We start from the raw sequence: 72,089 nt of genomic DNA, 5'->3' as shown, positions 1-72,089 counted from the left end.
GCATCAACAAAGTGAATGAGAAAGACAATCCCAGTCTCAGAATTCGATACCAGATGTTTCTTTACACTCTGCATACATAACACCCTTTAATAGACTGCGACTGTGCGTATAAACCAACACGTTAAGTACTGCGTAACCTCTACTCACACTGAGTGTATCTTGTTAATAGTTTCTCTGAATCCTAATGCAAATGGACACTGTTCCTTGTCCAACCGTCAGTTTACCATTACTTCATGTGTACAATGTGCACGAGGCATGACGATATTCAAGGAGAGCAATGCTAGAACACGACAAGGGTGGTGGGTAGTCTAGTGGTTAAAGCGTTCGCGCGTCACGCCGAAGGCCCAAGTTCGATTCTCCACATGGGTACGATGTGTGGAGTCTATTTCTGGTGTCTCCCGCCGTGATGTTGCTGAATATTGCTAAAAGCATCGTAGAGCCATATTCACTCACTCAGTACACGATACATTTGACAAGTAGATTATTGAACGAGACACTAAAGTACTGTCAGAAATGCTAGGAAAATGCTTTTTAGCCTTAATATCTTTAGAAAGGTGATAAATATATTATGCTGTCAATATATCAACTCTCACCTATAGTGTACCCACTTTTATTTCAATTGATTTAACATTCCCATGCATTTAAAGGTCAGTTTACAGGAGAGAATTTGGTACCAAAACAACAACTTAAGAGTTCAACAACAGAAATCTGAAATAGTCTTTACATTTACGCTAATAATACAGGTGGTGTAAAATATAAATTAACGTTTTTCGTATACTAATAAATGTTGAATGTTTGTGTTACTTTACTTAATTATCGTTTCTTTATTGAAGAAATATTAATATAAATGTTAAGTCTTGATAAATAAGCTTCCCGTCATGCATGCACATCTTTATCACAGCGTCCATTATGACCAACTATTGCAGACGATTGTTGCAAAGGTTTATAAGTTTTTGTGCTTGAAAAAGAGGTAAACCTTTCATTAGTATAGAAAGGGTTTATTACAGAACTGATAGAGAAATTGGTATCTCTTACCAACAAGTTTACAATATTGTAAACAAATCAAATCTCAAGAGCAAAACCGGGACGTAAAACCATCCTTGACAACTTTGACAAGGGAGTACGTAGACGGACAGTCTACAAACTTTAAGAAGAATAATAATATATATATTCTAAAGAAGCTACACCAGTGACTTCGTTAAATCTTTGGCCAATGTTCACAACTAGATTAAACTGACCGAATTACATCCATATTTTTGCAATGAAATATACTGTTGACATGCAAAACATTTATTAAAACGTTGCTAATTTCTACAATCAATCGATAAGATAACACAAGTGATAGGATTCTTTCCAATGCACAGTAATTCGTATGTTTATTTCACAACAAACACACATACACAAATGATCCCTTCCATAACCAATACGTATACATATTCAACATTTTGAAGAAAACATCTATTAAGATGACCCCTCGCCCGAGTTTTTAGTATTTTCATCAGTAAAAACGCATTTTAGGGCATGTCTGAAAATTTATTCCCGCGGCCTACTTCAGGTAGATGTTTTTTAAAGTGATATTGGTTATTTACGTAACTGTAATAGCTCAACAAGCATTTTTCTAGCATTTCCGACAGTACTTTAGTCAGTTAAAACATACACATTGTTGTTGCTGTTGTCGTTACAGTGTACCTTATTAACGCTGCGCTCTGTAATCAGTATTCTAGCTATAGGGCGGCGGTCTGTAAATAAGTCAGCACCAGACAACCAAGTCAGCAGGCCTGACCAACGATTCCGTTCGTCGTAATTTACGACAAGCATGCTTTGCTGAAGACCAGTGCTAACCCAGATTTGAATATGCTCGGACACAACGACAGTGCTAAATAAAGTTTCTTTGTAAAGGCTTTAACATAACATGAACGTAATGAATATAGAAGACCATTCATTTATGTCGTAAGAATCTGGAAGTTTACTGGAAATAAAACTTAGCTAACAATTTACTGTCTGTCTCAGAATGTACAAATTATCTAGAATGTACTAATTATCTATTGTACAAAACATCTGGTGTATCTAGTAACATTAATGGTACCTGTAGCCTAGAATTTAAATATAGTCAACAAATGGTTCGATTGAATTAAAACTGATAGAATTGGAAGTGAAAGTATATTTATTTCTACAGACGTCAGAAAAAGCAAAACCAACAAAAGAATGCAGAATAATTCATATGGGCCATCAGTCATCAGCAAAAGAAATAAACTTTCCTCTTAACAGTGGACCATTAACCGTGAAAACAAATTCAAGTGACATGAAAACTAAAAGTAAGATGATCACGCAGCGCTGTGCTCTCGGAATAACACTTGACGTTTAAAGATCGTTATGCTCTATGCCTATCCAGTTTGTGCTGTCTGATACTTGCATTTCTGCTGAAAACCCCGAACATTTTAACCAGTTTCTGATGTTACTGAAACTGGCCTTACACCGACATATGAAAAAGGCGGCAATCGAGTGTGAGCCATTGAGTAAGCACGTCGTCGGGTTTTAAAACACAAAGGTGGTATCTACTTGTGAAAACATCTAGCACTGGTGTTGACTGTGTAATAAACTATTACTTACTGTAAGCGTTTTTTATTCATTTCATACACTTAAGGGCATAATTGCAGTTGGCCTCTGCATCCTTCTCTGTATCCTTTTCAAGCAAGACTGAGAATCCCCTCCCCTGTTGTGAGGCTGCGATTCATATCGCATGGTGACAATCACAGGATGGTCTGGTCCAGACGCGATTTGTTTACCATAACCTCAGTAAGGCTTTATGGCAGACAAGGGATTGTGATCAGTAAACACTTCAATTGGAAAAGTAGTGGTACCTAGGTACACTTCCAAATGCTGAACAGCTAGCAAAAGACCTAATGTATCTTTCTCAATGGTATAATAATTTCTGGGTGTTCAATTCCTGAATCATCCTCTTGAATCAGGACAGCACCTGCACCTACATCACTTGCATCAATTTGTAACTTAAATGCTTTCTCAAAATTTGATGTCCTGCAATACTGGAGAATTCATGAGTATGGCCTTGACTTTTTCAAATGCAGTCTGACAACTGCTATCCCACTGGAATTTTACCTTTTCCTCAAAAGGTTGGTAAGCGGTGATACAACATCCGAGAATTTTGTCAAAACTTTCTATAATAGTCTGCCATACCAAAGAATCTCTCTTAGACTGAGGTACTGAATATGTACAATTGCTTCAACCTTAGCATGAACTGGTTGTACCTGGCTGTGCCCTACAAACATGCACTAAAATTCAACTTGTGTCCTCCCAACTTCACACTTTGCAAGATTCACAGTCAATTTTGCTTCAGACAATCTTGTGAAGAAAGCACAAGTTCTCTTCAGATGATATTCCCACTCCATGTCGTAAACTTGATGATATCATCCATGTAAGCTTCTACACTATCAAGACGAGATGTGACATTGATGACGAGTCTCTGGAACGGCGCTGGTAGGTTCTTCAGATCAAACGGCATCACTTTTTGTATTGATACAGTCCATCTGGTGTAGCGAATGCCGATATTTTCTTTGCACGGTCTGTGAGTGGAATCTGCCAGAAGCCCTACATAAGTCAAGCTTACTTATATATCTCGAGCTTGACCAATGCAATCAATGTAATCGTCCACTCTCGGAATTGGATAAGAATCAGTTCGTGAGAGCGCACTGACAGCTTTCATGTCAGCACAGCAGCACCAACCACCTCCACCACTCTTCGGCATCTATATCATGGCTAACAACATTAGTTCGGCCAGGCACATCAGGAAATAAGTGAGATAACTCATGAATCAACATTGACATTTGAATTTTCTGCTGGGGGGGATAAATGTGATAGTGTCTCATCAAGGTGAGCTTACACATCACCATTTCTTAACTTTGGTGAAACATTATCACTAAGGTCATCAAACAGCAAATACTGCTTCCGAACTACAGAATCTGGGGACTTACTCTCACAGAAAAAAACTCTCCTCAGAACCACCTTGAAAGAAATCCTTAGGCGCGATTAACACAAAAGCATTTGGGGAACCAGCAGCCTGATTTTTAAACTGGAGTTTGTAACATGCAGAAATCAAATGACCTGGCTTCTTACAATATGCACAAACAGGATCAGAACCACTTGAAGTCTTAGGCTTAGACTGACAAGAATGTGACTACTTGTCCGAAGAATTTGAACCTGTTCTAACACCACTGTAACTTGCCTGCCCTGAAGTCTTACGCGGGGGAAAACCTTTTGGGCCAGAAAACGTGGTATTACCCAGAGACCTAAAAGAACAAGTGAGTCAAACAATAATCATCTGCCAACATCGCTGCCTCTCGTAAGTCATCAACCTTATGTTCATCTTGAGATCAGAATGAACACTCTGCTTGAAATGCTCCATCAAAACTAACTGCCTCAAACCATCAAAATCTGTCACTTCCTTAGACCCACACCACCTGTCAAAAGTTTCCTTTTCTCCAGCAAACTCTACAAAAGTCTCATTGTCCCCTTTATGAGCATTTCTGAATTTCTGACGATAAGCTTCAGGCACTAACTCATAAGCTTCTTAAAGTGTCCTTTTGACAAGATCATAGTCTGAGCTTTGTTGTATCGACAAGGCCTATCCTGAGCTTTACCCTTTAAAACAGTTTGCAGTAGCATAGTCCATGACTCTCTGGCCACTTGAGGTTTTCGGCAACTTTTTCAAGATGTAGAAAGTATTTTTCTACTTCTTTCTCATTAAAAGGGGGTACCAGTCTTGCGTGCCTTGCCATGTCAAAAGAGGAAGAATTTGAGGGAGGAGAAGGGTCTTCAAGCTTCTTCAATTCAATTTCTCTGTCAGTTTCCAATTTTCTCAATTCTACTTAATTTTGTTTTTCCTTCTCCATTTCAACCTTTATCATGTCCATTTCTTCGTTTTCTCTTTGAACTTGTAACTGAATTTCAAGTTTTTATTTAAAATTTTTCTGGAGTTTCTTCTTTCACCATTTCCAAAACTCATGCCCCTAAACTTCCTCATTAAAAGTGATTCAACACAATTTTCAAAATCTGAAATTTCCTCATAGCAGGTTTGGCTTCAAGCTTAAAATGTGAAGAAATTTGCAATAAATCTGATTTGCGCTTAGTCACTGACTGTCTCTGGCATAGGGGATTCAAGAAACTTCTCAAGTTCAAACACCATTTTGCTGGTTTCACAATTACCTTTTAGCAAAATTGCAGAAATTTGAAATAAATTTCACAATAGTTCTCAGATGTCAAATGAATTCTATCGTGGACGAGCCCCCAATTTTGTTACGGTTAATAAATTGCCGTGACAAAAGCTTTAAGAGCCCCCTTTGAACCAGCAAAATAGAACACAGAAAAGTCTAAAATATTCAATAATATATTGAACAAACAATAAGCAAGCTACAATAAATCACAATACAGATTTCTAGTACAATGCAGTTGAGTCACAAATCTAAAGTAATGGGTCACAAATATAAAATATCAACTCACCAGAGTCTTGACATTTACAGTGAGGGTAGATATACTGAATGAAGGTTGTTTACAATGACATATGTTGAATATAGATGAACACAGTCAGCGAACACAGTCAGCGATGTACATAAATCCAGTCATATGAAAAGTCCGTGTGTTAGCCCTGCCGCACAACGCAACAACCAGCCTTTATATAGCTCTGCCACAGTTCTCGAGCATTCTAGTAAAGGTGGGCTGCATCACTATCCACTCAGAACATTAGGCTATTTTCTTGAACATACGACCGGGAGTCAAAACAAAATAATAAAGTCAAGGCAGGCAACTCTGGAGTGCTATCCAAAAAAAAGGCCTACCGCTAAAAAATACTATTGCCATTGAACATACATGATGCAAGTTGTGAGCAAGTTTGCCAAAAGCAATGTTTTTACCGACAGGGAGAGACAGGACCTATTGACATAAAAAGGATGATCAGATTCAATTGTGCAAATATTATGATCTTTTGTTCAGTTAGGTCCTGTGCATGGAACTCAGGTCACAAATCAGTTCAAGTTAAGCAACATCGGGCGCAGGGAGTCTTTGAATGGATGACCGTGTTTGGCCGCTCGACTCATGAGAGTTTCTGGGACTTCAGTCCCGTCCAACAACGAATCACAATGAAACACATGTGACACATATGGTTTGACCTTAGGCAAGTGAGTTTGTTGAAAATTGCCACTATTCACACAGCAGAATATGGATAGCCAGTGAGATCAGTTATTTAACTATTAACCCGCGAAGGTCCGGGTTAGAATATTGATCCTCAGTAACCGATGCTTGTCGTAAGAGACGACTAAAGGGATTGGGTGGTCAGACTCGCTGACTTGGTTGACACATGTAATCGGTTCCCAATTGAGCAGATCGATGCTCATGCTGTTGATCACTGGATTGTCAGGCCCAGACTCGATTATTTACAGACCACCATCATATAGCTGGAATATTGGTGAGTGTGGCTCATCTTATGCCATCTTTTGAAATCTATCTAAAATTTATATGACATGGTGAGGCCACCACACCAAAAACATTTACTGACAAGCAAAGGCACTTGATGGTATTTCGTTAATGTATTTAAGGGAACAGTCGACAATTGACGCTAACAAAGTTGACTCTAATATATTATGTAGACATTACTAGGCAAACGTCTGGTGTCAAGTCCATATGCAGTCCTTGGTGACCTCGCATTGTTCACCCTCGCCAGCTACCACCAGCTTTGAAAATATGATTTTGGAACGTTCAGTCATCACGTAATAAATGCGACGACATTATGGAGACTAATTTAGACAGAATCAATGACATCATGATTCTTACAGAGACAGGGTTGCAATTTGTGGATGATGAATCTAAAGTTACAGCTATGACTCCAGCGGGTTACAATTTACATCAATCAAGACTGTCACGTGTCAGTGTTATATAGAGACATATTTAAAGTGAAACTTAGGCCAAATTCTACTACAGAAGTCAATTCATCTGAATTCATGAACTTTCTTGTCAGTCATGAATTCATGTTGGTCTTCTAAATGCCTTTCAAGAACTTCATTTGGTAAACGCATTTCTCTGCCAGATCACATCATTGCATTTGAGTGCTTGTTGGATGACCTAACGTAACCTTGTACCTGATTTCATTGCAATATGCCGTCCACCTACTTTTGCAAGAAATATGCTAACTTCTGCCACGTTCTTTGATGAATTTCCAGGCCTATGGGATGATATCTGCGTCAACAAGTCAAGGGGTGTTGTTCTTGGAGACTTCATTTATCATCATGATAACAAGACTTAGCATGACAGGGTGAACAACAGGAAGACATTGGCAGAAGTCATGTTTGGAGGTGGACAGAAAAATCTACTGCAAACACTGAAATCAAGTTTCGATATCCATTAAAAGGCAAGGAATGACTTTCGTAACACTCGCACTTACGAGAGCATGAAATATTCTAAGGCACTCTAAGGACTCAGGGGCATATAGGCCCACAACACACCATTGCTAGTCGTAAGACCGAATTGGGCAACCTGTTTGCCGTGGGTTGCACCCCTTTGTCGGTGGAGGACGGGATTCTGGTGGTTGAGGGCAATAGGAGCCTGGAACCTTGTTCCTTTTGCCCAACACACCACTTTTGGGCCCAATTCTATCAATTGGCTGGTCACGCCGTGCTTTGTGTATGAAACAATCAAATTTATATAATGCTGATATTGAATGTTGTATTTTAAAATTATACCATATATATTTGCCTACAGCCCTATGCCAGAAGGTGGTGGATCATCGGCTTATCTGGTGATAATGACTTCCAAATGACGTATGTCTCTAATTTCTTATCTTGGGCCGAGTCAGTCGGGCATGAAACTGGTAGACAAATGCATATATTTGTGTTGTTTTCTCTGGGGTATAACACCCCTGTATCCCTGGTGTGGGTATCTTGGATACCCGTTCCTATTTGACACTGTCCTTGTTGAAACTCCCTCATGGGTGGGGAGCAGGGGGTGCCGAATTGTTTCTTTTCATCATGTTTCCTTATATGCTGGTTCAATTCGAAACAAAAAGAAGACATTGAGAGGACTTAGATCTTTCAACTGGAAAACAAACTTCAAACAATGATTCCTGGCCACGATATTTGGTGATTGAGGCTGCAGATTTCCTACCCATTAAACTAAATCCGTTTGCAATCTCAAAGGCTGTATCTGGTGAGGTGCGGTGAGGTTAACAACGTCACCCGTCTCTGTAGTGGTTCACTTCTTGTGAGTGTGCACAGAGACAACAATCTCTCAATTTGCTATCGATCAAAACATTTACAAATATTGAAGTTGCTGTGTCGATGCACAGGACACTAAACTCTTGTTTGTGAAGGCATTGTTCGGGACAGAGCTCGTTGCCTGTCCGACATGTCTGAAAGAGAAATTGCTACGGAGTTAAAATACCAGGCGGTAACCACAGTAAGCGTTTTACCATCAAGTAAGAAGGCGCTACCATAAATACAAGCACACATTAAATGTCGTTTGCACGTTCATATCTACCAGAACCTACCTAAGCAGGTTATTCTAAATTCGGAGTACAGGTGTATGTCTCCACTCCGGTGTTATAAATGTAAAAAAAATCGGACATGGTTCAAACTCTTGTCGAAACTCTGCCGTCTGTCATCGTTGTGGTGACAACCATGAGGGCACTGACTGCCCAAAAGATGTTAAATGCTGCAATTGCGATGGCAAGCATGTTGCATCATCAAAGTCTTGCCCAGTGTGGCAAACGGAATATAACATTCTAAAGCTAAAATGTCAGAACAATATTTCCTACCTTGAGGCCAAACTACTATTCAAAACTCAAACAGAACCTCTATTAAATATAACCTATTCTGGCAACATCAACTATTATATATCGTGTCAGACTGACTTGACATGGATCAAGTCAGAGAAGCCTGTTGCTTCAGAATCAACCACGGTACCTTCTCCAGTTACTCAGTCAACGTCCGCATCACAGACAGACAACCAGTCTACAGCACAATCAAGAACGTCTGACAAACAACCAGTAATAAATCATTCGACAAAAAAGAAAAGAAAGAAAATATTAAACAAACCAGAATCAACTGCCGTCTACCATCAGAGGTTCCATCACAGAGCTCATTTGGATATGGAGGTAGCTCTGTCCGTGCAGGACAGGATGAGGAACAGCTCCCCCTCACATACCCGAGAAACATCGCCAATTGAGCCCACATGACTGAGTTGGCCTATATAACTCAATGGAATTGCAGAGGGCTGAAGAATAACTTCAGTGAGATAGAATTATTAGTACATGATTTTAAACCTTAAGGATTATTTGTTCAGGAGACATATATAAAAAAATACAAACTCAATCAATTTACGTCAATACAGTGATAATCACTCCTTCTCTCTGCCAAAAGATAAAGCAACTGGATGTTACTATTTTGGTACGGCAGGGCATCATACATAGCCCTGTCCCTCTTGATACCAGTCTCCAAACTGTAGGTGTTCGTTTGACTCTGCACATTGCATTCACGTTGTGCAGTTTATATGTCCCTACATCTTCTGATATCCGACTGTCCGATCTACAAAGTCTATATGATCAGCTCCAAAGTCCTTGTCTCATCATTGGCGATATGAACGGACACCACCCGCTTAAGGTAGTGTCCATACTAATACTATAGGTAAAATGCGTGAGGAATTCATTTCCGATAATAATTCATGTATTTTCAATAATGATTCAGCAACTTATCTTCATCCAGCTACGGGAACATATTCTTCCCTGGATCTGTCTCTCGCTGACTCGAACTTGTATAATGAGTTTAAATGGATTGTCCATGATGACCTATGTCGGAACGATCACTTCCCCACCATTCTCAAAACAATCAACCCTGATGATGATCCACCATTATCAAGAAGAAACTTCACCAGGACTGTTTGGTCATTATATGAGACTGTGTTGAACACTTGAAACATAATCTTTACAGGAACATTGAAGAGCCTATGCAGTCTTTTTCAAAAACAATTCCTAAGTCCTCTAACAGTGGCACATATTCGTAAACCATGGTTTAATAATGAATTTAAACATGCCAGAAAATGTAGGAAGAAAACCGAAAAATATTTTCGCCAAAATCCTACTGTCCATAATCTAGACAAAGTCAAAATTACTAATGCTAAGGCTAGACGTTCTGTTAAACAAAAAGGCCTCAGTCTTGGCGAAATTATGTTTCCAAAAGAAATTCACGCACGCCTATGTCAAAGGTGTGGACCTATGTCAAAGGTGTGGAAACATCCAAAGAATACAGGGCAAAGGTTCCCAATCTACTGTCCATCATTTGACTGACTGACTGAGTTTAGTTTTACGTCGCTTTTATAAATGGGCTTAACACCGATCATTTGAAGGACGGTGATAATTTATTAACTAATAAAACTGACATTGCAAATAAACTTGTTGAAACGCTTGTCAAGCATTCATCTTCATCAAATTATGTCCCTGAGTTTTAAGAGTATGATGAAACAGAAAATACAGGAAAAGAAAATAATATATTTTAACTCAGACAATGGTGAAGTCTGTAACGAATTATTTTCGATACATGAGTTCCATACTGCCCTTGAGTCGAGACGAGATTCTCCGTCCGCACGTCCTTCACTTTGTTGACCGTCAACGGCAGCTCTTCTAACAGGACAATGCCAGGCCCCACACAGCACGTGCCACCGTGGACTACCTGGCCAATAACAACATCAACCCCCCCAGCCGGCCCTCCAGATCCCCGGATCCAAACCCAATCGGACACCTTTTGGATCAGATCGATAGACGGGGACGTCGACGTCGTATTCCACCACAAAATCTTCAACAGTTGTTCCACATGCTGCAGGAGGAATGGAGAAGGATTCCACAACAAAACATCCAAAGACTGATTCGATCTGTACCCAGGAGGTGTCGGGCAGTGGTAGCAGCTGAGGTGGTCATACGTGGTACTGACTTCAACACCACCTGGTGGACAGCAGTAATGACTGTGATGACAGTTATTCTCATGAAATATGGCTAGGATAGCAATGCATTGCTCCACAAAATTTCATTCATGTATCTTGGTTTTCCGCTGATCTACACGTCCTTGTATATCACCAAATTTTCATTGATATTTAGGTTTTGCGTTTCCTTTTTTTAAGAGTGTATTTCTTGTTGAGGTAAAAACATGCATACTATTTGACGACAACTGCAGTTGTGTTTCAATAAAATTAATACATGGTGTCTTGAAAACGTCCTTAAATTGTCTAAGTTCTAAGTCGAAAACTATACTAAATGTATACACTTCTGTAGAAAATATAAGCCTCATAAGCATCCAGAACTGTTTAAATGGCAAAGTTGTAAAGGTGGCCAAGTTCTTGGGCCTAATGTTCTACTCCGATTTAACTTTTCAAATACCTCAAAAATAAATGCCTGAAGGCGCTTGACCTGTTGAAAGTCGTTTCCAATTCTAAGTGGGGAGGGATCAAGCTCCCTTCCTACACCTATATTGATTACTGGTCCGTTCAAAATTTGATTACGACTCTTATATGGTTGAGCCTGCAAAAGCAACCTTACAACTTTTGATTCTGTCCACCACCAAGGTATATGACTGTGCCTTGGATCTTTTAGAACTTCTCCAGTTGACAGTCTCTAAGTCGAGGCAGATGAGCCTTCTCTTACCCAGTGCCGTATAAAATTATCTCTACAATATCTTACAAAACTATATTCTAACGAGTCTAATCCTGCATTTAACTCTGTTTTCAATCATCTTTATGAGGATTTGTACAACAAAAACTCTTCTCTTCTTCCGCCTCTTTGGCTAAAAATTAAACCATTCAATTCTGCTGCGGGCACTGAGCTCCTTCCCGCCTTCTTTCTTCTCCTCCTTGGCGGTTAGTGACGCCACAAGTTGACCTAACACTGACTGCGTTTAAGAAAGCAGAGACTAATTAATTACAATATAAACAAGAATGTAATCAATTAAAAAGTAAATATAATACATACAAAATGACGAACCCAAAATGCCATGTCTAAGTGAAGCCAACCGTCATATCGCCATTGGTTTGCTTGAAGCTGGCCAGGCTCAACATGCAGTTGCCCGACGCATGAATGTTCACCAAAGCACCATTTCACGGCTCTGGGAGAGATATCGCCGGCAGAATGTGGTAGCAGATGCCACTCGTATTGGGCGACCTCGAGCGACCACTGCGCTGCAGGATCGCTACATCCAGGTACATCACCTGCGTCATCGAACAGCTACGGCGACCAGTACCGCTCAACAAATACCTGGATTGAGGAGGCTTTCTGCACAGACCGTCAGGAACAGGTTGAGAGAGGCTGGTTTACATGCCAGAAGACCTTATTTTGGCCCTGTGCTTCGACAACATCGTCGACATCGAGTTCAATGGTCCACCAACGTTCTGGCCTGGAACCTACCGAATTGGCGTAGAATCTGGTTCAGTGATGAATCACGATTTCTATTGGAACGACGAGATGGAAGAATGCGGTTGTACAGACGTCGACGTGAACGTTTCGCCGACGCTTGCGTTCCCGAGGTGGACAGATTAGTCAGGGACAGTGTTATGATGTGGGGAGCGATCACCTGCCGTAGGAGAAGTGATTTGGTGATGATCCAGGGCAACCTGACAGCCCAACGGTACTGTGACGAATTCCTACGCCCACACCTCCTTCCAATCATTGATCGCCAGAGGGAGTTGTTTCAACAGGACAATGCCAGGCCCCACACAGCACGTCACACTAGCGACTTCCTCCAGAACCACAACATCAATGTGCTCCCCTGACCCTCAAGATCACCGGACTTAAACCCGATCGAACATCTGTGGGATGCCCTGGACAGACGGGTGCGACGCCGTAACACTCAGCCCAAGACACTTCAGCAACTCGCACAGGCACTACAGGCAGTGTGAGCTGCAATTGGGCAACACGAGATTCTGAGACTTATTCGTTCGATGCCGAGGCGATGCTGTGCAGTTCTGGATGCCCACGGTTGTCACACGAGGTGTTGACTTCAGCGCCACAACACGTCTCCATTTGACACTCAAACTGATTTTCCTCGAGTTGGTGCCAAAGACGGATAAGTCTGCATTCCCAGTGTGCAATTTCGCTATATTTCATTGACTCATAAAGCCTACAAGATGTTTCAAAATAAACATAAAAATACAGTTGAAATTCCTATATGCGTTTCTTTTTGGGGGGAGAGTATATAATGATCTTGCTACTGGCCAATACAACATCGTCCTCTGTTGTTTACCCAGTCATTTTGGAATGTCAAATGTTCTCGTCACGATATGGCTGAAATATTGCCCCTGTGACGTTAAATATTAACTCACCCACATTCTTACTCAGTCATTTTGGAAATTCTGGTAACTCAATAGCCGATTTTGCTGCTAAGGCAGCACTCAACAAATCTGTGATACCACATCTCATCCCATACTCTGATTACAAAGCTGTCATTAGAACAATTATCAGTGTTCTAATGAGGAAGAAGTGGGAAACCTAAATAGTTATCAATAAATTACATCAAATTAAACCAACTATTGGTTACACCTACACGGGTTGTCATTCCAGATTTGAGGAGGTTATTATGAGGAGGATAAATCTTGATTAATGTTGAGTGAATAGATACATGTTTTATGATTGGTAGTTTAATTTAATAACTGATATTGCTTGTGGGTTGTATCCTCGAAGGGGGTTAAACTACTGTAAACTGAGAGGGTACGTAAGTCCCAAAACAATTCAAGTAAAGTTTAACATACTACTATTTTTAACTGCAGTATATGTGTTATTTTAATTTATGGCTAGATTGTCAAAATTGCTGACATCTGAAGGGATGGTGTAAATCCAACTAGGGTCCATCTAGATAGCAAAGGCACTGTAAGTCCCCGTGGTCTACCTTCCGTTGTTGGCAATATATAGCCTGCCTTTATATTTTGTTGTCCTCTATAGTTAAAATGTTTTAGATTGGATTACTGGTTTTAGGCTTCTATCTGTAATAATCTAGTTATTTCACTGTCCTTCGTCGACAGGTTTTTGTAATCTAATTCCATTTATTATCAATTTATAACTCTATAAGTCACGATATGGCTGATATATTGCCGATGTGACTATAAATCTATAACTCAATCACTCACTTACTCCTGCTATCTTGATCGCATTTAATCAAAACTACCCCTGCAAAACTTGGATATTCTATTACCAGTACCGATCTCTCATTGCCTCGAGGGTGGTGGAGTAGCCTAGTGGTTAGAGCTTTCGTTCGTCACACCGAACACCCGTGTTCGATTCCCCACATGGGTACGACGTGTGAAGCCCATTCCTGGTGTCCGCGCCATGATATTGCTGGAATATTGCTTAAAGCGACGCAAAACCATACTCACTCACTATCAATGCTTCCCTCCAATCAGAACAGATGCCGTCAATTCTGAAAACAGCCATAGTAGGGCCTCTTTTGAAGAAACCATCCTTAGACTCTGAAAATTAAAATACCACAGGGCTGTCTCAAATTTGTCATTTTTATCTGAACGTGTGGAAAGAGCTGCTGCTGAACGTCTCTCCTCGCATCTCGATCAGCGTGGATTGTTTGACGAGTTTCAGTCGGCCTACAGAAAGCAAAATAGCACCGAGACTGCACTTTTGAAGGTCTTCGACGATTTTGGGCTTGGTGTCAACTGAGGTAATCTTGCGCTGCTCGTTTTTCTCGATCTAAGTTTGATCTCTAGACTTCGGACCGATTATCACATCGATGGACAGGCCCTTGCATGGTTCAACTCATACCTTTCACTGAGACACCAATCTGTACTCACTGACGAAAGTCTCTCTGATCCTCAGGACCTTACATGTAGAGTGCCACACGGCTCGGTACTAGGTCCCGTACTGTTTTCGCTGTACATAAAACCCCTTGCCACTGTGGTAAAGATCATGATATGCTTCGCCATCAATACCCTGATGACTCACAACTGATGAAGATGTTCAAACCTGATGCCTTGAGTGAGAGCCTTTCACAGTGATTTGATGACGACAAGGATTGGATGTCTAACAACAATTAGAAGTTCAACAATTCGAAAACCGAATGTTTGCAAATTGGATCTAAAGCAAAACTAAAACATGCAGACTTGAACTCGAGCTAACTTTTGGGCAATGCACTATTACGTTATCAGAATCTGTCAAAGATCTTGAGGTCATCATCCATCCAGACCTTCGCTTGACAGGCACATCAATCATCTTGTGAAAACGTCATATTTTCAACTCAGGAACATCGGGAGCATCAGAATATATCTGACAGTAGATTCCTCCAAAATTCTACTTCTCTTCTAGCCATCTCCCGACTTAACTACTGTAATAGTGTCCTCATTGACGCTCCTCAGTTACTAACACACAAGTTCCAGCAAGTGCAAAAGCACCTAAAAAAAGTCACAGACAAGACCACGCAACGCCAATTTTAATGGAAGTACACAAAGGATCACATTCAAAGTCCTCCGTATAGCTTACAAGTGCTTAAACAATCAAGCTCCTTCATATCTTTCGAACTTGCTCACCCTCTACGTTCCCTACGTTCCTTATGCTCACAATCTAATCATCTACTCACTATGCCTATAGTCAGAACAGCAACTCATGGTAAACGTTCATTTTGCCGCTGCCTCATGTTGCAACGCTTTTCCTCAGATGATTCGTCTCTCGGAATCACTATCAACCTTCAAAATAGACCTTAAAACCTATATCTTCAGACAAGCTAATCTTCTCTGAATCTTCTCACAAGTGTCCGCTTAGAGCATGCATTGAACATGGAATTAGAGCAATGCAGATGTTGTAATGTTATGTAAGATACTTCATTAACTAAACATGTAAAAAATGAAGTGCAAAAAATCAGGAATGACTCCTGTTCACGTATTTTCGATGTTGTAACAGAACAGAATCACATTAAGTATTTAAAAGGAAGGAATCGGGTACATGTCGGTTCAGAAAGGTGATTTTAGTTCACACTCTAGACTTTGTAGTGAGTGAAAGCTTGACGTTGCACAAACATTTTGCAGCTATTCGTAGCGAGAGAAATTATGTAAATTATATCCTTTACATAATTGCGCCTTTAAAACAATCACTCCTGATTAATTAATACTCAATGGCGTCTTTCTTCAGCTATGTACGTTTAGCTTTTGTTCAAACATTAAACACTCAAAGATAAAATACTCACCATGTGTGCTCTGCATTCTCGTTGCACTAAGACAGACTGCTAGAGTAGCCAGTACACGAGCTGACATCGTTCGCCTTCCGCATCCACAAAGTGATTGAGGGAAAGACAGTTCTTATTCGCCGATATGCGATACCAAATTTCTTTACACTCTGCATACATTATACCCACCAATAGAATGCGGTTCATTAACATGAATATAAAGCTGAAAAGGCATACCCAAGGAACGGTATGTAAATTACATTCTGAATAATTCATGAACAAAAAATCGTGTGTGTAAACATCTAGTATTGATTATTGTATACTGGCATAGCGTGTGTCTCATAAACAGTTTTATATGATCTCAAATGCAAATAGCCTTTTTCTGTTCCTTGTTCACCCGACCTTTACTTCAGGTATACAAGGTGCAAGAGGCATGGCGATTCTCACGGAGACCAATATCAGTATACGATACATTTGAAAAGTGGATTTAATGAAAGATTCACAAGTCAGTTGAGACATACACATTGTTCTTTTTTGTGCAATGTTCCAGGTAAATGGCGATGGTCTGTAAAGATAATACAGTGATCAACAATATGAACATCTATCTGTGAAATTGGGAACCGATGACAATTGTCAACCAAGTCAGCGAGTCTAACCACCCGATCCGGTTAGTCGCCTCTTTCGACAAGCATGGGTTATTGAAGATCAATTCTAACCCGGATCGGCATGGGTCTAGCGATCTGTAGCCCTGTTTTACATTTTCTTTTACACTGTGTTGTGAATTTAAATTTGCTAGTTAATTGTTTAACGCGCTCTAAAAATATTTCTAAAGATAGGTATGTCATGTCATTGACCTAGTCATTACTAGAAATGATGCACATGTGATAGACAAAGTTAGAAGAAAAAGCATGTCGCAATATAAAGGGAATTTCCATGAAAAAAATTAAGGATGACATACGATCTTCTGAGCTCTTCTTAAATCCACCTACAGATGCCAACGAACTCACTGATTTGTTCAACTCCACACTGTCAAACCTACTGGATATACACGCACCAGCCCAAACTAGAAATGTGGTGAAAAAACATCAAAACCCCTGGTATTCGTGTGAAGTACATCGTTCAAACATCAAGAAGCGCAAGGCTGAAAGGCGGTGGCGAAAGACAAAATTGGAGATTGACAGACAGATTTTCAATTCAGTTAAACTTGAAGTGAACACACTTTTGAAAAGATTGAAATCTGATTATTTCAACCAAATCATTGCGCTTTTCTCTACCATGTCTTCTCTGATGGGTAAATCTGTACAGGTTGTTCTTCCAGATTCTGGAAACGCTGATGAAACCCCACAAATGTCCAACCAGTATTTTAGCGAGAAGATCTGCAAGATACGGAGTTGTCTTGGTGCGAGTGATCCAAACCCTTTGCCTCACACAGACAGTACTCCAGTAACCATGGAAATTCTCACTCCATTTCACTCCAGTTAAATACTGAAGTTGATCCAAAGTTCCAAACCAACATCCTGTCAGCTTGATCCCATACCTACCAAGTTGTTACTGGAAGTTCTGGACTGTCTCCTACTTGTTATTACAGCTATTGTAAACCTCAGTTTGACTTCAGGACAAGTACCAAAATGTATGAAAACTGCTGTCATTAAACCGCTGATTCAGAAATCTAATCTAGATCGCAACAAACTGCACAGTTACCGGCCGGTATCAAATCTGACATTTTATGATTTTTATCCAAGATCTTAGAAAAAGCAATTAAAACAAGATTCCTGGATCACCTTCAGTCTCGGGGCATGTTTGATATGTATCAGTCGGCTTACAGAAGTGGATTTAGTACAGAGACAGCTCTCAATAAAGTATTAAATGATTTGAGGACCAGTGTGGATGACAGAAATGTTGCGCTTTTGCTCCTGTTAGATTTAGCAGCGACATATGATACTGTTGACCACACTTTGCTAATAGACCGACTTCATACTGAATATGGTTTAGACAGCGTTGTTATGGATTGGTTGCGCTCGTACCTGACAGACAGATATCACAGAGTTAGCATTAATGCTACATCATCTGACAAGACTCTTTTGACTTGTGGTGTACCCCAAGGTTCCCTACTGGGCCCAGTATTATTTACGCTTTACAACAAGCCTGTCTCTCAAGTCATTAGTAACTGTGCCATCAATGATCATTTTTATGCTGATGACAAGCAACTGTACAATAGTTTTGCTTTTGATGACCAGTCACAGAGGTCAGGACTAAGTGCGATGGAAGACTGTACATCCAAAGTTAGCGCCTGGATGAACGCCAACATGCTGAAGTTAAACAGCGATAAGACAGAGGCTTTGCTCATAGGACCTGACAAAAGGCTGCAAAAGATCAAAGCAACTCATATCACAGTCGACAGTGAAGAAATCAACTTTTCGACAGATGCTAGAAACTTGGGTGTGAAGCTAGACTCATCACTCAACATGGACAAGCACATCAATGACCTCGTCAAAAAATGCTACTTTCACCTCCGAAACATAGGTAACATACGCCACCTTCTCACAGAAGAAACAGCTGCAGCTCTTGCACGTTCAATGATCCTAGCCAGGATTGACTATTGTAATAGTCTGCTTGTAGGGGCTCCAGCGCAACAAATCAGAAGGCTGCAAAACATCCAGAACTCAGCGGCTAGAATTGTCACACTGTAAAAAAAAGTCCTGTCACATCACTCCAGTACTCAGGTATCTCCACTGGCTGCCGGTCAAAGAACGGATACATCATAAGATCATTACCCTCACACATCAGTGTATCAGTAATACAGCTCCTGGTTATCCGTGTGATCTAGTAGAAGACTATGTCCCTACAAGAACTCTCCGTTCCAGCAATCGAATGCTACTAAAGGTTTCCAACATCAGGCTGAAGACATTTGGCGGAAGATCATTCGCATATAATGCTCCTGTTGAATGGAACGCTCTCCCGTTTGATCTGAAATCAACTCCAACTCTAACTTGTTTCAAGAAACATCTTAAGACCTACCTGTTCAATAGAAATGAACTGTAAACACACATGTGATATCTACGAACTCTGTTAACGCTTTGAGCACACTTTGGTGTGGAGGTTAGCGCAATATAAGAATCCATATTATTATTTATTATTATTACTGTATTTCGACAACAGTATTTTATACAGTCCACGTACATTCGTTATTAATGTAGTATGTTGTCTTGTCGTGATATGGCTAAGATATTGCCGATACGACGTGACATGTATGTCACTCACTCACTATAGTATGGGATACTACAATGTAAACATCCGGTAATTTCACATGACATATGATTGTAGTACATACATAGCTGTCGAATGATTTTCACGTAACACATGACAGAAGTACATAACTGTCGTGTAATTTTCACATTTGACATGATTGTAGCACAAAACTGTTGTGTAATTTTCACATTACACATGGTAGGTCTACATATTTGTCTTGTAAATTTCACATGACACAAATGTTACTAGTAGTGAGTGAGTTAAGCTTTACGCCGCACTTAGCAGTATTCCAGCCATATGGAGGCAGTCTGTAAATAATCGAGTCTGGGCCAGACAATCAACAGCATGAGTATCGATCTGCGCAAATGGGAACCGATGACAATTGTCAGCCAAATCAGTGAGTCTAACCACCCGATCCCGCAAGTCGCCTCTTACGACAAGTATGGGTTACTGAAGATCAATTCTAACCCGGACCTTCACGGGTCTGATACTAGTACAGAACCTTCGTGTAATTTTCACATTACACATGGTAGGTGTACATATTTGTCTTGTAAATTTCACATGACACAAGTGATACTAGTACATAACTGTCAACTAAGTTTTACAGCCTGTTTCTGCTTTTAAAGTATGTCGGTATGTCTGATTCTCTGTTGACGAAAACAAGTCTTGTCTCGCGTTATTAGTGATGCGTTCCAGTGATGAATTTGTAAGCAAAGTATTTTTAAGGACTAGAGCGACTTGGCTACTGCATATTGATTTCGTTTATGTGCAATTATTGAATCTTAATTGAATTTGCAAAAACATTTCTGGACAACAAACAACTTACATCGAAAACAGAAGACAGTCTCTCATTTTCAGGCAAAAAAAGCATTTGTGGCAATACAAAACTCTCATGCATATAGCTGTAAGCGTGACGCTTTAAAATTGCCACTCATGCTAAGGTTCATTGCATAAAGGTCACAAGCGATAATAACAAACGATTGTGATTATTTATTATTCAACGTCTCTGCAACAACATCATGGAGACAAGCCAAATAATTGGCAGCAGCTTATATAGATGTAGCATCCATGACTAAGGAATTGTTATTGTTCCATTTCTGCCAGATGTATTCTTGTCGTTGGACTAGCTGAACTGATACTTGGTCAGTCGTTTCGTTGGTTTTTGATAAAGAAAACGTGAAGGAGTATACAGTTTTCTTTGTTTTATTAACTGGGAAGTTAAAATATACAACAGCTGAGTCGCCTGTCTGCAGCCAGCCGATGGAGTCCTTGCATGGAGCTTCTGTCAGTCGTGACATTTTGTTCACTTCAATTATAGTCTGTTTGCAGTGAAAACGTACCGATGAATTTCGTTCTAAACAAAAAAGTAAAGCGAATAAAGCGAAATTAAGATTGCGAATCTTCATAATTTTACCTTGCCAATTGAACATTCAAATCTCAGAATTTTATTCAACTTAGGATAAAGGTTGTTTAACAAACGATCATAGTTTCAAATCGCTATTATTGGTTTGTATAACAAGGGGGTATGCACATTAGATAAAACACCGAGAACAAGTAGGGCTGGTCTAAGTTAACGCTCATCAGGTACCGCACGTGCATTTGTTTAACTGTTCCATCTACTGCGCTTGCCCCCTCCTCTGAATTTTATCCCAAAGATGTTCAACTTGGTTTAAATCAGGACTAGGGGCTGGCCACTGTATAATGTTGACACCGTTATATATGGGTGTGTTAAAATGCTAAATATATATATACTAAGCAGCAAAAGAAACGTCATCGATTCAATTGACAACCAGAAGTGGCCAAGAATGAATACGAGGGGTATCAAAAAAGTTCCAATTATCACCAAATAGTTATTCAGCAATCAGGATAAAATTTTGACTGTAACATCAGTGATCCTTATCTAGTTAATGGACCAAGAACTATCTACTTCACTACATTCAGTCTTGTGCGAGTTGATCATACACACCAATACCCCCAAGTATGGAGAAGATTGAAGCGCGCAGTGTAATTAAGTTCTTGCACTTGAAGGACTGCACAGACTTCTTACATGTTTGGTTTGCTGGTTGTTTAATGCCGCACTCAGCAATATTCCAGCGGTCTGTAAATAATCCAGTTTGGACCAGACAATCCAGTGATCAACATCATGAGCATCGATATACGCAATTGGGATATGATGACATGAGTAGACCAAGTCAGCGAGCCTGGCCACCTGATCCCGTTAGTTAACTCTTACGACAAGCATGGGTTACAGATGACCAGTTCTATCCGGGATCTTCACGGATCCGTCTTACATGTACCCGAGTCTCTTACTCAAGAGCTGCCGAAAAGGGAAACAAGTAAATTGGGTACATGTTCCTGATATGAAGTGAAGTGCGTCAGATTATATTGGTTAGTAAAGGTTATATCTATAAGATTTAACCCTTTAAGTATTCGATGATTTAACTGTGATGATCCTCATATGACTGAACTTGAAACGATACGCTTTAGCCTCTTGGGACAATAAAAGCATCACAACATTTGAAAAAACGGCTTTTTTACCTGAAGATAGTGAGGTAGGCTAGAGTGGTTGAAAAACGTCACGCTGAAAACGGGTTCGATGCTTCACATGGGTACAATGCGTGCAGCCCATTTCAGATATCCCCTGCCGTGATATTGCTAGGATATTGTTAAAAGCGGTGAAAACCCATAGTGACGTATGCATTCACATGCAATTAGAAGTGAACTACTCACCATGCACGTGGCGCAGTAATATATCGCTGACAAGATACACATATACATCTTCTCTCTTGACTGAGTCAAACTGAAAAGAAAGTTTATGATGTGCTCGAGGTGGCTTTTAAGCCTATGGATGCCATGTAAAGATTGTGAATACATCCGCATTCAAGCATAACAACTGGTATTGACAAACGAACTTTATTCAATAACGCAACGTCTTCTGCTCCATACTTAAATTCATATCTGCGCATTACATACAGCTCGTTCAGCTTGACCTGAGCTACTCTATTACATATGCATGACCCGGTAGGTCAAATGGCACCAACGGCAGGTCGAGTTAACTTCATTAAATAGGGGAGCAAAGAATGTTATTAATGTTGAGTTCGTACAAAACATGCATGCATGGATTCGTTACAGAACTTGTCCTGGAAAACAACTATTCTGAAAAAACAATCATTTCATATTTTAATTGAATTGTTTATACAGTCATATGCTATCTAGTTTGATTTACTAACTTTACAACGTACATAGGGCCGTAGTTAACTTTTTAGGGGTGGGGGTGGTGGGCACTATCCATGTCCGAGGCTCGCAGATACAATTCTGAAGGTAAAATGACTCTATTTATGTAATTTCCAATTTTGTATAAACTAATTTTTTCCTGCTATGTTTGACCTTTTTCATGTTTCTTTGTTCAAATTTGTAGCATCTGCATGTACTTAATGTTCTGAACTAAACATTTTAAATATGTTTAGACATATCTGTATATATGCAAAACAACTGTTTTGTTCAGTTTAAGTATCAATATACAATAGTTTTTATTTTTCAATCAGCTGACAGTCGAGAAATTGCACGTGAAATCTACATCATATACATGATATTTTCAGGTTTGTTCAATATTACTCACTCACTCAGTTTACTCGTTACAACTTAACAAGATACGTCAGCCAGAAAGATTGTTTCATCTATGATCAACCATGAAATAAACCCATTTAAAGTTCCAAGGGAATATAAAATGACTGAACACTTTTAGCTGTATTTGAAATTCCTCCAGCGTGTCTTCCTAGAGTAGATGATGCATGGACTTGGAATCAAAGGTGCGCAGTGAGATGCTCTGTGCTCATTGTTGCACGTGTCCACAGCTGGTGTCTCGAAGAGAGGAGATCGAAAGACCTTTCACCACCCACGCTGCCGACTGGTAGTCATGAACCTTGTTAGATCAAGTTACCACATGATCATGGAGATGAGGGAATGGTTCATGATATAGCAAAGGTTCATTCTGTTCATAGTTCCAAAATTAAAACAAAGTCGATAGTTTATATAATACTATTTATTTAAATTTTTCACCAATCAATGTTTGATTGTGTATTCATTGTTTTGTATGTTATTCTCTATTTTGTCTATCCTGTCCGGAGTCTAACGTATCCTGGAGTCGTGTGGATTGAATGCACGCCTTCTTCTAATTATGTCTTTTGTTCGTTAATTGTCGTTAGGTATTGCACAATATGCCTTCAGTTGGTTCACACCCATAACCCCTACATGCCACTACCCCTACACTCCAGTACCCCTACAGCTAGTTAAAACAACACCTAGCATTTACCTGTCTGATATAATAGACTAATCCTAAAGAGGGATTAGTGCATGGAGCATAGATGAGATCAAGGGATGCATAAATGTGATTAGTCTTTTGTGGCAAGGAAATTAGTGGTCTCATGATGAAAACAAACCTCAACCCTGAGTAGAAGAAACATACAATTGGAAAAGTGTTGTGATTGCTAAATGTTGTTAAGAAAAGTTGTTATAGTGCACTTTAATGTTACATATATTACAATGTTGAGAAGTTGAGAGAAATAAAACGTGGAGATGATACAGGAAATTGAGATTGTTCCATACAGTATATAAGTGCTGACATGAAACAAACATGGCATCAACATGGCTGGTCTTCGCAATGTTGAGTTTGTTATGTCACGGAGAGGTAGCCGTCAAGTTCTGTTGGATGGATATCTTCACACTAAGAATGTTGAGCGACAGACCTGTGTACACTGGAAGTGTGTGCAGTCAACATGCAAAGGAAGAGTCACAACTGTTGGCGATGTGGTAAGAAATACGACTGAACACAATCACCCACCAGAGGATAGCCATATATGTTGATATGAAACACTTGTGATAATGTGATCTTTTGTTCATCCTTATATGATGATATGAAAACACTGAATGTAAATAGACTGAAAAACTTGACAATTGATCTCAATGATGTGGTACTTTGTGATAACACATGTATTAAAGTCACTTTTAAAATCTGTCTTGTGTCATGTTGTGCATCTTAAGTGGACCAGTCCACTGTATGGAATAGGTAACAGGCAGGAGATTAGTTATGCAACAGACCATAAACTATGTTGTTATAAGCTGTAGGGGTAGTGGCATGTAGGGGTAATGGGAGGTTACCCTTCAGTTCATAGGGTCCCGGGTAGTCTATGTCATTGCCCTGGATCCCTTCATTTATTTATTAATGGTTATTGTAATCATATGTAATGAGGTGTATCATTCTGGTACCGATCATCTCGCAAATTGGCTGCCCGCAATCTTTGTGTCATTAATTGAGGTGTTGATTTCGGGGCTGCGGTGAGGGTATATCACTCATTCTCAATAACGGGGTGCAAATGCTGCCACCGCCATACTTCTCTTAAACTTAATTAGAAATTGTTATTGTCAGTATGGTTGGATAATGGTACAAACCTGCCCAACATACATCAAGCATAAACAGTATAATAACCCCCAAAGTAAATTTGTTACAGCTCAGGTAATATGTCATTATTTTTAAAATGTTTGTTTCTGTCTCCTGTAGCAAAACCTTACTTTGCAGTTAACTCAAAGCAGGTTTGTATATAAATACCTTGTTATTAGCGCATTGGGACATTGATATTGGTCCAAATACAACTTGATTAATTTTCAATATTTTTGTGAGCTATTTGCATCGTAATGCTCAGTCGGCGGTGTACCACAGGGATCGGTTCTCGGTCCTGTATTGTTCTCTATGTATACCAAAGAACTTGGTGATCTGCTTTGTGAGAAAGCTACTAATCATCATCTTTATGCTGACGATACTCAATTGTTTGATGGTATTACTTGGGGCTGTGACAACAGTTCTGACTTGACCAGAATTGAAGATGCCATTGACCATATTGGTTCGTGGATGTTCAATAACAAACTAAAATTAAATGAATACAAGACAGAGGTTATGATTGTTGGCACAAGAAACATGTTAGTAAAATCAAAATATGTTGAGTTGAAAGTTGGAAACATGGTCATTCAGCCTTCTCTACATGTCAGAAATCTTGGCGTCCTACTCCAACCTGACCTATCCATGAAGATACAGATTCTGGAACTGTGCAGAAAATGTTACTTCCATCTAGGGAACATTGGACAGATCAGACATCTCCTGTCACAGGATGCTGCGGCTGCCCTGGTGAGAACACTGATTCTCTCACGACTTGACTAATGCAACAGCTTGTTGGTTGCAGCTTCGCAAGAGTCCATCCAAAAGCTCCAACGAATCCAGAACACAGTTGCCCGCATAGTTACTCTCCAACCAAAACACTGCCACATCACTCCCATCCTGTTGTCTCTTCACTGGCTGCCTATTGAAGCTCGCATTGACTATAAGATCCTTACACTTGCTTATCAGCCCATTCATGGTATTGCACCTGTGTATCTTCAAGAACTCCTCTCTCTTTACATGCCAACAAGAACTCTGCGTTCATCCTCGGCTAATCCGCTCTGTGTACCAAAGTGGAACCTCAAATCACTTGGCTGCAAGTCTTACCAGAACATGGCATCAGTCAAATGGAATTCCGTCCCTGATGAACTTAAGCTGTCTCAAACCCTTGAAAACTTTAAGTGTCATCTCAAAACCTTTCTTTACAAAACGTTCTATGGACTTCAATAATGCCTTTTTGATTGTTAGCGCTATGAGCATACCTGGTGTGGAGTTTGGCGCTATATAAATGGACACATTATTATTATTATTATTATTACTTTACATACACTGGATGATTATTGCTCTATGAGTTCGTAGTCGGCGGATAGATATATGATACAACTTATTATTATTATTATCTTGTATTTTTTGAGAGAGAGATATGACACTCAAAAGAGTGTTATATCAATACTTTTATGTACAAAAAATATTCTGTAAAAACATTTGTAGGGGGGCAACTGCCCCCCTGCACCCCCGGTCTACCTACGGCCCTGTTACAGACGTCAGTTACTTTCACAATCCGATTCACTCGCGCTATCACTCTCTACACCTAGTTCAATTATCACTTTTTCTATTTCATGTTCAACTGCAATATGTTTGTAGCTTCATTTTTAAAGAAAGTTAGGATATTGCTGACAATTTCACGACACTGAGATGTGAAACGGCGACCTTGTCTCGGCTGTTCAGACATGTTGACAATCAACTGACAAAGGTGCACCCCTTCACAATAATAGACCCAACCAGCTGTGACACGGTCATGAAATTAATTAGTATTCACTTGATCAGGTCAAGCTGAACAAGATGAACACTTAAAAGAATGAAGCTTGAGCTTCTTATAATCATTGTGCGAAATAGTTTCCAAAATTTGCTAGCCACTCGGGCTAGTTATGCCTGAAAGCTACTCGCCCACAAAAATAATTCACTAGCCTGAAATTTTAATGTACAAACTAAGCAAAAGATTACACAAAGGTAAGCTGCTAATATGATAATCTTGCATGATTTAAAAGTGTATTATCTAACTTAAAAAGTCGGAGAGAGTGATATAGTTACAAAATGACCCCATGAAAATTCACCAGCCAGTCGGGCCAGAGACTGAGGAGATTTACTGGCCCGATTGGATTTTTACTAGATCCGGGCTAGCGGGCCAGTGGCTCTTTTGCACACTGCTTATAGTAGGGATCCGAAGGAGGCCTAGATTTTATGTCTAATATGACGTCATACGTATGAGTATAGAGCTGACAAAAACAGAAACAGGGTCAGGGTGAAGTTATGATTGGAAACCATGATCACAGATTTATGGTTTTCTAACACAAAAAAACACCATCCAATATACAAAAGAAACCAAGTGACTTGGCCACCCCTGCTCATCTTATTGTGATAGTTCCTGGCAGTTTGTAACTGAACCGCCATGGTCCTAATTGTAAACATCAAAGTTCTTTACCAGCAGCAAGGCCATCAAAGTCGCACAACTTTGTTGTTCAATGAGATGATACTGACAGTCAAGTCGCTTTACAGTCGAAAATAATAGAAAAACAGTGAGTGAGTATAGATTTACGTGGCTTTTAGCAATATTTCAGCAATATCATGGCGGGGGGACACAAAAAATTGGCTTCATTCATTGTACTCATATGGAGAATTAAACCCGGATCTTCAGTGTGAGGAGCGAACCCTTTAACTACTAGGCTATTCCGACGCCCCACATAGAAAAAGAAGCCAGCATTCCGTTTCCTCAAAGTACACTCGGAACCTTACAGTTGACATTCATTTAAGATTTCTGTTGATCATGAAAAGGATTTCGTTGTTTTTTTAAAGTGAGTGAGTGAGTGAGTGAGTGAGTGGAGGAGAGGAAGGAAGCAAGCAAGCAAGCAAGCAAGCAAGCAAGCAATATCACAGCAGGGGACACCAGAAATGGGCTTCACACATTGTACCCGTGTAGGGAATCGAATCCGGGTGTTCGGCATGACAAGCGAACACTTTAACCTCTCGGCTACCCCACCGCCCCTTGAACCATTAGCTTAATCCACATAGGTATTAATATTTCAAAATGTTCCGATGTCTTGGAGCAGACTTGTCAACTATTCCTCCAGGAGCAACTTTCTGAAATGAAGACAAAATGTTTGATAATGTATCAGTGTTTAATGCTAAATAAAGTTGCATATGTTTTTATACATGAGGACAACATGCCAGAGTATTGCATAGTCAAAAGGACTCATTAATAGAGTATTTGACATATGCTAAGCTCTTCCAAAGATTCCTGAAGTAACGCTGAAGGGGTCTTTGTCAGCATGGGTTTTACAGTGCGTGAGTGAGTGAGTGAGTTTAGTTTTATGCAACACCATATAGCAATATTTCAGCTATATGGTGGCGGTCTGTAAATAAACGAGTCTGGACCAGACAATCCAGGGATCAAGAGCATAAGGGTTTTACAGACATGTACCCAAAGTATGTTTCTATATATTACAGAAACATAGCCTAGCCAAAGACAGAATATAGACATGTACCTAAGGACTATTCCATTACGAATTGTGCTGTTTTCTTGATCAGAACTGTCATATTAAATTCAAATGCATTCGATTGTGTTTCATATGAAACATACACTGTAACAAATGATTCACGATGCAATCAGCTGACAGAAAACTACATATGTTTTCGGCTTTGGGCTGTAAAATATGGACTTGTCTGTCGTTTAAGCTACCAGGTACGTTCTGTATGTTAACTTTGTCTAGGGTATATTTCTGTACACAGAAACGTACCTAGGGTACATATCTGTAGTACCTGTACTGACACCGACTCCTTCAGCTGAAGTAACCCATACGAACAGTTCTAAATGCTGCAAGTCATAGATCATATCACTGACAAAAGAGTATAAGAAATACTGACGCATATATGCTTCTTAACATAATTACATGCGAGCTCTTTCAAGACAGAGTCTTTTGGTTCCCTGAGTGAATGGGTGAGTGAGTTTAGTTTTATGCTGCTTTTAGCATAATTCTAGCAATAACGTGGCAGGGGACACCAGAAATAGGCTTCACACTTTGAACCCATGTGGGAATCGAACCCGGGTCTTCGGCATGACGAGCCAACGCTTTAACCACTAGGCTACCCCACTGCCATTGGTTCCCAGAGACAAAACTTAAATTAGCAAAAGGTTGAGAATAAATACTACTTCTAACATTAGTATCAGTGTAAAATCATGATCTACAAATGAACTAACACTGTATGAAAGTCTTAGCATTCTTGCAAACTGTCACCATGACAACAGTCACCAGTGGTTACATTCACTCCTTCATAATAACAGTAATTTCTCCCATATTGTTGTCCATTTCAACTTGCTTACAAGCATCCTCAGGAGCATCCAATCCCATCTCCTCGTTGGCACTGTTTGTAATGGTAATAACACTAGGAGTTTCTGCATCCATAGCATTGCTTGTTTCCATAGCAACAGCATTAGAACCGTCAACAGTTGTCAAAGTAACAGAGCCTGAGTTTTCTTGCAAGGATTGCTCAGCTGCCAACAGTAGACTGGCAATGTCATGCACAACAGCATTAGATGACTCCATATCAATGTTCTCGCCACCCTGAATCACGTAATGTATAGTGTTGTCTTCATTTGAAATCTCCACTAACACCGAGGCGGCTGTTGAAATGTCTTCCTCTTGAGAGACAGCATCAATTTCAATGTTACCATGCTCTGATGGAACGACCGTGAGAACAGCATCCTGTAAATCATTGTTGATGTCAGAACTTTTCTTGTCAATATCAATCACGTTAACTGCTTGATTGACAGGAATAACAGTCATTTGTTTGTCAGTTGAATGTACTTCAACAAGCTGCAGATCACTAGTTTCCGGTACCATATCATGTGCCTTTGCCAGATGTCGAGCAAGAAATACCTTCTCAAAAAATCCATGTTTGCAATATTCACACTGGTAAGGAAATATGTTAGAATGAGATGTCTGCACATGTTCCACAAGCTGAGCTTTGTAACAAAAACAATCCTGACAATATGGGCAACTAAATAACTCCTCATTTGGCTTGTTGTATTTGCAAGACTTCTCTCTTGGATTTACAACTTTGAAATCGACATCGTTATGTACATGGGCCATGTGTTCTTCGAGCTGCTTGGAACGCATGAATTTCACTTGACATATTGAACATGTAAATGGGTACAAATTGAAATGAATCTTAAGCACATGTGCATGCATTGTACCTTTCTGGTTAAATCCCTTGCCACAATAGGAACAGTGGAACTTTTCAGTTCTAGGAGCATGGACCACTCGCACATGTCTTTGAAAATTGCATTCGAAGTTGAATTGTTTTCCGCACACTTGACAAACTATCTTCTTACCATTAATATCATGTATCCGAGAATGTCGGTTCAACTGGGCTTGTCGGTAGAACATTTTCCCACATTCTTTACAAGTCACGTTACGTTTCTGTTCATGAACTTCTTCGATGTGTTGTTTCAGTGTGATGGCTTGCTTGAACACGGATGAACATAGATGACATAAATGACTTTCATCATTCAGATGTATCATTCGGATGTGGTTCCGGAGAAACTGGAGATTCTTAAATACTTTACCACAAATTGTACACTGCGACATTGTCTGGGAATGCTCCCTGTCCTCGTGAATCTGGAACTGGGAACGATTGGCAAATGTCACATTGCAGGTGGAGCAAGTAACTTGTTTCAGTGGTACAAGTTCTTGTAAGTATTCCTCAATATCTTTTTCATTCATGTGGAATTTTTTAACGTGAGTATCAACACCAGTGAAATCACAAAATCGTTTTCCACAGTATTTGCACACAGCTGTTTTTTGCACATTCCTTTTTCGGCGTTCCTTAGAATATACATTTCCCATTGCAGCAAGGATTTTCTTTCTCTCAACACTTTTCTCTTTAGCTAAACAGGAATCTTTGAATTTCTTAAGCATTTTCAAGGATCCACGAAGGTTTGACTTTTTCTTTTGTCTGTAGATCAAATGTCTTGGAGTTTGACATTTTAGTTTACTATTTTCAACATCTGAGGCCTGTTCTGTCCCATCAACAGTCTGGACCTCACCATTTTTTGTTTCATGGGCGAGGTCTAAGGAATCACCCTGAATATTTTCAACAACTGTTGCCTCTGAGTTGTCTCCCTTGAACGCAACATAATCTTCAGAATCATCCTCTTCTTCCAGATCATCATCATCATCTTCGTCTTCAATGTTTATCTTTCCACGAACAGCTTCCATAACAGCCGAAGAAAGTTTAACACCTCTTAAACCATATCTTTTCTTTCCTAATTCAGTTTCATGAGGGTGTTGAAAACCTGGTAAGATGATGGAATTCCCTTTCTCTTCATTCACAACTTCTGAAATCTTTCTCTTTGGTTTCCTTCCTCTTTTCTTTGGCTTAGGTTTTTCTGCTTCTATTTCTGGAAGGTTTAGGGGTGTCATTGTTACCTGACTGTCATGACCTGAGCTTGAAGGAAGATTCTTGTGCATATTTTCAGTTGGACACGTCAAGTCATCTGTGCCCTGTTCAGATGAGACACTTTCGGTTTTAAGTATAATTTCATTGTTAAGTTTACCATCGTCAACTTCATGACCGTCTTTCATCAATTCTGTGCATTTTTCAACGTCTTTTTGCTTTTTCCCCAGTCCTTCAGAAAAACATTCTACCTTTTTTGCTTCACTAATGGCGAACCTGATAGAACGTTTGGCATAGATAACGCTTATACCACTCATGGTAAAAGTGATTGTGTTGTCCTGAGTCTTCATGTTAGTTCTAATATACATTTTGTCTGTTCCATCAATAGAATGTCCCTCCCATTCCTCTATCTCTCCTGAAGACTTTAAACAGCCTCTCAGGAGTTCGCACGGAAGAGACATTGTTATGGAATCTACTGCTAGCGTATCGTCCATTGTTCATAGGCGAAAAAGACACCTGGACGTATTTTGTGTTAAAAATTGCATAAAATATTCCAAAAATACATCACTCGGTTGACTTTGGATGGAAATGTTCAAACAGGAAGAGGTACATTTACGTCTCTCTGAGAGAAGAGTTCTCGTTCGCGTTGCTTTTTCGTGTTGGGGCCCTGTTAGGGACTTGACCGTGTGCAATGTAAACGCACAGGCTGTAGGTGAATTCGTAGACTAGACTGGACCAGACCAGAAGTGATTATCAAAATTAATATGTTTACAAAATAATATTATTCAATTATTTATACACGTCTCCGAAATCACCGTCTACGAACCAGTTTGGGCTACGAATCCACCGCGTCTACGAACTGGTTACGAATCCACCGCGTCTACGAACTGGTTCAGCCTACGAAAACACCGTCTCCCAAAGCATACAAGTCCTGAGTGATATACCCTCATATATGGTATTTTGACGTTTGTATGTTATTGTATTGTATTGTATTGGTGATACCTTTTACATGTATGAACCACTTGATGTAAGACAAATTATCTCATCTCATCTTCAGTGGATTTGAAAAACAAAGCGTCGCAAATCTTCCAGGTTTAAGCTTAGGGTGGGGCTGTGTGACATACAGGTGATTGTGTCTGTATACATATCAATGAAATAAACCCACAATATTATCGTCTGCTTACAAATTTTCGGACATATTTCGTTTTCGGACGTAATGAGTGTGTTTAATGATGGGGGTCGCCCATTTTGTTCTGGGGAGGTTGGAGGGGTGGGGTCAAAAGTCAAAATGGCCACAGGCCCACAACCCCTAGTCAAAATGGCCATACCAAAAAGTCAAAATGACCATAGAAAAAGTCAAAATGGCCATACATTATTATTTTTGCATATATATGAGTATTGTTCTAGAAATGCTTTCTTAATTGATACTTTGAGATTGCTACTTATTTCATATTTTGAGATGTTTTGACAAACACACACACACACACACACACACACACACCCCTGTACTCTGAGATGTTTGGGGTCTGTACAAGGACGGTAAGCTGAGCCCTGTGGAGCTTCTCCGCTTGTGTCCCCAGCTGACTGGACCAGTGGAATGAGCTGTTTCTGACTTGATCAGAGCTCCAGATAAGATTTAGCTCGTGTGGGTACTGTACCCACTGTATTTTTTTGGAGTGCGTATTATGAATGTTGAGTGGGTATTTCTTTTCCGTTACCAACTGCTTTCAAGCATGTGCGTATTTCAGTCATTTTACTCACCTAAGTATTATGTGACTGAGTAAGTTTACTAAGCAGGTATGTTCTGCCTTATGACTATGCCATACCTAATCAAAACCAACTTAAATATAATGGAAATGAGTTCATAAAAAATCCCTCATCCTAAATGGACAGTATAGCACTTGTCCTATACTAACAGTACAACTTGATAGCAATCGATGTCTTTTTCATTACGCAGGCGATTTTTATAAATGTATTCCGTACGCATTTGTTTTAAACTTTTTGCGTATCTAACATTTTAAATGCGTAATTGGTACGCAACAATTATTTTTCAATACGTAATTGGAAATTTTATATGCGTATTTTACCCGGATACGCAGCTTATCTGGGCCTCTGACTTGATGTAACTGATCTACATGGATGTCATGTAGTAGTAAATAGTACAAAAGTACTTGTACATGAAGAAAGAATCTACATATATATGTCTTGTTATTTGTTAACAAATTGATTTGTGGATGTGTGATAAACATCAAGTTTTGTCTGATATATAACTTCTTTTGTCATTTTTACACCTTGACGATATCAAATAATTCAACATGGGAGGTCATTCACATTGAACATGCTTCTCCATAAACATCATCATCAGCCCCCAGCTATATTAATTATGAACGGTTCTATCAGTGTTTTCTCGGGCTATTGTGTCAAACAAGATTGTTTATTCTTGAACGATGGTTTGTTCTTTGGAGAATGTTATCATATTGAGTTAGTGACATATTTTACAATTGTACATGCGTTAATCCTGACAACAACGGATGTCCTTAAGTGTCCGAAAACCAGTAACACGAGAATAACATACCATCAGGTATTGTGCAGGTCTTTTCATAATACCAGAGACCATATAATAGAGGGTCTATTATATGGTCTCTGATAATACTTATATCTAACCCTTTATGCAACCCTTAACAGGCCTCCAAACAAAATGTGACAGAGTTGTCTCCCTGGATATTGCCGCACATGGGTTTTGTTACGACTGCTTTTCATTATTTGTGACATATGGTTTTGAGCAAATCAGAAGCTTTGTGACTACAATGAGTACAGCAATTACAGGAACATAACTTATCCATTAATATATTGAAGGCTGACATTTACAGTCCGCAACTAAGAAAATCGATGCACGTGTCATTTACGACATCTCACACGTAAGATGCAAGATGTCAACACCAAACTTGAACGCAATAAGTAAACGTCACAGATGAAACTTTTTAGCGTGACTTTGGTGGAAGTAACTGACATAACAACATCACAGAGCCTTAATCAAATTATATGATGAACTTTAATTATGTTTCATGCCTTTTTATTCTGACATGTGTGAAGGTTCACGTTCTAACTGCCAAAACTGTGAAGGGAGTCTTCAGCACTCTCGTAGCCAAATCAGAAGTTGGACAATACATAACTACATTCTGTTTCCATGGTAATGTTTTCCTCTGATATTCAATTAGTGATGATATGCAGACATACTCGTTAAGGCGCATGTTTTGTTTCCGAAGTGATGTTTATTACCAGGATTCGTATTTTAGCTGAAATGAAAAGTAATGGTTGAGGGTATATGGATGTGTTTTGTTGTGAACGACAGTTTTTGGATATCACCAATACCGCCTGTGTGTCTAGACATTCTTTAAACATCATGACTAACTGTATAAGAAAGATTTCTGCCCGTAACCCCCGTATTTTTTTAACCATTATATGATTAAGAATATACACCCATATGTTTATTTTTTATAAACAGCCTATACCTAACCCTAAACCTAACCCTAAACCCTCGAAATAATCCTTATTAATAAAATACATTTCAAGCAGGGGTTATGGGCGGAACCTAACCACTGTATATTTACTATGATTTTGTGAGCAAAGTAACTCATTTGACAAATGAGTGGATCTCTGTTTACCATCTTATCATACTTAAATTGGGGTAAATAAACATGAAGTATGATCGCACAAGTACGTGTGATATGTATACAAAGTGTGTCCACATGTAACTCCTGAATGGGCCACTGAACCCATCACAGATTCATGAGATTAAATTTTCCATTTATAGAAGTTTCAATGGAAAGACTTCCGCCCGTATCCTCCCTTGAATTTCATTCTTGTCAAAAATTATATCACCTGAATATATATTCCTCATCTGATAAGGATGAGTTTGAACATGTTTCTTTAATTGTATCTTAACATACTGGGAGACATATTCAACTTCTAAAAATGCCACTCAAAGAAATTTTTCTTTATCGTTAAAATCTAGGGGAACAGCTAGAAGAAATTAGACAAACTGAACTAGAATGTACCATGTCATTGTTACATGCTCCTGTTGGTTGTTGTTGTTTAATGTCACACTCAATTAGAATGAGTCTTCAGCAACCCATGCTTGTCGTAAGAGGCGACTGACAGGATCGGGTGGTCAGGCTCGCTGACTTGGTTGACCTATGTCATCGTGTCCCAGTCGCCTAGATGGATGCTCATGCTGTTGATCACTGGATTGTCTGGACCGCTGCCATATAGCTGGAATATTGCTGAGTGTGGCGTTAAACAACAACCAACCAACTAAATACTAGTTGACATAAAAAGTATTAAATTAGTGTCTTTCCATCATAACAGTGTTTGAGTTTGCAGGATGGCATCTAAACTGATTGGTTTATGTTCTCCAGGTAATGCTCTGGTCACATTCAAGACGAACACGACCAGTAATGCTCCTCCTACTCTGTACATGTACATCAGCGATGACTGGTACGATGCCGTGGAAGACCTTGACTGTAAACGGAGACTGGGCAAAGCTCGGCTCTGGCGTGAGTATAATACAGATGCTGTGAAGGTTTTAGTGATGTGACAGCGGGTCGGCTTTAACGCTGCTGTAGCCACTATTCCAGTTACATTACAGCGTGTCGACTTAATATTAGAGCAGAGCAAATTGAGGCAGGTCTTCGGGTGTTTACCACTTCAGTAGAACCCTTTAGCATGGAAATGGTGATGACAAAAATAGACATGGAGATCACAGTTTTATGATGTGCTCAAGGAGCGGAATTCTGACCTGTGGGGGCGATGGGTTAGCCCAGTGGTTTAAGTGTTTGCTCATCACGCCGAAGACCTGGGTTCGATTCCCACATGGGTACAATGTGTGAAGCCCATTTCTGATGTCCTCCGTCATTATATTGCTGGAATATTGCTAAAACCAGCATAAAACTCCACTCACTCACTTTGGCCTGTGAATTATGTCACCTTGAAAACTGGTCTGTCTGGGCTTTGAAGTTTTCAGAAGTTATGACACTGTAAATAATCGAATCTGGACCAGACAATCCAGTGATCAACAGCATGAGCATGGATTTGTGCAATTGGGAACCTATGACATGTGTCAACCAAGCCAGCGAGCCTGACCATCCGATCCTGTTAGTCGCCTCTTACGACAAGCATGGGTTGCTGTAGGTACATTCTAACCCGGACCTTCACGGGTTTGTACTTGCATAGACTTACGCTGGTTTTATAGTGCTAGCCCACTGAGATAATATGTTGCAGTGAATCATGAATACCCCACTCAGACACATTATACTGACTCCGAGCCTGACAGTCCTTGTTGTACTCATTGATGCTGAGCACCAGGCAGGGATCAACAAGTACCACATTTTAACACTGACAAGGACAGTGAACTTAAAAAAACTTCAGATTTCACGTCTTTATTGCCTGCTTAGGCACAAATGCTTGACCCAAATGAAATATGAAAGAAGTAGTGATAGGCTAAGTCGTGAACTAAACAAATATTATCAGCCAATTGTGGAGATAATTTCCCAGGGCAGCTGGTGGATTGTTGTACTTAAACGGGATGTTAGTCACAAAAGGGCAGTTGGGAACATTGCTTGTCAGTTTAGTTATTCATTATAGCAATATTAAAGGTCTATTCCCAACTCACCAGCTGCATGCACTCATATTGTTATATAACCACAGCAAGTGCAATAATGTTTACCCCATTCCTCCTGACCTCAATCCACCCAAGACACACTCCATCCTCTTCTATTTCAGACGAGTTGAATACAACATCCGGCAACTTCACCGTCGCTCACTCCATTCGCCCCCGCATCTGGCACATCATCTACGCCGACAGCTACACCTGCCAACCAGGGCGCCCCCCCACTTGTGGAGCAGCCCAACTTCATACAGTTTGAAATGCAGCTGCTGAATCCGGACTCGCTGGGAAATCCAACAGAACATTTCGGTGATGAAGAGACAGGTATGTGTGAGAAACCTAAATTTCACCCATTAATACCTTGATTCTGACGCCTTCCATCACAGTCATTTGAAATATTGGATGTAGTTCTACAAAAGAACTGTTAGAACTACCTGTCGTGTTTCAGAAATGGACTTACTCACATTTCGTGTTGCATTCCAAGTTTTGTATATCACAGGGGAGATAACTGGACATTAAAGATGTGTATGGAAAGCACAGCATGGTTTTTTAATGAAACTTACGTAACTGCTATATGATAACGTTATTAACATAAATGCCCTTCTTGTCAAGGAGGCCCTCAACTCAGCAATACAACATATTAGTGGTATACAGCTTCTAATCAGAAACAGACACTGCCAGAAACAGACACCGCCAGAAACAGACACTGTCAGAAACAGTCATAATAAGATTACAGTCAGAAACAGACATTCAGGAATGACACAGTCAGAAACCAACACAGTCAGAAACAGGCACCGAAATAGTCAGAAACAGACACAGTCAGACATGACACTGTCAGAAACAGCCAGTCAGAAACGACACAGTCAGAAACAGATACAGTCAGAAACACCCAGTCAGAAACGAACACAGTCAGAAACAGATACAATGAGTAATTACTCTTGGTATCATTGTACTTTTGTTTTAATCTTTTCATACATATTTGTGTGCAAGCAATTCAGACGTGTTTGGATAATGTTGATTTGTTTGTACATGCTTTAAATACACAGCTTATCTGGAGGTCTGCATGTTATAGTTTACTATATTTCTGTTCAGGGCTGCTGCGGTTTTACCAGTTGTTGACACTAGCATACTTCGTTCTGGCCTGTATTTTTGCCCCTCGACTTTGGTCCACGTTAACTAAAGGTGGGCCGATGCAACTAGTCATACAACTACTCACAGTGTCTATATGTCTTCAGACGGTTGGGTCATTTCTCATGACACTGCATCTCTCAAGGTGAGTCATAAGCATCCTGCATACAGTCTTCATCCTCTGCCTTGAACTTTCAATATTCACTATCCACCATTCTCTTCCTGCAGAGGTTACTTGTCATATCTTCCTACGAACCTCTGTTCTAATACGGCCCTTTCATGGTGCGAGTGTTCAGGATTCGTGATTGGTTGCAATCAGATTTAGTTGTGCAATCAGCGACATTGTTTCAAAAGTGATCATTAGCAAGGCCTCGGTAATTTCCGTATGCTTCTGGAAAACTAGAACCTCTTCACCTGTGCGATGCGCAAACGTTTCTTCTTGACAGAACTCAGTGATGTAATGGCGGATCAATGGCGTCTCCATTTTATATATTTGTGGCCCCACATTTGCTTGTATTAGTCAGGTTGGAGCTAAGTCGATGTTACACATTTTCTGATTGGATAGAAAGAAGGGAGATAATTGGTGTTGCGATTTTTGGCCGATAGGGGATTTTACGAGAACTGGGAAATATGGCCGTATTAGAACAGAGGTTCGTAGGAAGATATGACAAGTAACCTTTGTGGGAAGAGAATGCCTATCCACATGAACAAAGCATTCATCTTACATTAATAAATGTAATTGGCCAGTTCCAAATGGAAAGAATGAGGACAGCATCATTATGTGGTTGGATGTGTTTATTCCCCATGTTGTCTCTGAATGCTTTGCCACCAGAATCAAGTTCTGTTTAGCTGATGTTTGATTTCTGAAACTGAAAATGTCCGTTATTTTTAGCAGTGTCCTTGAGCAGACATTTTGGTAATCTGTTGTTTTTTTGTGTGTTGTCAGATATCACCATGATGGGACTGGCTCACCATTCATGGAGCTTCTGTCAGAATGTGAGTTGACAATTTGTGTTCCACTTCATTTCATTTATTCCATACCATGGTGTACTAACTGATCTAACGGTTAATATCTTACAACTGTTAGGAATACACCAACGAGAGTTAACATACTATGGTCAAATCACGGGCTGTGTCTTGACAAAGCATTGTTTCGCAATAAAAAATGTTGCAAATCTTACAGGATGCTCTTGTATAGAAACAAGAGTCATGACTCAAACCTAGATTTTGTAACCAGCATTCTAAGATGCCTAGCGGTTAGAACAATCGAAAAAAAAAATACATTATCAGACAATAATGGTATAGTTTTTTGATGACGTAACAATAGAATGACGTTATCCCGTCACTGCGCCATTCTAGTGTGCCCCCTCGTAATCGAACCATTTTACATTACGTCACAATGTAAGCGACGTCACGATGCATGTCAGTTGTCATCGCCTCGTACGGCCTCCTACATTAAACTACACCGTTGCATCCAGTTTCTTGGTTTGCTGCTGCTTCACGCAGCTAACATCACTGGTGGAAACATTACGTTTATGTTTTACGACGGTTAAAATGTATCATTTCGACTCACAAGTTTTCAGCGCCCCGGTAACGTTCGCAATGTTTACATTCCCACAATGCAATCGTGGAATGTCGCTTGACTACCCAACTTCCTCTGGATGTACTGATCTAAACTTACGTTGGTAGTAGAAATGCAACGTTCATATTGCCCCATATGGTTTATGTTAATAACAGATGTAATTAAAATAATTCAGAGAAGATATTTAATCCGAACGTAAACCGTCATCAAACTGTTATCATTTGTTTTTTTCTGGTAACGTTCGTCTTAACGTAGGGGGCAGACACATCAATAGAACAGCGCGCCAGTTAGCCCTGTGCGAGGATTCTTAATTTAGGTCACAGACACCGTCGTTTGTTTTCTGCCTTAAATTAATCGTAATTATCCTTAGAAAGTATTAAATTTGGCATCTTAGAAAAGAAATACAGTTCGCAAGCGTCCTCGTGCTTTAACTATAATAGTTCAGGGCAAAAGTGTGTTTTATTACACTATACATGGTGGTAGAGCGAAGTGTATTTCTTAATTGAGAAATGTAATGATTCATTATCGCAGCTGTATCGATACAATAGTTGTTCTGCTGAACTGATCATGTTTGCAACAGGAGGATGACATGTTTCTGACATGATAACAACATGTTTGTGTTTCAGTCTTCGATGTGTTGTCTCAGTTCGCTATGCTGTATATGCTGTTAAGTCTGTCCCTGGGGTGGACGCTGGCCAGCACTCACTGCCGTTACTCCCATCTCAAGGCCATCAGTCGTAAACCCGCTGCCAAGGTCGTCGCTGTTCTGGCTGTCCTGCAGGTATGTCGAGTTGTCAGATAAATTGGAAGTCTCACTAGTATCAGCCATAGACAGACAGACAGACAGACAGACAGACAGACAGAATTTATTCAATTTTTAAGGCCTCAGGCCCATACAACATACATAAGAGTTTGGGTAAAGATTTATGCATGCATAATAACAGTTACATTGAAAAATATTAATAATGCGGTGTTAATTGTGTAGCTTTAAGACATTACTGAGATATTTTCCGATTTGTTTAATAGTCTTTATGTTTTCGGTAGACATCAGGTTTATGAAGTGGTTGAGTGTCGGTGGATAGCTGTTATGAGGGAAGCAGAGTTGTCGTTCTTGGCTGTACTTGTCACAGACCATCATTACATGATATTCATCCTCAATAAGAGATATATTATTAGTATAGCAATAGGTGCACAGTCTTTCTTCACGTGGGGTATTGGAGTGTCGCCCAGTTTCTATGGCTAGTCTGAAGTTGTTGCATCTAAATCTTGCAATGGCTATTTTATAGTATAATGGTATTTCAGGTGAAAGCAGATATTTTTCAGCATTCAGTAGTGACTTGTGCTGTGAGTAATAATTGCATTTGGAAGATTCTGAAAGAGATAAGTGCCAGTTCTGAGTCAGACAGTCTTGTAATCTTTGTTTAAAACTATATATAAAAGCTTTTGTATCCCAAATGTACTGGCTTATCCACACAAAGCCAAATCCATATTGAAAGAGTAGAGCCCTGATGTGAGTAGCCCATGTCATCTTCCCACAATCATCCAAGGACTTGAGCATGAGATATGCTTGCTGTGGTTGTCTGGTACTCTCCATATGAATAAGCCTGCACCAGTAGCTGACTGCTCTACACATGTAGTAATACTGCAGTGGGGTCTGCCACACTCACCCAGGACCATGTTGTTATTAGTGTTCTTGTTCAGCCTCAGATATTTTCTACAGAATTTGAGTTGAACCTGTTCAATGACTTTACAATACATGTAGTTAGATCCCCATATTTCCGCACCATAGCATAATATAGGAGTTATCATACTATCAAATATTCTAAACAGTTCCTTTAAGTCTAAATATCCACAAGTTTGCTGAAATCTGTTGAGTGAAAATAGAGCTTTAGTGGCTTGTGCTGCTTGGCATAGCTGAGTTTTTGTCCATGATAATTTCGGCGTGAACAATGTTCCAAGATATTTATAAACATTTACAGTTTTGATTTGTTGACCTTTGAAATACCACTTTTCATAGTTTCTGAGAGGGCCTCCTTTCCTGAAAACAATTATCTTTGTCTTGTTCAGGTTTAACTTCATTCCTGTGGCATCACAAAATTCTTCAACTACATTTATTTTTTTCTGTAACTGATTGGCAGAATCTGAAACAGCTGAAACATCATCTGCATACATGAGGCCAACAATATCCGGAGAGTCAGTTCTTAAGAATATGCCTCTTCCACCGGTTTCTTCTATTCTTGTAATAAGCTGATTAATGAAGATTATGAATATCTGTGGGCTTACTATACATCCTTCTCGGGTTCCAACATTGCAATTAAAATAATTTGAAAGACCGTGGTCAGCCATACTCAGATATGGTACCTCTCTGAGTCAAAAACTGACAAACTCACAATAAGAGATTGCCTCAGGGGAACTTTCTCATGAGGCTGTTTTTTAGCTTCTGCACTCTTGGGAAGAGCAAGCAAAGCATTCAGAACAGCATACCTGATTTCTGTGTCTTGAAAAGAAACATGAACTGGCAGTTCTGAATGGAGTACAATAAAGGCTGTGCTAATGAAATTATGGCTATTTTACACACCATTTCTGAAAGTTATGGCATCTACACTCAACGCTGTGTATTGTTGATGTTATATGAATGTTCTCTGTGCATTTGGTTTCTGAAAATCAGAATTCCTGAGTAAAGGCTTTAAAGAATGAAAAACACAAAAACTGTAAAACTGACATGTGACTAAGGGACTGATGGATTTTGATTGTAACATTATGCAGTCTTCCTAACCCATTCAGCCACTGCAGCTGCCACAATTTTAAATTCTCATAGCTGGTAGTCTGGACCACAGACTTTGTGTACCCCACTGATAAGTGTAAATTGGCACGGCTCCCACAGCTGAAAACTATGAACACACAATGCCATTTAGGAAGTGGTCAAATGTAGAACTTTTTTATATTTGGGATGATACTTTGTCAGTGAAAAACAGATGCTAGTCCTTTTATTGGGTTGAGACCCATATGGGATTTGAACCCACACCCTCACAGTAAGGCACCTAATCTCCAACACACAAAGTCAGACGCCTAACCCATTCAGCCACCGGGGCTTCCACTGAAATGGAAGTCAGACAACTGGTAGTCTAGGCTGTGGACTTTGTGTACCCCTCTGATGTGTAAATAGGCACAGCTCCCACAGACAAATCTACACAATCCCACGAAATCAAATCTACATTTGTGAGTTCTATTATCACAACCATAACATTTATTTTTAGGGCTTTAGCGTGTAGAAAATAGGCTCTGCATGTACAATCAATGTCACTCACTGTCAAACACTCCCAACACTCACATTATGTTTTAGAGTGTGGGTACCACAATGGCGATGTATTGCAATACAGTTTATTTGGCAATACACAGCCCTACTTATGTACTATGCCGCTTCTGTTTTTTCAGGGAGGTTTGTTTCTGTGGGAGCAGTACAATGACAGCTACACACGGACGTACCACGCCCACAGGAGTCGGGCGGGGACAGCCCTGGTGGTGCTCCGCATCCTGTTGGCCGGCATGTTTGGATGGAATCTCTACACAACCATTAAAGCTGAGAGAAGTTCATTAAAGCGTGAATTTTATAGTTCTTTTACAAAAGTAAGTTTTGATCTAGTTGTTTACAAGAAACATTTTTGGTATGTGTGTGATATTTTTCTTTGGTGTCTTGTTGTCATGTTTAGTATGGTATGTTTCCACACAACAGTTCATTATCATTCATAACTTTGTATATCGTAAGAAAGGCGACCGCCTCCGTGGTGTAGTGGTTAGAGCGTCCGCCCGGAGAGCGGAAGGTCGCGGGTTTCGATCCCTGACCGCGTCATACCAAAAGACGTTAAAATATGGTACTTGTTGGTCCCTGCCTGGCGATCGGCATTAATGGGTACAACAAGGACTGGTTGGCTTGGAGTCAGTATAATGTGTCTGAGTGGGGTATTCATGCTTCACTGCGGCATGGTATCTCAGTGAGCTAGGACTATAATACCAGCTTCAGTCTGGGCTAGTACAAGCAGCCGCACATACACATACACACGCATGCACGTCATCATATGAGCGAAATATTCTCAAGCACGACGTTAAACCCAATTTCACCTCACCTCACCTCGTAAGAAAGGAGACCCGTGGAGATCTGTCTTCAGATGCGACTAACTCAATCAGGTGGTCAGGCTCGCTGACTCGGTTGACACACATGTCATTGTATGCCACTTGTGTAGAACAATGCTCATGTTGTTGGTCACTGGATTGTCTGGTCCAGACTTGATTATTCACAGACCGCCATTATATAGCTGGAATATTGCTGAGTGCCGCATTAAACAACAACCAACCAAACCAATCCTAACCAACCCCAACCAAGAAAGGTATGATACTTGGATGACAACTTATTCCAAAGCATGATAAAGCATCATGTGTTTCATTATTATTCATCAGCTTAAAAAATGCTAATCAAACAGATCACTTGTGATCATCCCAGATGTTATTGATCTCTTTAGTTACATCATGGGACACAGTGAAATATTGCTGCTCCATTGCTGTCATGTACAGTGAAGCCTCGTTAATCCGGACGGTTGCATTTCTCAGCAAATTCGTCCGGATTTTGAATCGTCCGGACTACTGAATCAAGACCCAAGTTCAAGCAATATATATTCTGTAAAATGTACTTGTCCAAGAGATCACAGTTTGTACAACAGAGTTGTGTGCCTTAGGCGTACCAAAAACCCTTTTTCAGCACCAGAGGCACTGTGGTAAACATTTGAGAACTGCATAATTTAGGTTTGTTGCCCATAGCTTACAAAGCCACTATGTAAACTGCACTGACTCACTAAACTGCACTGTTTACTTCAGGCCTGCATGTTGTGGTTCCTGTGCTATCCTGCCACTGTTACTATAACATGGATATTTCCGGAATACCTCCGCATCAAAGGTAAGATTTAGGGCTAAATTATCGAAAAGTCTTGTAGTTCTCGTGAATGTCAAATTATCTGCCCTTGATTTCTATTTGCTAATTTGATTGGATAATTGCCTCAATGTGGTGGCTAGTCCCATTGATTATGAACAAGTTGGCAAGACATTCAATATTTAAAACAGACTGACTCACTAAAGGAAGCCCTAAATATATTTTTAATGGAAAATATGTGGTCATGACCATAACTGACTGTGTTTGGTTTCTAATTTCAAATTATCTCCCTTACACTTTCACCAATGTTAGCGTTTGATTGGTTGTTAAAATGTTTATGTAGACAATTTGTGATCACATGAACAATGTAAATGGATCAATTGATTAGAATAGAATTACTGAATGAAAGCACTTGAAGTCTGGAGATCATTTGACCACATTCTAAAGGCATTGTGTGTAACCTGGCTAAAATGCACGATAATCGGAAATATTGTCGATAGGAAGAATTATTAATGATTATCAATATGAAAATTGTGTTATCGATGAAAGTTGTAATTTTCTCACACAATATACAAATTTAGCACTGTACTCATGGTCTGCCTTGAAACTGTTCCGGATGCTGTTTTGTTAAGAATCGATAAAAAACATGTCACCACTCACTAATGATGGGAAATATATTCATTTCTTTCATTTTGGTCAATGTTACGGCTCAGATATTTATCGATAATTGATACTTTGTTAATGATTATTGATCTCTATGATATCTATCAGTGTATGAAATAAGGTTCGTCCGAATCGCCCAAGAGACGGGCTAGATTTCTGACAGGTGGTCTAAATTTACAGCTAGCCAGTCCAATGGTCTGGTAAAATATTTAGATGTTCTATACATCTTGAGTAAATTCACAATATCTTGGTGTCTGGTCTGGTTAAATCCATTTCGGGCTGGTAACATTTTGAAGTTACCAGCCCTGATGTCTGGCTGGGTTTTTGGCTTATTTCATACACTGTCTATACCGTTAGTAGTGTTGGGAATTGGTTGAAATCTCACAATTGAGGATTGCTTCATTACCAACAAACAATCATCTAAAAAAAATTGGTTAGTGTAATTTTTCAGATGTCCTATCTAGGTTGTTATTGCAGATATGTATAGCATGATGCAGTTAGCTACTTTAAAGTGATGACTAATATATCATGAACATAAACTTCCTGGAATTTTCAAGAAATATTCAGTCATGACTTTTTAGTTAGTGGAAGAAAAACAAGTTTTCAGGCCCTGAAAACTTAGAAGACATGTTCCATCGTCAAGTGTTTCAAAGACTAAAACAGTAGTTCCAAAATTGTTTGTGTTCAATTATGAGAAAATGTGATTGATTGCTTGGTCGCTTGGTCACTGCGACCAATCTTCGACATTATTTCAATTGATTGGAACACCGCTAATTGTTAGCCAGTCCTAGTAACCTAACTCCTTCTTTGTATTGCAGTTAGTGTTGATGGGGGTGTTGCTTAGCCAGTCCCTGGCCGGGGCGTTCCTGTACAAGCTCTTCCTCTCCAGAAGCCTATACTGGGAAGTGTCCGCCCTCTCCAGCACCCTGCCACTCAGATTTGATAAAACCTTTAGCTTGAAGATGTATTCTTGACACTATGTAGTGTACGTCATTTTGTCATCAGTGTCACTCAATACATAACAAATGATCGTTTCAGTTTCATATCAATGAAGTTGTTGTTTACCATTCAGAGACAAACTGAAACCTCAGAATGCCATGTGATAACTTTTCGTTTTTATGATGATCATACTGGTTTTATGTGTTGTTTTCAAAAGAAGGTTCGAAGGTTGTAGGGGCAGTGAGGTAGTCTAGTGGTTAAAGTGTTTGTTTGTCACACTAAAGACCTGGGTTTGATACCCCACATGGGTACAATGTGTGAAGTCCATTTCTGGTGTCCCCAGCCAAAAAAAAAAAAGCGTGTAAAACTAAACTCACTCACTCAAAGGTTGGAAGTTTCCAAATCCATTTCCTTGACCCAATTGATAGAATAAACAATGTAACCCTGAGGATTGAAAGATATTTCTGATATTTTCACATTGATATTAGCAATTCCAGTGTATTGGTTAGTAGAAACTCTGGAGAAAAGTGTGATTCATGTACTGGCCTAAAATGTAATGTTTTTCTATATTCATGGTTCTAGAAGCAGTCATGTGTCTTTCAACAGAAACACGTACTGGCTATATGTCAGTAATAGAAAAGTATATGACGTTAAGAACAAGTTGTCAAGATAGCACTTTCAAGATCCGAGTGGCTTGTAATAGGGGAGGTGGTCAGTTTGCTGCTTTTTTGAATAGTATCTCAGTGAGATCATAGAGTATACTCTTGATGTAGGAAAGCTTCATCACTTTGGTAGCTCCCAATTTATGCATCATCTTCAGAGCTTTGATTAACCCCAATATTCAGATAGCCTCATGCCAAAAGCTATTTTGTCACTTTGAAGCTATGAAGTGGAAATATGGCTGGAATATGTAAAGTTGATATGGAACATGTTTGGGTTTTTTCATTTGAAGCCAACAATAGATTATGTTGTTTGTCCAGTGTAATTGGGTGGTGCAATTTGAATGGAGATGTGTTTTTGATGTATTCTCAGCTACTCGCAATTGAATCCAAGGCCATTTTTCATCAACTATCCAGGATCAGACCATTAATTACTGGAATATTTTACAGGAATATTATTAACAGGTGTGTGGAAATTAATAAATTGTTCTCTTGACCAGAAACATACACCATGGTACACCATGGTACACCATTTCCTTCATAATCTTTAAAAATGATATTTCTCCACATTAACACCCCAACCAGCCAACCCAACCTCCCTTGATTATCCAGCCTATTATTATATCCCAATTCCATTATAGTAGATATGCTGGATAATCAGGGGTGACATAAAGTGACAGATAACGTAGAAATAATGAATACTGAAAAGAACGATTCTCACAAAATGTGTTTAAAAGATTCAGAAATAATTTATCTTTGACAATAATCTCAGTTCCTGGTTCTATTGAATGAAGAATCCCAGTTGGTGCGGTGCTTGTAGCCATTTCGGCAGATGCAGATGTATATGTCCTTCATCTCACATTTTGTTTATCAAGTTATTGTCATATCAGTAAATATTGGTTGTTGATTATTTACTTTGCATGTTTACAAACTTTGAAGCATGTATTTATTTGGTCCATGCATGTTTATGATATTTGTTTGATATTTACGCTATTTTATACATACAGGTGATCTAGGTTGTGTTAGCTTGAAAGGATGGAGCTTTTCAATACAGTTGCATAGAGGTTCTATAGTGAGCCTTGGCTAGATATAGATTTGTTTTTGTTTGTTACATAGACACAGCCAAACGTAAACGTGTTTAATCAATGTTTACCTCTATCTCAAAAGCTTGAAAAAATTAACATATATCACTGTTCGAAATACCTGCCTGCCCCACTGCCCGGGACGGGTTATTTTAAACACGATTCTCAAATTCACCTGCCGGTTGGGTTAAAATTTGGACATGTATATTAAGATATTCATGATATTTCAGAATAATAAATCATTATTAATTCACTCGTAAAAAATAAATGATGATTTCCAATTAGATGATAAACTACGTCACTTATCAAACCTAAATTATTTGCGGGCAGGTAAGTTTTGGTGAGGGCTGGCAAGTTTTACATCTAACCAGCCCGGTGGTCTGGCTTAATCTTGGGGGAGTTTCATACCCTGCATGTATACCATAATTGTATTTATCATCTTGACTACATTTAGCTAAAAAACTACGCATCCTCGCTAAGATTCCATTCAAGTTCTTCACCTGTTTGGCAATGATATTTTAATGTCATATGGAGCTGTTGGCAGAAGACAGACAATGTTGACACGGAAAAAATAATTTCATGTTTTGTAGGAAGTTTTCTTTTCAGTTAAATGAGCCAAAGTGGCCCAGTGGTGCTGTAACTAGCTGTGTAGAGTCGTGTCCCCTTAACTGCCAGGATTAATTGTTGGTTTGAATCCAAAGTTTTCCAATGAAGCTACTTCATCATACATGTACTTGAATTTGCAATGTATCATATTTTGATAAATAACCTAGACCCAATTTCTAACATTGGTTTGATTCTGTAGTCACCATTGTCTGCTTACACATCGCAAACTTCCCTCAGATTCAAAAAACAAATGAATGAATAGTGAACACTGTATTCCTCACATTGACATGAAAGCAAGGTGCTGTACTGTGACATATGCTCAGTCTTAAAGGTTTAGACATAAATGTATGGCATGTTCAGATCATACTTAAAATGAAGCTATGGTCATGAATGAGGCAGGGTATTAATAGATTTTACACATTAGTCAATGACTTAACCCACTTCTTGGAAGAGTATGACCAGTAGAATTTGTCAGCTAATAATAGTCCAGATGATACCATATAGATCGTCGGAATATCTTGCCATGGTAGTTCTGTAGTTCTACTTGAAAGCTTAGGAACTTGTTCAAGATGGAAACTGGTTATAGATCTATCCTCTGTCATGTACCTCATGATGTTCCTGGGGTGGTAGGGTAGCCTAGTGGTTAAAGCGTCCGCTTGTGACACTGAAGACCCGGGTTCGAATCCCCACATGGGTACAATGTGTGAAGCCCATTTCAGGTGTCCCCAGCCGTGATGTTGCTGGAATATTGCTAAAAGCGGCGTAAAACTAAACTCAGTCAGTCAGTCAGTCATGATGTTCCTGTTGAAAACCTTTTAATGATATGTAAGATATTGGTACACTGAACTTTAATACCATAGGTATAGCAGACCACAGTGTCCCACTGTTCATGTCCTTGTATATATACTACTCACACTTTGATAAGGATCACAATAATTCTTTACTTAAACGTATATTTATAATATGAAATTGTATCCATTTAAAACTGGATAAATATTAATATGGTAACCCTTCTTTAGGCAGACAGCCACTCTATTCTAACCTTATGCACTGGATACATGAGTAACCATAAAAATGGTTTTCGTGGCACCAATTAACCATTTTGATGGATCCAAATCATTGTACGAGTCACTGACAAATAGACAACACCTGTCAATAGCAGGTATAGGATCCGCAAGATGCAATGACATACTGAAACCTAGGAACCATGCTTACATAAGCTTTGATATTTAAACCAAATTTGACCCCACATCATAGTTTTCTGTTGAATGCATGATTTGATCCTCGGCAAAGTGTGAATAGTATATAAGACCATGATCTCAATCTGCAGCCCATGTCGAGGTCGTCAGGGAATGTCATCAAGACATCCAAATGTGTATGTCCTCATCTCAATGTCCTCATACGTGTCCTCTTGTGAAGGTTCTGTACCAATGTTAATATCCTTACGTCGTGTACTTGTCCTCATGATGGTCCTCATGTACATTTCTCCTTGTGACAGTCGTCATGTACCTGTGCCTCAGTCAACATCCAGAGTTCAGGTCCTCATGTGACAGTCCTCATATACCCATGTCCATGTCAACATATACTACTCACACTTTGCTAAGGATCACCAAACTTCATAACTTTACTTAAATGTAGATGTATAATTTGAAATTGTATCCATTCGAAATTGGATAAATAATAATATGGTAACCGCTCTTTAGGCAAACAGTCACTTGAATCTAACCTTATGCACTTGATACATGAGTAAGCATAGAAATTGTTTTCATGGCACCAATCAACCATTTTGCAAATCATGGAACGAGTCATTGACAAGTACACAACACCTGTCTATAGCAGGTATGTGTTCCACAAGATGAAATGACAAACTGAAACCTAGGATCCATGCTTACAATAAACTTAGATATTTAAACCAAATTTGACCCCACATCATAGTTTTCTGTCGAATCCATGATTTGATCCTCAGCAAAGTGTGAATAGTATATTATGTATTATGAGATCTTGAGTGTGTGTCTTTGTGATGACCTGTGTGTACCAATGTCAACACCTTTCTGTGTCTAGGTCAATGTCCCTTTGTCAAGGTCTGTATGTATATGTCATCAATGTTCCAATGTTATCACCAGTTCAACTTCCACACGATAATGTTGACAATCTCTATATCCCCAAACCCCAATGTCCATAACAATGTTCGATGAAAATATTCTCACATCAACATCCCCATGTGTACATTCTCCAACATGACCGACTGCTGTACTGCATGGCTGTTTCCCATGGTTGTTGCTCTGTCTATATTTAAATAGAAATAAATATCTATTTTACATGAGAATGTGTCAGTTGTCATTTGCATATTCTTTAAACAACCACCTTCCTTAACCCTTGAAGATCCACATTTGACATGAGTGTGAAAACTGCATAGATCGTTGCTCGTCAGTCAATTGATTTATATATTTACAGACATCCATCATATAGCAGGAAAATGCTTAGTGCAATGTTAAACAACAGACAACTTTCTTCATTTGCATTTTAAGGAAAGGAGGGCAAATTAGTTGCCCTCAAAAGGAAGTGACAGAAGAGTTACCTCCCTTGAACACAGCCCCGTCAACCTATCAGACTTCTGGGTTGTACAAAACAACCCATGCTTGTTGTGTGAGGCAGCTAAATGGATGGAGTGGTCTGGATGGGTAATTTGAAGTCTTCATGCTCTAATACTGAAGATTTCTCACAATATGACTCAATGACTTGTCCTCTCTAAACTTGGTTTGGGCATTGGCTGCCCTGTCGTATAATTTCACTGTGCAGTGTTGTGCCCCAGGGGCATTCCAGAAACCAAGGTAGGGTTCCAATTCTGGTTCACCCTGATTGTTGAAACCGTGGTCACGGTGCATAAAGTGAAAAACATCTGAGATCTGCATCACTTCAGACCTTCAAATATTCTGCCCATTTCTGGTGTCCCCCGCCGTGATATTGCTGGAATATTGCTAAAAGCTGGCAGTAAAACCAAACTCAGTCAGTCAGTCAAATATTCTGGCCGACTCTCTAGTGGAACACGGTGCCAATCAAAGTAACAGTCAAATCCCGATGAGTCGAATCTCTGGGGACCAAGTAATAAATTCGACTTATCGATGTATTCGAGACATAGGTATGTCTATGAGGGTAGAAAAAAAGATGATCCAGTCCTAATTCCTCCGCCTAAGCATTTGTTTATCTAATGATTTCCCTATCACTAATAGGGGCACCTTATCAGTTCCAGTCTGATTAGCACAGACAGTGATTTCCGTAAAATCACTAATCTGCCTTTTGAACTCACCCGTCAAAGGCGGAAAGGTGTGAGCCGCGCTGGTTTGTTAATTGGATCAGTTTGCTACACCAATCAACTTCTCATTGACTGACTTCGGCTTATGTATACAAGATTGCTGTTGTTTGAATCTCATGGGACCAAATTTTCTTCTCGAGTCATCGTGTGTATTTATGAGTCGAATTCGTGTAACCGGTATTCAAATGATGACAACTATAACAGGGAATGGTCGGGACCGACAGGTACTTCGAGTTATGCATAATATTCGAGACACCGGCATTCGACTCATCGGGATTTGACTGTATGGTAAGGATGTCATCTGTGGATTAACTCCATGCCCTGGTACATGTATATTTTCAAGAATTGATATTAATTATTTCAAAAATTTGATTTTTTTGTTTCACATAAGGAAAAATGTGATTTTCGTGTACACTTCCCCGTTAATATGATCATGGAAACGGTCGAAAAGCATCATTACAAACTGTATAGGATTTCCTGATGTTTCATTTCATGTATTTTATTACCAAATTGATGATTGCTGGATTATTTACAATGAAGTATCTGAGACAAGCGTCACACAAACAACAGAAAATATCTGCATACTTGATGTATGATTATGATGTTGACAGCCAATTGTCTCCGACCAGTGATATGTCTATAGCACTTGGTTCTCGTCAACAAAGCAGTTGGAGCAAATAGGTGACCGTGAATTCGTATAGTTTTAACACACACTTGTGACTGTTGATGACTCCACTGCTTTGTGGAAAAGTCTCTGGAGATGTTGCCTAAGATTAGAATTCTCTTTGAAACCTAGATGCACGTGGTGACACAAGAGGCATTGCTGACTGACTGAGTTTGGTTTTACCGCTTTTAGCAATATTCCAGCACCATCAACTGGGCAGGGGACACCAGAAATGGGCTTCACACATTGTACCCATGTGGGCATTCAAACCTGGGTCTTCAAGCAAAGTGGACGAGCCAACGCTTTAACCACTAGGCTACCCCACTGCCCCCACAAGCTGCATTGGAGCACAGTTTGACATGAACACAGACTGCACAAACACACATTGCTGGAAATCTCAAGTTCCTCACAGACACACTCTTTGGAAGTTCACATAGTCTCCATGGTGCTTGAAGATCATGTGGTTTCTCGACACGTGGGTCCACACAAACAAGATGGCACAGCTGCGGCAGAAGACTTAGAGCTTATGAGCATGGATGGAAAAGTATTTTCCTTTGAGGTAAATCCAGAATATCACCTCCTTCGATCATCATATGCTCTTTCATCTCGTCTCCTGTCATCTTGTTGGTATCTGTCACGATCACCTCGGAATCGATCCTCAGAGTTATCTCCCCTTCTTTGCCTGAAGTCGTCCCTCTCTCTGTCTCTCCAAACATCATCTCTCCTGTCATCCCTCCTCTATCATCATATCTCTCATTTCTCCTATCTTGTGATCTGTTCATTCCATTTCTGAACCCAGAATCCCTATGGAAGTCCCCATCCCCATCTCTTTCAAAGCCCCCACGCCCATCTCGCCTTTCTCTTTCAAACGCCCCACCCCCATCTCGCCTGTCTCTTCCAAAGTCCAAACCCATATCTCGTCTGTCTCTCTCATAGCCCTCACCACCATCCCGCCTGTCTCTCTCAAAGCCCCCACCTCCATCTCGCCTATTTCTCTCAAAGCCACCACCCCTATCTCGTCCGTCTCTCTCAAAGCCACCACCCCTATCTCGCCTGTCTCTCTCAAAGCCCCCACCTCCATCTCGCCTATCTCTTTCAAAGCCACCACCCCTATCTCGGTCCGCCTCTCTCAAAGGCTCCATCCCCATCTCTCCTGTCTCGGCTTCAAAGCTGTCCACTGGAGAGACTCTTTGTCGTTCCTGTTTGACAAACCCAGGATCAACCTTTTCTTTCTTTGTTCTGATTGGCTGACTCCTATCATGTGACCTCTCATCCTCACTACTTGAAGCTGATTCTGATGCAACCTTTTTCTTTTTCTTTTCTTTTCTTCTTCTTTGATTTCTTTATCTGATCTTTTAACTGAACAAAATAATTTACAATAGCATAGCATATTGTTTGTTTGATTAATGATTACTATTATTAAAACACATGTTTTGTGATTTGATTTGATTTGTCTACCAAAGATGGTAGACACAAAGTGTGTCATAATTTACCACTGCATGTTTTGATAATTACTTTTTCACCTGGTACGCCATACAGTCAGAATATATACTGCCATCACAATTTCAACAAGCTACCTGTTCTCAATAATTTCATCACAGATGAACATAGCTTGGTAATAAATTCAGGCTACCTTTCTTGGCTTTCTTAACAACAACTGGTTCCTCTTCCGATGATGATGATGGCTGGATCTTTGGGGCACATCCCTCTTCCCTCAGCCTCTTTGTGACTTCATCCTCATCTCCATGTTCTTTTGGGATCTTGTAGTTCTCAACGTGGTCCACACGAATGACACGCCCCAGGAGCTGCAGCACACAAGAGCATAAATAAGGTAATTATTTATAGTATGATTGGTTGGTTGGTTGGTTGTTTAGCACCACACTCAGCAACATTCCAGCTTCATGTAGGCAATCTGTAAATAATTGAGTCTGGACCATGTGATCAACAGCATGAGCATCAATCTACACAACTGGGATACGATAACGTGTCAGTAACTAAGTCAGTGATACTGTTAGATGCCTTTTACGACAAGCATGGGTTGCTGAAGACCAATTCTAACCCGGACCTTCACTGGTGGGCTCTTGATGGACCTGAATCACACCTGCCAATACCATGGTGCCGAGTTTCGCTTTCAGTATGGGCCATAGGGGCACCAGTGCTCTACATTCTGTGCCACATGAAGATCCTGGCTGGAATTGGCAACCCATGTTTGTCATAACAGGAGACTTATATGATTGGTTAGTCAGATTTGATGACATGGTGCATGTTATAATGTCCCAATATACGTGGATTGATGCTCATGATTTCAATCTCTGGATTTTCTATTTATAAGTTGATTATTTACAGGCCACTGCCCTATAACTGCAATATTGCTGAGGCTGGGCAGAAAAAATAAACAAAAACCTGCATGCCGTTCTGAACAGTGACATTGTTGGGTTGTGTACATGGCCAAACTACCTTGACCTTTACCTTAATGCTGTTGAGGTTGTCTACAGCCAGTACGGTGCTGCGCTGATCCTCGTAACAGAGGAAGCCATAGCCCTTGGACTTGCCGGTTCCCTTGTCTCGCACCAGGTTTATGTTGACAATTTCTCCATACCTGTAAGAAGAACATATACTGATCAGCGCAGAGCCCTGCCCTACTTTTTTGGCATCTTGTCCTTTTAATTTGCGACCCTTTCCCTTCTTTTAAATACAATCAGGGCTCCAGATAAGGGCCGTATTGGCGTATGTATGGATATAAGATAAGCTAGATATGGAAGGAAATATTTTAGAAAACGTAGCAGATACGCACCACAGCAATGGTGTACGGTCTTAGAATAATTTACAGACGTATTTATCTGAAAACGAATCGCTTTATTGTTTATTGACCTGTTTACACAAGAGTAGCAATGTTGTGGTGCACATATGAAACGAAACACAAGATTACTGATACTCCATTAAATTCCATTCAGTACCCTAAATGTACTCTTATTGTTTTCAAGTACTCCTATATTGAAAAAATAAGGAGTACGTACTCCTGATCATGAAAAATTATCTGGAGTCCTGAATACAATAATTCATATTAACACTTGAAGGTTATTAGTTTCTGTGTCATGTTGAAGTTAACTGACGGAATTCAGATATCACAATATATAAACACTACAGTAGATGTGTAACATCTCACATATTGTTACTTTTGATCAGTGTTATTAGGTACAGGGGTGGAAATAACTTTAAAATTGCTAGTGTACTCCGGTACAGTGGCACATGTAAAATCACTTGCCCTGATAATTTTTCCACTATACCGGCCATTTTCTTGTTGATTTTTTAAATAAACAACATAATTAACATTGCAATATCAACTGGACACCGGTACAGTGTGATATACAAATTTGCTTGCCCGACAGAAAAAACACTGGACTCGGGCGTCGGGCAATGGGTTATTTCCACCCCTGAGGTAATGACATGAACATACGCTACTTAGAAGTTATCTGTAATAGCACTGACGAGAAAATAATCGTTACGTCTAGTACCCAACTGGTCCAAATGGAGTAAATATACATTGAATACCAAAAGAAAACTATCAAAACCAATGTCAATACTAACATAATGTGAGCAAGTATGCAGGTGATCAAAATATTATCCGGAAGTCTGGCTATGTGACTGAACTGAATCATCTCACACACATTGCTTATTACATATCTGAAGCTAAGTTCAGTGTGATTTCTCTCAAGTTTCAGAGTCATCCAGTTGATGCCATCACTTTCAAATGAGGAGCGGCAGAGTAGCCTTGTGCTTAAAACGTTTGCTTGTCATGTCAATGGCCTTAGTTCCACTCACGAAATGGTTACATGATGTGCAGTGAATTTTTGCTGTCCTCTCCATGATTTTGCTGGAATACTGCTAGAAGAGGCGTAAAACCATATTCACTCACATCTAAATGTCCCTTCTAGGCATTACAGAAAGCTAACATGTAATATTATGAAAGAACTAATGGTTTATACTCACTGGGAGAAGACACAGATTATGTCTCCCTCTGTGAGCTCGTAGGGAAGTCCACCAATAAAGAGCCATGCACTATCCTTATACTGGTCATGCCATGATTTCTTGCCAACAGTACCAAGTTGAAGCTCAGTCTGGTTCAACTTCTGGATGTTGCGGACATTTCTGTGAACAGACAATCAAAAGAATACTGAAAATAACATCAAACAGACATGTTATACTAAAATATGTATTTTCATCATGACTAACCTAACAATCAAACACCCTACATTAAATTTTTTTACTGTCTGGATGTACTTAGTGTTGACAAAAAATCAGTCTTTATTCTAATTTCACAAAATATATGATTTCTAAGAAAACAAAATAACAACCACAAAGTATATCAAGTTGATATCATGAATAATTAGTTCTGCAACAAAGATGAAATGCATCCAACCCTAGTTTTAAAAAATGTGGATGAAATAAAGTTTTTCATTTTACTATAATGAATAACAGTTCTACATATTGTTGTGATATTGTCTTGTTTGTGAGGGTGAATGTGGGTGAATGTGTTTCACATGGCACTGAACAGTTTTCCAGTTACATTGTGGTGTGACACCTTGATTTGAGAGAAATGTCCGAAAAGTCAGCGGTCTCATCACCTCGGGTATAGTGCTGACAAACCTTGTTACATATCACTGGATTATATGTTTTCAGACAGCAGTGTTTATTCTCACTACAACGCTTTGGGTTGAGTCACCCAGACATTGTGTTTATGATAGAGTAGTTCATATAAATAAATTTGTATTCCAGCCAAGGCCTACATCGACGCCGGGCACACCTTGGTATAGTACTAAGTCGTCTAGTTATGTGCTGGACTAATGATATCAATGTCGTTTATAATTTAGGGATATGTTTTGCACGCGTGTATGCGATAATCAACAACAACCAATAATTTTCAGCGTACTCAAAACATATTTTAGGAGTACTTCACTTTACTGGGCACATCGTTTCAGATTAATTAGCGCTGCTGGGACTCGAACGTGCTTCGCCGGATTACTGACTTTGTAAAGTAGCGACGTAATTAGTGGACAGTCTACCTCGGGACCACGAGCACCATCGCAGTTAATGAGTGCTCGTTTTAACGCGTCATTTGCACAGAAGTGAGGTGGAAGCGCAAGAAATGAAAACAAACCACTGCACAAGCGCAATGGTTTGTTTACATTTCTCGCTCTTCCGCCCCATTGTGCCACACCCTTCCCATTCATTTTTTTTTCGCGACATTATTTCTTGGACTGTACTGACGAGTACTGGATGGATCGAAATGTGTTTCAATTGCATATAAAAGGGTTATACTACCCTAAGGTAAGGTTTAACCCTAAATAAGGATTGGAAAGGGTCCCTAACCCTAAGGAATCAGAAAGGTTTCGGAACTCTACCCCTCTCCCAAACGTAACCCTAAGGATCGGAACCCTGAGGATCGGAAACGATCCTAACCCTAAGGATCGGAAACGATGCCATACCCTAACCCTACACCAAAGGGTCGGATAGGGTGCTAACTCTAACCCCTAAGGTTCGTATAGGGTGCCTAACCCTAACCCTAAGGATTGGAAAGGGTGCTAACTCTAACCCCTAAGGTTCGTATAGGGTGCCTAACCCTAACCCTAAGGATTGTAAAGGGTGCCTAACCCTAACCCTAAGGATCGAACCCTGGGTTGTTTGACTCTTTCTAAAGATGCGTCAGAGCCCTAAAGATCGGAACACTAAGGATGGTTGACTGGCAAGTGAAGGGAGACGGAGCAATTACCGCGATATAGCGGGACAGCGCTGGTAAAGTGCATTCTACTTCTAGACAACGTTGTGATCGAAAACCGCACAATAAGCCCCTTGGATTAGAATCCGTATTATAGAAAACAAACAGAATCATGTGTCATTATGTCATAGATTCTGCCTCAACCAAACTCACGTCAATGGATTCATTACTTATCAAAGAAAGTAACTGAGCCACGCAACGACTTTGACGACACAAAACGATAAGTTCTCGCTGAAGTCTTGTGCCGCAAAAGAAATATTTCCGGTGGTAATGAGGTAAAACATAGACTCTGATCACAATTCATGCATATATAATATATTATCGATATGTCCATGTCCAAGTTTAAAATAATCGGTTTTTCCTTTTCCTTTACATGTGTCAGTTGGCTGTGACAATGGAAGTCGTAATAATATTTCGCGGTCTTTTCAGTAACAGCTTTGGTAAGTTACCTCCCTTGGAAACTTTAGCGAGAAGGAACTTGGTTCCAAAATAAAAGGTAAGAATTTCACCGAAACGGCACCGATGTCCATTGTTAGACCATGGTACAGAGTCAGTGACATGTGGGTATTCAGATAGATGGCGAACAATGACTGACATCTTTTGCATGTTGTTTAGAGTTGTATGAGGTGGGTAGTTTCAAATCTGACATTTGGGCGCCGTCACATGATCATGTCATGATGAGCTGATAACATAAGTATTATGATGATGAACTCATTATCTCCTGTGAGAACGGTTGATAGTATAACTACTTGCTGTCACCTTAGGAAAAAGTCAATAGGTGATTAAAGTGGTATGTATGCTACGACCATCTTGACTGTTTGCGTCATTTGAGAAATCTTTTGTGTTCTGGGTTGTATTTGGCCCCTAATAAATTCAACCATGAACCGCAAATGATTCAAATTCAACCCTCCCCATCCACATGTCATTCTTTGCATGGACATACTTGCATGAGTAATTCATATGCAAAAAGTCATGCCAAAATACCTGACATTACCTAAAATTACGTTTTCTATTTCGCATAGAAACATATCAAAACTTGCAACCAATGAAAATATGTATTTCGTTACGAAGTGACACCTCTAATCATATGCCTCCTTGTTACAAAAAAAACAACTTTTGTTGTGGTAAATGACAAAAGTGTCAATAATCTGCAATAATTAATGATGCAGAGACCATTACCGATGGTCTCTGATGATGCATATTATTCAATATGAAAATTTGTGCCTACAAATAAGTTCACTGCAGTTTGTCCATGAGGTCACTGTGAATTGCTTCATTAGTTTGGGAGTATGTTTTGTTTGTTTGATGTTTAACAACACACTCAGCAATATTCCAGCTATGTAATTAATCACGCCTGACCTGACAATCAGACAAATGATCAACAGCATGAGCATCAATTTGTGCAATCAGGATAAATTAACCTGTGTGAATTAAGTCAGCAAGCCTGACCATCCAATGCTGTTAGTTGCCTCTTACGCCAAGCATGGATTGCTGAACACAAATACTAACACAGATGTTCCCTCTGAGTACACCACATCCCATCATAGCTAACCCAAAACCAGTTCTTCATTGTTGGAAACTTCAAGTTATTTGCAATTTTTGTAATAATTCAGTTGCAGGTTTTACAGACTAGGGAAGGGGTGAATTTCCAAAGCTTTGCAACCATGGGTACCTTTGACAAGCAGATGTCAGAACCATCCAATCAAAAGTCACTGGATGTTTACATGCATGGAATCGACAGACTTACTGAACCACAGGCAGATCAGGAGTATAGCATTCAAGGTATATAAAGCTTTTGGAGCTGAAGAAAGAGATTCAATAAATGGTTGAGTGAGTTTAGTTTTATGCTGCACTCTGCAATATTCCAACTACTTGGCAGCGGTCTGTAAATGATCGAGTCTGGACCAGACAATACAGTGATCAACAGCATGAGCATCGATCTATGCAGTTGGGATACAATGATATGTGTCAACCAAGTCAGCGAGCCTGACCACCCGATCCCGTTGGTCGCCTCTTACGACAAGCATGGGTTACTCACTTACTGTAGATCAATTTTAACCCGGATCTTCACAGGTCAGACTGAATTTAAAGATCACTCCCAAATACTAATGTGCAGTCAAACACCTGTGTCAAAGTTGCAGAGACTAATGTAAATACTTTGAGTTCAGCACAACCAGAAAATGATTGCTGAGGAAGGAATATGCACCAACCAAGCTTATATACTCTTAAAAAAAAGTAGGGGAACTTCATTTTTAATTTACGATTGATAAAATTGAGAAATATATTGGAATTCGGAGTCAATCAATGTTAATATGATAATAATGAAATGTTTTGAGAGTGCATGGCCACTTGCACTTCCTTTTGACCATAGTTGTTTGTACAGTAAACACTCTTGAAAGATGATTGGTGTATGCACAAGTACAAATTTTATTATCAAACAAAAAAATACCCGGCTAGAAACAAACACTGAAAGTTCAGGTTTCCCTACTCTTTTTGAATAGTACTGTATTTCCTGTAATAAGCGCCAGGACTCCAATAGGCACCAGGCCTCTAATAAGCGCCGGGGATAAAGCAGCTCACTGACAATTATGGTAATTAGACCCAGTAAGCGCAAAAGCGCTGGGCCTCTAATAAGTGCCGGATCTGGAAGTCCTTTGAAATAAAGTGCCTGGGCGCTTATTAGAGAAAATACAGTATATTTTGAGACAACTGTGTGTTTGACACAACAAAGAATGAAATACAAATGCCAAAATGAGGATGTTGTAGTTGAACAATTATATTCTCACTAAGAGGACATTATGCAGAATGTCAGTTCAATACCAGTATATTTGGATTATGTATTCAGCAACATCTGTACGTACATCCCGATGCTTGTTAACGAGATATCTCATGAACTGTTGTACCCAATGTCTTCAAATTTGGTGGCAGCCTACATTGGGGGATAACGCAGACACCAGTTGATTTGGATGACCTTGACCTTATCGTCAAAGTCACCCACTTTTGACTTCTTGTTACCATATCTTTTGAAACTTTTTGTTAACGTGATATCTCATGCACTTGGATGACCTTGACCTTATCGTCAAAGTCACAATGTCTTCAAACTCTGTTAACAGCCTTCATTGGGGTATTATGAAGACAGCATGTGATTTGGGTGACCTTGACCATATCTTCAAGGTCACCACGACACTTTGACCACATTTTAAACTTATGTAGACGCGATATCTCATAAAACATTGCACCAAATGTCTTCAATTATGTCGACAGCCTACATTGGGTGATTAAGCAGACACAAGTAATTTCAGGCATCTTGTATGTGACCCAAAAATAAAAAGTGAAAAATATGTGATAAATATTTCATTCTTCTGTAGCGGCGGGGGACGTTGCCATATTAGTGGCAAACACTTGTTTAATGCATGATACTTGCCTGTGTCATGCTAGTTTAGTTGACAAGGTGGAAGCAAGAACTATGTTCTGATTATAATGAGACAGAACAAGCAAAAAATGTGAAGTTAGATATTGTATTTCCTTGGTGTATCGGGACCGCCTCCGTGGTGTAGTGGTTAGAGCGTCCGCCTGGAGAGCGGAAAGTCACGGGTTCGATCCCCGATTGCGTCATACCAAAAGACGTTAAAATATGGTACTTGTTGGTCCCTGCCTGGCGCTCGGCATTAATGGGTACAACAAGGACTGGTCGGCTCGGAGTCAGTATAATGTGTCTGAGTGGGGTATTCATGCTTCACTGTGGCGTGGTATCTCAGTGGGCTAGCACTATAAAACCAGCTTCAGTCTGGGCTAGTACATGCAGCTACACATACACACGCATGCACGTCGTCATATTCTCAAGTACAACGTTAAACCCAATTTCACCTCACCTCACCTCACCTTCGTGTATCGAGTCATTGTCAATGTTCTCATCTTAACTTGATGACTTTGGAATAAAAATCAAATACCTTGTTTGAGTGGCATTTTAGAAGTTGTGACTTACAATATAGAACAGACTTTATGGATAACAACTTCTTTATTTCGTGAGTGCGATATTTCGATACAGATTCCTGCCTGACAACGGTACCATTTGCTTGATAACGGTGTTAGGATCTACACCGAAACGTCGCAACAACTACTGCAACAAAGACGTTGTCTATCCATAAAAAAGTGTTCCACTTCATCATACCAGCTTCTAAATGCCACTTAAGGAAGTTAAATAGAAGTTGTTATCCATAAAGTCTGTTCTATAAAATCAAATACAACTGGTACCAGGGATACATTTGGATTAAAAGAAACTTATATTTCACTAAAAATATAAATGCCCTCACCCTGTTGAACACTATGATGGTTTTACTCCTGTTTGAGATGTAGTTGCTTTGGTTGGCACAATGCTGACAGTATGTTTCTCTCGCAGACATCACACGGCGTCACTGGAAGCTGTGGGATGGCAAGACAGTCTGCAGCAACAGAAGCTGCCGCAAGCCCTTCTCCCTACTGGATAGAGTCCATCACTGCAGGAGGTACACCCCAAACTATGCCGTTCTTTTCATTTTGCTGATTTGGGAGGGTCTTTTTAGGAAGTCACATCCAACAGAGGAACTTCCACATTAAACTCCCTTCCGTACTCATATCAGTAATAACTTTCTGTCAAGTCAATGTAGAAGGCAGTCTTTAAACATCTTTAATTTTTCTATTACTATCATATTGTTACTGATTTCTGATTTTTGTGATAGTTGACTCACTTGTTTAAATGGGTTGTGTGTAAACAAACTTGATAGCGTACTACTTACCATAATAACCCGTGAAGGTCCGGGTTAGAATGAACCTTCAGTAACCCATGCTTGTCGTAAGAGGCGACTAATGGGATCGGGTGGTCAGGCTTGCTGACTTGGTTGACACATGTCATCCGTTCCCAATTGCGCAGATCGATGCTCATGCTGTTGATCACTGGATTGTCTGATCCCGACTCGATTATTTACAGACCGCCGCCATATAGCGCGGTGGGCGAGCTGTCTAAGGCGCCAGGCTAGTAATCAAGCGAGCTTGGACTAAGTTGGAGGTGCCGGGATCGAGCCCACCTGTGACCGGGTGTAAAAAACCTTGGAGTCAACTTTGTGTGCAGACTCTTTCAGTGTTGTCACAACCCCTAGTGTACAGTACACAACCGTGTGCACTTAAAGAACCCACGAATCCGTTGGTAGATGACCAGATGGTGGCCACATGAATACGTGCAAACACCCAGTTGCGGGTACAGCAACGTGCAGTAAACTTGGACAAAGTGCTGTGACTATGTGTCCCAGTCCACCCGGCTGTGAATGGGTACCTCGTACGGATGGGAAAGCCACATTAACTCGGTGCGCCTAGTAGGCAGCAAGAGTTGTATGATCCCCAGGGAGTTGAGATTGAAACTACGATGTGCCGTTGTGAAGGACATCCAATGATCGAGGGAAAACAAAGCGCCTTTGAGCAGGTGTACTGGATATCGGTGCTATACGAATGTTTGTATGTATGTATATAGCTGGAATATTGCTAAGTGCGGCGTAAAACTAAACACATTCACTCACTCACTTACCATACTAATCACTGGTTTGTTGTTCACCATCCATTATCTGTGGCCCAAATAAACTATTGCCAAACAACTTACATAAGCTTGGGTTGGGGACAGTACTGCTGCCACATTGTAATGTTATCATGTCTTTTGTTTTGCAGGTGTGGAAATATTTTTTGCAGCAGCTGTGTAAAGTTCCGTCGTAAATTAAATAAACTTGCCAACCCTGACCCAGATGGTCGATCTTATAAGGTAAATATAGATCTAAATTTGTTTGGGTATAGTTCATATGAGGTAAAATGGAACTAAATTTGTTTGGTATAGTTCATATAAGTATATGTGGAACTAAACTTGTTTGTGTATAGTTCATATGAGATAAATATGACTCGAAACCTGTTTGGTGTACTGTATAGTTCATATTATGCATATGTAGAATCTAAACTAGATTCCAAACACAGCATATATGTTATGGCTCTGATAACAGCAATCTCAAAATTAGTTTGCATAGTCGGGGATTCTTTTTTCTCTTTTTTGTACAATTATAGTATCACAGTATGCCATTTTGTCATTGAATAACCTAGGAAAATATTTGTTGTGGATGAAAGTCTCTGTAGATTTTGATTTAAACCATAAAGATAATCACAAAAACTTCATATATGTCCTTTACCCAATATACCGGTTCTCAGAAAAAATATTGCAATACGTATCGTTAGAAAAGCGTATTGCGATATACTGGTAATACCGTGCAGTCCTATATGATATTAATCATGACTGGACCAGACAATCAAGTGATTGATATCATGAGCATATATCTATATATTGAGATAAGATGACATGCATCATCAAAGTCAGCAAGTTCGACCACCCCAGAGTTAATGTCACCCCATACGACCTGCATGAGGTGCTCATCACCATTTATCTTACCTCACACATAAAAGTTGCTTTCTGATTGGCTGAGCGCGCTTCTATTATTTTCAATGTACCCCGCTTACAAGCGAGTAACATTTCAATGGACCCGCTGTCAATGGCAACTCATTTGGTACTTCGTGGTAGTAATCCTTTGGCTTTATCTCGAATAACATTGAATCACGTATGATGTACGGAAATTACCGATGTTTTGCGAATGCAAATCGATGGAAGGGAGATAACTCTAAATCTGTTTTTCTTGTCAGCAAAATCTAGCGACGCCTTCAAAAAGATTTGTACCCGTGCTTCAAACAATTCAAAATTAACATTAAGGTGTTCGGTAAGATAAATACGTTGTTCACTGGTCCCTTGGGGCCCACGGGTTGATGTACCCTCGATGTTTGTTTGTCTTCGGGCTCAGGGAACATAAACAAACATCGAGGGTACATCAACCCATGCCCCCCATGTGACCAGTGAACAACTTATAGTGTAACCTTGACCTTCATGCGGATGACTGTAATGTGATTGTTGGTATATTTTTATCCAGGTTTGTCAGTCCTGCTATGCTGAGGGCCAGGAGACCGAGGGAAGGATGGTCTGTCTTACGGCCGAGTTCCGGGCACTCAGAATGTATAAGTATAAGAATTCATCAGCATTGAGAGGTCATTTATCCTCGTCACGGAGAGACAAATTCGATTTTGAAAAGGAGTGCAGACGGCTTATTGAAGGGTTCAAGGGGTCAATGGGGTCATCAGAGGTCAAGAGGACGTTGCATGAGCTGAGGAACATGGTGTCGATTCCAGAGTGGCAGAAGGCTAGCATGTGGATAGTAAGTAGAGAGTGATGCGTAATGGCGGAATTCTCAACAAGTTTTTGTGCAGGAATGTTTTGTTGGATGTAGCAATTTTTCATCATCTAAATATTTTTTGTAGGATAAGTGTTTGACCTGCAGTTGCTAAGCATGTAAACTTCCTAACTGGAAATAATATTTGATCTGAATGTATTTGAAACATGTTCAGAGTTTGAAATACCCCGTGTTAGGGAGCAGTCATTTGTTGTAAGGGAGAAGGGGGATAATGGATTTGGGTTTTGTGTCTAGAACAAAATCGTTAAGCAAAAGAAAGTTGCCTCCAGAGCTTCTCACAACTGTAGAGAGTCAGGAAAGTGGTAGGGGTCAGTGGTCAGCTAGTATTATACAGTCGCAGACCAATCACTCTCACAGACCTCTAAATAATATATGACCAGTCTCTTAGGTAAAATCATATTGAAGTAGTGAGTGAGTGGGTGAGTTTATTTTTATCCCACTTTTAGCAATATTCCAGCAATATCACAGTGGGTGACACCAGAAATGGGCTTCACACATTGTGCCCATGTGGGGATTCGAACTCTGGTGTTCGGCATGATGAGCGAACACTTTAGCCACACGGCTACCCAACCACCCCCATATTGAAGTAGGTAACTCTTGTGTTTTTTGTGTTTTTATTGCTCAGTCATGGACACATGTAATTCACTTAAATATGATTTGCAAACATCTGGTAGATGAGCATATGAACATTTGATCGTATGATTTACAATCTGAACCTAGGGATTCAGAAATCTATAAGATCTTTTTCAATTCCAGTGAAAAGGAAAGGGATGTCCAATAAATTACAACTGCTGGTTATTTAACTGATGGTGAAATGACCATCACAGTTCAGTTCATAAAGATGAGCAGTAACGTCACATGTTGTATTTGGGCATACACTTTCTCAGTAAATGAGCAGTATTCTTTCTTATGGGCACTTCTAATTCCTTTTCTTATGGGCACTTCTAATTCCGGGGCACATTTGAAAATGGCTTATTGAGTGCCCTGTAGCACATTTGAAGTAAAAAATGTTTCACTCTTTGATGTGTCTGTGGGCATCATTACAACATGATTCAAATGTTATATGTCTTCCAAAACTAGCTTGATGAGATGAAGCGATATCTCCATCAGATTGCCTCACAATGTATGCTTACCATTGTGACTTTACAATCAAATGCCATGAACCACTCTGACACCATTTTGGATCTTATTAAAGCAGCTCTTCAATTTGTATGCCTTTGTGTAGGCATTCAGATCAGACTGTTTACATTTTTTTGTTTAAAAAATATCAAAGAATTGTAAAATCACATAAAGAAAGACACTGTAAAGTTCTTTCATTATATTTGTATTGATTTATTTTTGAAAATGAGAACAGTAATGTTGACTTAGACAGGGAACAATGTCACAAAATCTGGCAAAAAAGTTGGCTAATTTCATCTGCACTATTTAAGACATCTCATAATCTTGACACAAACTGTAAATCATGGTAAATTAATCAGCAAAACAATAAGTCATTATCAAACCTTTATGACACCACAATGACATTCTTAAGGGCATGAACAAAGTGTCACAACATTGGTGGTTAGAGGGCAAATGTTAGATTCTTGTAATGACCGGTTCTCATGTGACAGTGATTGTACCAGGAGTGTCAGACTGTAGGAAGAATTCTCATGGAATGTCAAGAAGGAATCGGAGAAAGTGCCAAATATATTTTTTGAAGATATAGTGTGTTTGAATGAAATGCTTTGAATGTTTTAAAGAAATAGTTGAATTGTAAAGTATTTTCTCCACAGCAAGAGAACCTGAGTGATTGCTGTCACATGTGTCGCAGCACGTTCGGATTCCTGCGTAAGAAGCTGTTTTGTCGTGTGTGCGGGTTGGTGCTGTGTAAGGGATGCTCGGCCAAGGACCTGTTGGTCTACTTCCCCGACGTGGAGCCTGGCGAACAAAGACCTGCTGACCCCAGACTTGCCATCATCAAAATCATTGGGGTAGGATTAGCTGTAGTACCAGGGATATCTTGAGTTTTTTCACAGAGTGATATTCAGAATTATATTCCATTTGGAATTGTACCTGATACAGTTTGTACAGAAAGTACTTTTGTTGATTCCATGTTTATTGCATGAAATGACTAGTTTTTATCTTGCTAAAGAACAAAGATTGAATGATGTCCAAGTGATTTTTGTTAATAGAACATCTATGTAAGTGTGATGTCACTATGAATATAATTATTATGATTTTCCTGAGAACTAATGCCCACTCCAATCCCCTAGTGTCCGGAGGTGGAGCCCGAGGTGAGTCTATACCTACGAGCCTGTCCGACATGTCGAGAGCAGATCATAGAACGGCAGATCTCCCAGCTGGAGGCTGCCATGGACGATGACCCGAGTTCAGAACTGATGCCGCAGTTGACCAGCATCAATGCCAACTTCCACAAAACTGAGATGAAGGTCAAGACGCATCTTCCAGAGGTCAGTGTTTATCAGGCTGAAATGAAAATACTATTTGCCTGTTTACTGTGATTTACACAAGACTGCATCAGTGGTCTATATGTTTGTAAATGTTGTGATATGTGATAATTGTGTTGTACCAGGAGTTATTGGACTTTCTTGCAGGTAACAGGCAGGGTTCTAGTAATATGTGTGTTATTATTGTATTGTAGTACCAGGAGATAATGGAATCCTTGGAAGATAACAGCCAGGGTTTTAGTAATATCTGTGTTATAATTTTGTTGAAGTACCAGGAGATAATGGACTCCTTGGAAGATAACAGGCAGCATTCGAGTGATATCATTTGAGTGATTAATCAAATTCAACAAAACGGTACAAATCAGCTGCTCGAACCCGCGTCGATTGTGTCACGAGTGCGTAGAGCCTGTTCTAGTTATTCGGCAAGTTGGATGTGGCGTGGCCAATCAAAATGCATTTTGGTGTCACGTGGTAAATGTTTACATACAAGCACGAAACATGGCTTCGTCTGCTTCAAAGACACTGCGCATTGATTTTTCACGGGAGGAAACGGAGTGTTTCATGACTCATCATCTGAGTCGAGAAACACTATGGAATATCACAATGGAGAATCCATTCTTTTGTCCAACAACTTCTCTTTTTCTTCTCTTTGGCATTGCCGTCTTCTTCACATAGTATTGCACAGCAGATAACTGCCACTAAGTCTGCTTCAGACGTTTTGATACCATGGAAACAAATTACCGTGAGATTGTATGAAATCATCACTAATATTGGAAGATCGAATCATGCGAGGGGTAGAAAATTGATCGATATTCAATACAACCACTGAACATGTTGTACAATGTATGGAAATCGGCAGGTCATTACGAAGTGCCGATCCATGTGAGTCGCTCTTAAGCGTCTTAGTTATATGCATGTTATCACTGTGTTCCAGTACCAGGAAATTGTGGACTCCTTGGAAGATAACAGTCGCGGATCATCTGGGTCAGGATCTGGGCTTCCCAAGAGTAACATGAAGACACTGGCCAAAGCACAGGTTGGTGTGATAATAACAATAGTTGTAAGAGTTATATATGTAATCATACATTGCATCCATGCTAAAATTGCATCCCATTATTATCTCAATCAACATATCAGTGTGCATTCCATTGTCTCGAATCCTTGAGATGCAACCAAAGGGGATGCTTTGTCTTTAAACTGGACCAGTCCTTGTTTCATGCTCTTAATGCCGACCTCAAGGAAGGGTAACAATAAGTACCATCTTTTAACATATCTTGGTAAAGCTGCCAGGGGTAGAACAACCACCATTCCATTGTCAGGGCAAACACTTAGACTATAAATATTTAGGAAATATCTATGATGTTAAAGAATTTGTTTTGTTTTCTTGTGAAAAATGAAATTTTTAAACTTATCTCATGACTTGCACCTCTCTCTCTTGCTTCGACTTTTAGTGGAACGACTGTAAACTTTTTTCCCTAGGCCTCCTTGTCCATTCGCCCGTGAACTCCATGCTGCTCTCCTTAATTAGCTTCCTAGTTCCTAATGAAGCTTGCAGCATGCTCCACTAATTGCCCATGTGACTACCTTGAATGATTATTCTCTTTCTTGTCGCACGACTGTGTGGACGTGCTGTATATTAGGGACATTATTTCACCCTAACATCATGGGGAATACTGATAATCAGTGAAGGAAAAGGAAATTTTGTACTCAATGCAAGACGAATTATTCGTCCCTCGACCCTCACTCGTCTTGCAGTGACTGTATTGGACAATGTAACTGGAACAAACGATGTGGCAAGTGTAATTCACTAAAAGATGAGGATTTTAAGGCCTACCTTCGTGTTTGCTCCCGGAGAATCACCGATAGGGACAGGAAATCAACAGAATCTGATCCCATTCCCGCCAAGCGTATCAAGTTACAGCGACAGAAAATCGTACCTTCACGCAAGAGAGCGACGTCTGTGGTTCAAGAGGATTTTATGGACGCTTCATCAGATTCTTACTTATCTGAGGACGTTCGGCAGCTATTACGTACGCATCAATCACCTCCTTCTATAGCGTCAGATCACTCGCGCAGGTGGTTGTGATCGATAATTCATCGTTGCCTGTCCGATCTACACTACCAGGGGACCTTAGATCGACACTATCATCATCCAGATCATCGGTACATATCTCCTCAACTGTCTCAGTTTGTTTGGAGCCTGGCCAACCGTGTTCAACCAGCCAACTGTCCCCCAACAGTTCATTGAACCGGACGGAGCTGGCTACAACAGCTACGACGTTCATCATGAATTAACACTTCAGGTTTCATCACCTAATCGCCGATCCAGATCACCACATCATTCTAGATCACCTTCACGATCCAGATCACCATCACAAACCCGATCTAGATCACCGTTCCGATCAAGATCACCGGATCGATCCAGATCACAGTCACGATCCAGAGCACAACTACGATCCACATCACCTGATCAATCCAGATCACCTAACCGATCCAGAGCACAACTACGATCCACATCACCTGATCAATCCAGATCACCTAATCGATCCAGATCACCAAATGGGTCCAGATCACAACTTCGAATCAGATCACCGGACCGATCCAGATCACCTAGCCAATCCAGATCACCGAAAGGATCCAGATCACAACTTCGAATCAGATCACTGGACCGATCCAGATCACCGAGTGGATCCAGATCACAACTTCGAATCAGATCACCGGACCGATCTAGGTCACCTAACCGATCCAGATCACAACATCGAAGTAGATCGCCAGACCGATCCAGATCACCGAACCGATCCAGATCACAACATCAAAATAGATCACCTAACCGATCCAGATCACCAAATCAAGCCAGATTGCAACTGCAAACCAGATCACCTTATAGATCCAGATCACGATCAAAGTTTCCAGTTAGTGCATCGAATCGGTCCAGATCACTTTACAAATCCAGATCATCTTACCAACCCAGGTCACCTATACGATCTAGATCACCTTACAGAGCCATTGACCAATCGGGATCACAGTACAGATCCACATCTCATGGCCGATTCTATTCAGATGGTCGAACCAGAGCTCCAATCAGAACCAGATCACCAACTAGAACTACAGCGACCCAGACTACCGTATATGACCGTCTATAAGACGACCCCATGGATAAGACGACCCCCAAACTTGACCCTTAAAATCAGTGTCAAAATGGTATGTTTCGTGCATAAGTCGATCCCCCGCGATGGGGTCCTAATCGCGGCAAACACAGACCACAACAATAATTATAACTTTGGTCCACATTATTCAAAGAATTCAATGTCATATATATTGTGTCTACTCACGGATCGAAACGAAGTGTAGTTGACAGAAAATGGATAATATAGCTTCTCTAAATATCATATTTATTGTAGCAACAAACTGGCTTGCTTATTTTACCCCATTCAACAATCACGAACTGATTACCGCCTCATTTTCTATTGACTGCTAGTTTACAGTAACATCGGTAAAAATGTGTAAATGGCTTCCGTATTTTACCCCATTCCATGTGCTTACCACGTTCATGAGGGTCCGTATAACCTTAGTGTTGATTATATATATTTTACATAAAAACTGTAAATAAAATTCTTTGGGTTAAATAATAGTATTCTGTATTATATTTTACTGACGAATGCGTCAGAATTCGTCCCGTTATATTATTGTGCATGTTTGAACTTGTTCACCGGGAAACGTGTGCACAGCTGATTGCTATTTCCGGCTTTGTGTACGAGACAAATACGCACGGTAATCTTAATTAATTTATAGAGCAAAAACTGTAACTAAAATTACACAATGCTAGGATATATTTCTTTGAGTTAAATAATGGTATTCTGTATTATATTTTACTGATGACTGCGTCAGAATTCGTCCCGTTATATTATTGTGCATGTTTGAACTTGTTCGCCGGGAAACGTGTGCACAGCTGATTGCTATTTCCGGCTTTGTGTACGAGACAAATACGCACGGTAATCTTAATCCCTGCAAATA

General features: G+C 39.9%; 4 protein-coding genes across 5 annotated transcripts; 2 read left to right on the top strand and 2 right to left on the bottom strand.

The window, feature by feature from the left end:
• Window positions 1–27,859: 27,859 nt before the first annotated feature.
• LOC124268381 (zinc finger and BTB domain-containing protein 17-like) lies at window positions 27,860–31,926 on the bottom strand. 2 transcript variants are annotated; one of them, XM_046703350.1, is made up of 2 exons: window positions 29,252–31,926; window positions 27,860–28,011 (listed from the first exon to the last, which is right to left on the bottom strand). In XM_046703350.1, coding segments are annotated over exons 1-2 (2,571 nt in total). In that variant the 5' UTR covers window positions 31,821–31,926; the 3' UTR covers window positions 27,860–28,009. The 2 variants fall into 2 exon arrangements, with proteins under 2 accessions (XP_046559306.1, XP_046559305.1); XM_046703349.1 differs by lacking the exon at window positions 27,860–28,011 and having other exon boundaries at window positions 28,036–31,926.
• Window positions 31,927–34,091: 2,165 nt separating this feature from the next.
• On the top strand, window positions 34,092–46,558 carry LOC124268380 (integral membrane protein GPR180-like). The gene is given in 10 exon segments (XM_046703348.1): window positions 34,092–34,516; window positions 35,745–35,882; window positions 37,108–37,219; window positions 37,221–37,315; window positions 38,084–38,264; window positions 39,066–39,115; window positions 40,328–40,482; window positions 43,137–43,328; window positions 44,571–44,649; window positions 46,108–46,558. Coding segments are annotated over 10 exon segments (1,302 nt in total). The 5' UTR covers window positions 34,092–34,368; the 3' UTR covers window positions 46,260–46,558.
• A 7,570-nt stretch (window positions 46,559–54,128) lies between these two features.
• Window positions 54,129–58,580, bottom strand: LOC124268386 (RNA-binding motif protein, X-linked 2-like). The gene is made up of 4 exons (XM_046703353.1): window positions 58,478–58,580; window positions 56,539–56,697; window positions 55,018–55,147; window positions 54,129–54,353 (listed from the first exon to the last, which is right to left on the bottom strand). Exons 1-4 carry the CDS (start codon window positions 58,489–58,491, stop codon window positions 54,144–54,146), a joined length of 513 nt encoding a protein of 170 aa, XP_046559309.1. The 5' UTR covers window positions 58,492–58,580; the 3' UTR covers window positions 54,129–54,143.
• Window positions 58,581–58,799: 219 nt separating this feature from the next.
• On the top strand, window positions 58,800–69,240 carry LOC124268390. The gene is made up of 8 exons (XM_046703357.1): window positions 58,800–58,820; window positions 59,938–60,106; window positions 62,724–62,829; window positions 64,019–64,109; window positions 65,311–65,592; window positions 67,401–67,598; window positions 67,881–68,078; window positions 69,010–69,240. The coding sequence occupies exons 2-8, from the start codon at window positions 59,989–59,991 to the stop codon at window positions 69,238–69,240; spliced, it is 1,224 nt and encodes a 407-aa protein (XP_046559313.1). The 5' UTR covers window positions 58,800–58,820; window positions 59,938–59,988.
• Window positions 69,241–72,089: the final 2,849 nt, after the last annotated feature.

Source organism: Haliotis rubra, unplaced genomic scaffold (assembly GCF_003918875.1).
Source record: "Haliotis rubra isolate DU_JTF1 unplaced genomic scaffold, ASM391887v1 Scf1377, whole genome shotgun sequence".
NCBI lineage: Eukaryota > Metazoa > Mollusca > Gastropoda > Lepetellida > Haliotidae > Haliotis > Haliotis rubra.
This window is presented reverse-complemented; position numbering and strand designations above follow the sequence as displayed.

Coding starts and splice junctions, on each gene's coding strand:
- LOC124268381 (XM_046703349.1), bottom strand. CDS start 31,820: ATGGACGATACGCTAGCAGTAGATTCCATAACAATGTCTCTTCCGTGC.
- LOC124268386 (XM_046703353.1), bottom strand. Junction 55,148..56,538: donor ATAATCTGTGTCTTCTCCCA/GTGAGTATAAAC, acceptor TTCTTCTTACAG/GTATGGAGAAATTGTCAACA. Junction 54,354..55,017: donor ACAACCTCAACAGCATTAAG/GTAAAGGTCAAG, acceptor TGTGTGCTGCAG/CTCCTGGGGCGTGTCATTCG.
- LOC124268390 (XM_046703357.1), top strand. CDS start 59,989: ATGGGTACCTTTGACAAGCAGATGTCAGAACCATCCAATCAAAAGTCA. Junction 60,107..62,723: donor TCAGGAGTATAGCATTCAAG/GTATATAAAGCT, acceptor TTTCTCTCGCAG/ACATCACACGGCGTCACTGG. Junction 65,593..67,400: donor AGAAGGCTAGCATGTGGATA/GTAAGTAGAGAG, acceptor TTTTCTCCACAG/CAAGAGAACCTGAGTGATTG.